The sequence below is a fragment of a genome, unplaced genomic scaffold (genome assembly GCF_019419815.1).
Source record: "Pyrus x bretschneideri cultivar Hongxiangsu unplaced genomic scaffold, Pyrus_bretschneideri_v1 Contig68, whole genome shotgun sequence".
Lineage (NCBI taxonomy): Eukaryota > Viridiplantae > Streptophyta > Magnoliopsida > Rosales > Rosaceae > Pyrus > Pyrus x bretschneideri.
In genome coordinates, this window is record NW_025999807.1 from 984,555 (window position 1) to 1,056,643 (window position 72,089).

The following is a 72,089-nucleotide window of genomic DNA, read 5'->3' on the forward strand; positions in this document are numbered from 1 at the left end:
CATTCATTGGTAGAATAAATATCCTCATCAAGCCACAATTTTCATGACCTAAAATAAATACTAGCATGATAATCACAATCACTGGCAATACTATAAATCAGAAGAAAAAAATTTTCTTTTTCCATATGCATCACCCTCAAAAAATGATCATAAACTTCAGTCACAACCTTCATCGCCCCAAAGAGGTACCATAAATGCAAGCCTTAATCATCAGTGGCTAAGTAAATATCAAAATTTCATGCCAAAACTGTAAACACGAATTCTCCTGAAATAAGAACACGTGTACAAAATAATATTTTGTATTAATGATTTTGGGGTTACAATCTCTTTTACAATTTGATCCTCTAATTCTATCTTTGTAAGTGTAGATATGTGGATGGGTTGTTGATCCAAAGGGCCGTCGGGGCTTGGTCTAGGGATGAACAGTTGTGCGGATTTGTTGATGTTGTTGATCCAAAGGGTTGTCGGGGCTTGATCTTAGGATGAACGGTTAATGACGGATCTTCAAGGGCTTTTGGGCTTGATCTTGAAGAACGGGTGTGTGGATTTGTTTATGTTGTTGATCCAAAGGGCCGTTGGGGCTTGATCTTAGGATGAACGGATGATGAACGATGAACACTTTCTTCAAGGGCTGTCGGGGCTTGATCTTGAAGGTTGAGGGAAGTTTCTTCAAGGGTTGTCGGGGATTGATCTTGAAGGAGGATTTGACGAAGAATGAAGAGGGCTTTCTTGATCTTTCGGGATTTGCTCGAGAGTTTTAGAGTTTCAAAGCTTCAAGGTTTTGGTGTGATGTCAATTGGTGAAATGAATTGAATGAAATTGGCTTCTATTTATAGACTTTTTCAAGGCCTAATTTTGAATATAATATTCAGATGAAACAAATCATTTCTGCCAAGTGTTGACATATGTCCTATTTGATGACTTTTCTAATTTTGTTCGATTTTTTGTTGAGTTACATGATACGTGTAAAATTTATGTGATACGTGAACGTTGAAATTTTAATTATTGGTTAACATTTATTTCACCGAAATTTCGATGTCTACAAAAACATTATAATTGGCAAATTAAATATCACAATTTCCAACCAAAATCAGTGGAGTTTCCAATCACTCACTGGATAAGGGAAAGAAATTTTAAACCAAATCTGCAACACCACTAACATAAAACCTCATTCTATGATTTCCTTCATTTCCGTAATTATACAAAATTACCCATAGTAACTTTAAAGACCCCTTTTTAGTTCTCCAAATCTTTCTTTCAGTTATTTCTATTTTAAATTTGTTCAAAGTGCAGTCATAGATCGAATAAATGAGTGACTCACACATCTAGAGTACTACTCACATCCCATCAACCAAAGGAGAAAATTTTTAATATATTACAACTCTATTGACCAACAACTAAACCTTATTAATCACATAGCCACGAGAATATGTGCTTGTCATCAATTTTGTTCGCAATATCAAATCCAACAATGACCACCCATACTATGGCAACCAAACCAATCACATTTGTGATTATAACTTCCCCAACAATTCTTTTCATCAATGTAAAAAACTTTATTGAGAAATCGTTAATATTAAACGAACTCGAAATCTCATTCCATATTTTCATTCATGTCCACCAATAATAAATAAAGAAATCTTTATGATCTTTTCACCATTCCAAATAAAATAATCAACCACAACCACAATTTATAATTTTATTCCCATTCAATAAATCATCATGAGTTTAATAAATACTAAAATTTACAGCCACAATTATCATTGGCCAAAAGATTTTAAAATTTCTAGCCATACTTATCATTGTCAAAACAATGATATCACCACCATTTTCCTTTTATCTCAATCAGTGACTAGTAGGTTGGAAAATATTGTAATATACCTGGCCAATACACATCACACATTTTTATCACTTCAATAATTCATTCTCATAACCCACACATGGAGCTTCTTCCCGAAAACATTGGGTCTTTGTGCCCATTCAACCATTCCTTCACACTTCACAGGTCATTTCACCCAATTCATCGTTCACATGGCCACTTTGCCCAATCACACATCCTTGGGCTCTTTTTGCCCACATCACACATCCTCGGGCTCTTTTTGCTCATATAACACATTCTTCCCATTCCATGGGCTCTCATTCCCAAATCAACATCCACAGGCCTTTTTCGCCCAATCCACGGGCCCTTTTGTTGTGTTCCTTTCAAGTGCAAATATAAGGATAATATAATGGCACAAGTAAGGGTGTCGAATCATTTAGACTGATTAGATCTCTACAAATTACTAGCTTTATGTGAACCCTAACTAAACAATGAAACTAACAAATTGAGTTTGGATTTTGATTTGAGAAGTATTTGATTTGAGAAGTAACTTAAAATGCAAGAAAATGTAAATATGAATAATAGAATGATTAAGAAACGATGGGAATGGAACTGGGCATACCGATTTCACCATTACAAGCCAATTCCATAAAAATTAAGAAAAAACGCATTCAACTATCCAATCTGCAACTAGGGTTCGTTTACTCATTTATGATTATCCATTTGATGTGTGGTTGTGATCAAGTACTCCTAATCTAAAACCTAGTTGTGATGTTCAACTTAGATTACCAAATAAGAATCCATTAAGAACAAGAAAACTTCAATGAACCAAAGAAATCACATGGTAGGATGTATGCATAGCAGTTAGTTTCTTCATTCATTCACATGTCTACCAAGATTAAGCATGATGTGTACTATAACTTTGATTAAATAATTCATAAGCAGCCCTAATGGTGATCTAACATTAAGATTATCAAATAAATTAAACTATAAAACCAGTGAATGAAACAAAAACACAGATTGGTAGTTTGAAAACTTTAACTTAATAACATAGAGTAGTTTTGCAAGGCTACATCGAAATCCCCAATTATGAACTTAATTACACAACATGATTATAGAATATATAAATATCAAGAACAACATGAGTGAAATTAAAGTTCATAGAAGAAACCCCCTTGAAGCAATTCTGATGTGGAAATCCTTCAAGAACAGCGCGACTACGTGGTTTCTTCGGTGGCAGTGGATGGTGAAGGGAAATAAGGTTAAGAAAGGCAAAAGAAAGAGAAGAGAGAGAGTTCTGGGCTACCCCAAGGGGGGCTTGTGTAAAAGTCATATAAAACCCTAGTATTTTGATAGGAGCATATTCATGCGACTTAAATGGCTTGTTCTCGTGCATTTACGTTATGTTTCTTTAGTTATTTTAGTACTTTAAGCTATTTTCGTGTGTTTGTAGGTCCAAAGGGCTAAAGGAGCAAAAAGATGCATTTTGGAGACTTTTGGAGCACTTTTGGGCTAAGGATGGATAGCTTATGCTTGGAGCCAAAGTGTTGGACGAAATTGAAGACCTAATTGAAGACCAAAGTGTTGGAACCTTGTTCCCTTTAGTTCTAGGACATTTAAACCTTTCCTATATCCATTGCACATGCATTCCTTTAATCCACATGCATCTCCATAAATCATCCAACACACTTTCTCTCCCAAAAACCGTACACACCATTCACCCTAGATTCTAATCAGCCATTCACCAAAACCATTTCCCTTTGTGCCGTGCACATGCATACACACTTCATTTCAGCCACATGCAACCATTAAACATTCAATCATTTTACTCCACTTAATGCCGTGAGTTCCCATCAGATTTCCAACCTAATTCACATGCATTCCATCCTTTAATTCACCCACATGCACTCATAATCATTCACACCTTGCATTCACATGCATTTCCAACCTAATCACTCACCCACACAATCTGCCATCATTCACACAAACACCATCATTGCCGTGCATCCCATTCCATCTCCCATTTCAGATTGCATTCCATTCATTCCAGCCAAGCCACATGCACTCCCTTTAATTAATTCATCCTAGCTGTCAAAGCACATGCACATTCACCCTAATCATTCACATAGCTTTAATTCACATGCAAACACATTGCATTACCATTCACCACCAGAAAATCACCATCATTGCCGTGAGTTTCATACACTTTCCAACCATTCCACATGCCATTGTCATTCCACTTCATTTCACCTTGCATTTTCAGATTATTCCTTCATCATTGCACCACACATGCAGCCATTCCACACACCAACCAACCTAGCTGTCATGTTTCCCCTTTCATCGTTCCCTCACATTCTTTAATTCAGCCAACACATGCTTGCACATGCATTTCCAACCCACATGCATCCTTTAATCATTCAAACATGCAGCCACATTCCCTCCTAGCTGTCATGTTCCCCCCCCCATTTCGCCTATAAATAAGCATTCATTCCCACTCATTCTCATTCATTCTTCCATACACATTTCAGTCACAAACACCAACCATTCCCTTTGTGCCGTGAGTCTCCCTACCAATCCAAACACCATCACTTCCAACACTTCACTCCATCACATATCCATTCATCCATAATCCCCAAAACTATCCTTAGACCTTGTGCTACAACGAAGAGGAAGATAAGAGGGCCTAAACGTTCATACAATTCAAGTTTGAGTTGTTGGAATGTTTAGGTGTTTCTTTGATTTCAATGTTTGATTTCAATACTCTTTGTTTTGTACGAATGAGGAATGGAAGAGAAGAGGGCCTAAACGTTTATACAATTCAAGTTTGAGTTGTTGGAATGTTTAGGTGTTTCTTTGATTCTCTTTGTTTTGTATCATGAGGAACTAAACCCCCCCTTTGGCTAGGGGGGGATTCGAAATATATGTTTATGCTTGCGTTTTGATTTGATTACTTCTAATTGCATTTCATAAGTCGTGGATTCAATTTGTTTAACTGTTTGATTGATAACTTATTTATGTATGTTTATTAAGAGTGCACGCTTAATTTTCATGCATGAATATGACGCTAGAATATAAGTGAGTTTCACCTAATAGTTACGAACTTATATTCACAAGTAGTGGAGGTTGCTTATAAACAATCGCGTTAAACGAATTCTTGGCATAAGTTTCATGCAATCATAGTAACGAATGCCTCGTCAACACTTATAATTTTCATAGAGCGTAATGATTCTTGCTTGTATCTCTATTATGCAATCATGTAGGGGACTTGTGGGAAATGTTTTGGGTTGTCGTATGCAATCATCCAATTCAATAACGTTAGGAAGATTTGAAGGTTAATTTAAGCGGACCTAATTAACCCGGGGTGATGAGTTTCATAATTTATTGAAATGCAATTGGAAATCTTTTTATTATGCAAGTGTAACATGTGTGGAGATGAACCCCTTGGCTAGCATCCATTCATTCCATTTCATCCATTTCATATTTACATTCTATCTAGTTTATTAACTTGTTTCGTTATTTCAATTTTCGTCCAAAACAAATCCCCCTTTAATTTGAAGTCTTAGATTAGTTAGAAAGTGTTTTGATTTGTGTTTCTAAGTATTTTGATTCAAGTTTTCATCCAATTTCGTCCAAATTAGTGTAGGTGCTCAAAACTGCCCAGAAAGTGGTTTTTAGGCAGTTTTGGGTCTTCTAGTTGCTGTTTTGGGTTTTAGGCTTGTTTAAGTGTTTTAACTTTTAGTTTTGCATTCTTTGAGTCTAGTTTAGTGTTAAAGTGTCTTAATTTGTGTTTTAAAGTGTTTTGAATCAACCTATAATCTTAAATTCGTCCAAATTTGTGTTTAAGGTCAGAAACTGCCTAGTTAGTGTTTTTAGGCAGTTTTGAGTCTTTTGAACCTGTTTTGAGTCCTTTGAGTCTTTGTGAACGTTTTTAACTTTGTTTTTATGTTTTTGAGTCAATTTAGAGGTTTTAGCAAGCCCTCCTAATCCCCGGTCTAGAACGATCCCTACTTGCATCCTTACTACAATTTGACAACAAGAGGGTTTAATTTGTGTGCGTATAATTCTCGCATCAAATTTTGGCGCTGTTGCCGGGGATTAGCAACTTTGCTAATCCCTTGGATTGTTTTATTTTCGTTTGTTTTTATTTTTCCAGATTCTTAATTTTGTTTTGTTTCTTGTTTTAGGTACTAGTTCATGACTCGGAGTTCTCATCCGATTCGTGAACATATCCTGGAGTGATTGGGTTCTTCGTCCGGCTGCAAGACGTAAAAGAAAGCGCTACTTGGGAGGCAACCCAATGCACTGAATAAAACAAAGCATGTTCATAAAAAATAAATAAATAAATAAAATAAAATAAAAAAAAAAAAAAAAAAAGATACTCAACATGGAGAAAGATGGAGCCTTCACAAAGGATGTTTACGTGAAATCCCACTACGAGGCGTCGGAGCAGAAGGCATCTGAGCGGAAGGCATCGGAGCGAAAGGCATTGGAGCAGGAGGTGTCGGAGCTAGAGCATTCCAGGCCTCAATACTGGGTGAAACGCTAGATGACCCAGGAAAAAGGTGCCTCTGGAAGAAAGACGCAAGCCTTTGACGGTCACTTTGAACGCGACCTTGAGATTCTTGCAGCTCATCAAGCTTCCTCTTCATGCCCGACGAATAGTTATTTGCAAGCACATGCAAACTTCTATTCTCGTACTTAAGCTGTTTGATCTCCTGCTTAAGATTTTCCACCTCTGCCATCAATGATTCCACTTGACGGGACCGAGCAAGCAGGCGTTGGCCCATGTTGGACACAGAGCTCGTACACTGAACACTAAGTGCGAGGGGCTCTTGAACGGCCAACTCATCGGACCGTCCTGAAAGCAGCTGACTATCTTTGGGAGTGAGGAGGTTCCTAGCCACTATTGTAGCTGTTGTGGAATCCTGCATCACGGAGTCTTCACCTGTAAGAGGACCGTTAGAAGATAAGAAAGAAGGGCGCCATACGTTACCTTGACGCAGCGCGCCCGTATCACTGCTGAGACTCAATTCTAAGCTAAGGTTCGATGGGTTTGCCATTTTTCAAAGGTGTTCAAGAGAAGGGGTGGATGGAGTTAAATTTCAAAGGGCCGGAGACAATTTTCAAAAATGGGCAGTCTTCAGAGTGTGTATGTTTGAGGTGATCGGTAGCTCTATAAAAAGCCAAGGCGACGCGTCCACCAATTCAAAAAGCCGGAATTTCCTGCGCAAAGTTTGGCGACGATCTCTCGGCTTTTCAGAAAACGCGTTCACTTTGTCAAAAGATCTCTGACAAAGTGAAAACACGTGGAGGCCATCATCGCAACTACACATCTTTAGCCGACAAACGCAAAGTTCGGCGACGCTTTCTCTACTTTTCAGAAAACGCATGCAGCTTTGTCAAAAGAGCCGCATCCGCACTACTACGTGTCGTTCAGAAAGCGAAGGGGCGTCGCTCAGAAATTGAAGGGGCGCCTGCTCAGAAATCGAAGAGGCGTCGTTCAAAAATCGAAGAGGCGTCACTATTTCAAAAAGCTGGATTTGCGGGATCAAAACGTTTGTCGACAAGGGTAAAAGAACAATACCACCACTTGCTATTGGGAAATCCCTATATATGTCAACCTTCATCTTTTATGGCAAGGCAAACCTGAAGAAAATGCCCAACTCTTCCTCACCTCTGAGGGCGCACTCCCAGCAAAGCCTTTCGAAATACTCCATTCTTTCTTCTTCCCCAAAGATGATACCAGATGCCTGGAGTACAGATGACCCAGGAGGAAACAGCACCACAAATACATGTGCTGATTCATTCACCGCTTCTTCAAAAGCAAAGGTATCTCATATCATTAAGGTCAAAAGCAAAAGTATCTCATATCATGCTCTTTCCCTGTCTTTTCCTTTGTCTTTGATATTACTTGCATGGCAAAGTAAAAGAAGCAATCAGCCGGCACTTGGAGTCTACCTGGACTCTATTCCCTGGTTGCTTACCTAGCGTTGCTCTCGAGTAGTCATCTTCAACGGTTGATACACTTCCAGAGAAGGGACCACTTCTGCAAAGGGGAGCAAGTAAGGCAAGTGGAAATGATACATTGAAGCATGTGGAGACATGCTATGCTGAGCTATCCTCTAACCCTCTTCAATACAAATTGGAAAGATTGAACAAAGAAACAAATAAAAGGAGGAAGCTCAGACCTTCGGGGGAGACCAAAGGAAGCCTGCTGCCCAGTTCAAGAGTAGCACAAAGGAAAATCAACGATGGGAGCAGCGCAGTTCAAGAGTAAGCCTGTGGAATCACAAAGATCCAAGCCTCAATGCAATTACCAAGGAGAAGATGGAATTTACACTCTATAACCATATTTGCGTCTCTAAACTCTTCTCTTTGTTAACTACATTCTGCCATGTTTAGTATGTTTAGTTGCTTTTTGTGTGTTTATTTATGTTTTGTGTGAATCTATGCTTAAAACATTGAGGACAATGTTTGATTTAAGTGTGGGGGGGTAACTAAGTATATTTGATGCAAATTCGTGGGATTTTATCACCCATAACTTCAAATGTTGTTCCTTGCTGTTTTAAGGTGTTTTTAAGATGTTTTAGAGTGTTTTAATATGTTTTGTTTTTATAACTCCGAAAATCACATAAAAATTTGAAAAACATGTTTTGAAAAGCCTAAAAAGAGTGTTTTGAGTCGTTTTTGTGTGTTTGTGTCTTAGGGTACCTTCCAACACAATGATAAGGATTTGGTTTGTAATTACATGACTGTTAAAAAGAGTTATGAACATAGAGAAAAGTTTGATTTACTCTTGGTATATGCTTGGTTATGGTTATAATGTATGACTTCACATGCAATCATAAAAGAAAAAAATTGTTTTTGTAACATGCTTGAAGGAAGGAACTCAAACAAACGCTACAACCTTGTGAGACTTGAGCCTAAATGTTCTTTGGAGAGTTATTTTCTGTGATTCTTTGTTTTCTAAAGTTGTTGCATGATCTCATTATTCCTTGCTTGGTTGCTACTTAGAATGCAATTGTATCATGATAGAACTAAATGCTAGAACTTATATCCATTTCATTCAAAGCATGTTATTGATTTGCATAACACACATTCAAGATGAAGTTGTGTAGTGACCACCACCTTAGCCAAAAAGCCGTGTGCCCTATGTCATTATGTTTTGTAGGTTTTTAACCCCATTGAGCCTTGTTAGCCGTCATTATTTGTTAACTCATGTTTTCCTCACCTAGCCTAGATTAGGACTATCCATACCCTTGTTCTTGAAGCATAGCAAAGCATGATTCAAATTGAAGTCCTTTTGATTTATGTTGGCAGAAAACAAGTGTGGGGGAAGTGTTTTTCATGAGGAATTGTGTGCTATAGGCACGAAAAAAAAAAAATTCGTGGAAAAAGAAAAAAAAAATGAAGAAAAAGTTGAAAAGTTGAGAAAAAGAGTTCCAAAGTATTGTTTGTTGAAGTAAGGGTCCAAAACAATGAATTCGGCCCTAAGGAGTTGTCTAAATCTTTCCCTTGTGTTTTAAAGTTAATTTCTGCAATCTAAGTGAATTCTAAGTCTCAATTTCATTGCTTTGCTTACTATTGCTTGAAGAACGTTTGTTTTCCCTATCCTTTCCTTGTTAACCAACACCCCAAGCCCCATTACAACCCTTAACTTCTATCTTGAGTGTTATGTGTTTCAATTTGTGGAGTTTGAATTTGGTATGAGCATATGGTGTCACTGGTTCTCGCATCTAAGTAGTAGCATTCCATTCATGAGATCATATCTAAACATGCTTATTAACTCCGGAAATTGCTCTCTTTGTGATATATATATGTGAGTGTTCGTTTTCATTAATCTTCTCACATATGACTAGATTAGGGTGTGTAGTTAGAAAATCTGAGTGAAAATTGAGTGCATATCTTGTAAGGAATTGAGCAAATTCTCTAAGGCATGTTACTACATTCAAAACATGGTTTTAAATGCTTAATTGTGAAATAGTATGTGGTGACTATGATTAAGAATGTACTTAAGTGTCAAGATGACTAAAATCTGTGAGAATGATGATTTTAACATGTCATGTGCATTGGAAATCCCTAAGACGGTTGTTGGAAGGTTTAGGTTGTGTTTTACGTGTTTAGTGTCGTTTTGTTTATTTGTTTTTGTTTTGTTTTGCTCGAGGACTAGCAAAAGATAAGTGTGGGGGTATTTGATAGGAGCATATTCATGCGACTTAAATGGCTTGTTCTCGTGCATTTACGTTATGTTTCTTTAGTTATTTTAGTACTTTAAGCTATTTTCGTGTGTTTGTAGGTCCAAAGGGCTAAAGGAGCAAAAAGATGCATTTTGGAGACTTTTGGAGCACTTTTGGGCTAAGGATGGATAGCTTATGCTTGGAGCCAAAGTGTTGGACGAAATTGAAGACCTAATTGAAGACCAAAGTGTTGGAACCTTGTTCCCTTTAGTTCTAGGACATTTAAACCTTTCCTATATCCATTGCACATGCATTCCTTTAATCCACATGCATCTCCATAAATCATCCAACACACTTTCTCTCCCAAAAACCGTACACACCATTCACCCTAGATTCTAATCAGCCATTCACCAAAACCATTTCCCTTTGTGCCGTGCACATGCATACACACTTCATTTCAGCCACATGCAACCATTAAACATTCAATCATTTTACTCCACTTAATGCCGTGAGTTCCCATCAGATTTCCAACCTAATTCACATGCATTCCATCCTTTAATTCACCCACATGCACTCATAATCATTCACACCTTGCATTCACATGCATTTCCAACCTAATCACTCACCCACACAATCTGCCATCATTCACACAAACACCATCATTGCCGTGCATCCCATTCCATCTCCCATTTCAGATTGCATTCCATTCATTCCAGCCAAGCCACATGCACTCCCTTTAATTAATTCATCCTAGCTGTCAAAGCACATGCACATTCACCCTAATCATTCACATAGCTTTAATTCACATGCAAACACATTGCATTACCATTCACCACCAGAAAATCACCATCATTGCCGTGAGTTTCATACACTTTCCAACCATTCCACATGCCATTGTCATTCCACTTCATTTCACCTTGCATTTTCAGATTATTCCTTCATCATTGCACCACACATGCAGCCATTCCACACACCAACCAACCTAGCTGTCATGTTTCCCCTTTCATCGTTCCCTCACATTCTTTAATTCAGCCAACACATGCTTGCACATGCATTTCCAACCCACATGCATCCTTTAATCATTCAAACATGCAGCCACATTCCCTCCTAGCTGTCATGTTCCCCCCCCATTTCGCCTATAAATAAGCATTCATTCCCACTCATTCTCATTCATTCTTCCATACACATTTCAGTCACAAACACCAACCATTCCCTTTGTGCCGTGAGTCTCCCTACCAATCCAAACACCATCACTTCCAACACTTCACTCCATCACATATCCATTCATCCATAATCCCCAAAACTATCCTTAGACCTTGTGCTACAACGAAGAGGAAGATAAGAGGGCCTAAACGTTCATACAATTCAAGTTTGAGTTGTTGGAATGTTTAGGTGTTTCTTTGATTTCAATGTTTAATTTCAATACTCTTTGTTTTGTACGAATGAGGAATGGAAGAGAAGAGGGCCTAAACGTTCATACAATTCAAGTTTGAGTTGTTGGAATGTTTAGGTGTTTCTTTGATTCTCTTTGTTTTGTATCATGAGGAACTAAACCCCCCCTTTGGCTAGGGGGGGATTCGAAATATATGTTTATGCTTGCGTTTTGATTTGATTACTTCTAATTGCATTTCATAAGTCGTGGATTCAATTTGTTTAACTGTTTGATTGATAACTTATTTATGTATGTTTATTGAGAGTGCACGCTTAATTTTCATGCATGAATATGACGCTAGAATATAAGTGAGTTTCACCTAATAGTTACGAACTTATATTCACAAGTAGTGGAGGTTGCTTATAAACAATCGCGTTAAACGAATTCTTGGCATAAGTTTCATGCAATCATAGTAACGAATGCCTCGTCAACACTTATAATTTTCATAGAGCGTAATGATTCTTGCTTGTATCTCTATTATGCAATCATGTAGGGGACTTGTGGGAAATGTTTTGGGTTGTCGTATGCAATCATCCAATTCAATAACGTTAGGAAGATTTGAAGGTTAATTTAAGTGGACCTAATTAACCCGGGGTGATGAGTTTCATAATTTATTGAAATGCAATTGGAAATCTTTTTATTATGCAAGTGTAACATGTGTGGAGATGAACCCCTTGGCTAGCATCCATTCATTCCATTTCATCCATTTCATATTTACATTCTATCTAGTTTATTAACTTGTTTCGTTATTTCAATTTTCGTCCAAAACAAATCCCCCTTTAATTTGAAGTCTTAGATTAGTTAGAAAGTGTTTTGATTTGTGTTTCTAAGTATTTTGATTCAAGTTTTCATCCAATTTCGTCCAAATTAGTGTAGGTGCTCAAAACTGCCCAGAAAGTGGTTTTTAGGCAGTTTTGGGTCTTCTAGTTGCTGTTTTGGGTTTTAGGCTTGTTTAAGTGTTTTAACTTTTAGTTTTGCATTCTTTGAGTCTAGTTTAGTGTTAAAGTGTCTTAATTTGTGTTTTAAAGTGTTTTGAATCAACCTATAATCTTAAATTCGTCCAAATTTGTGTTTAAGGTCAGAAACTGCCTAGTTAGTGTTTTTAGGCAGTTTTGAGTCTTTTGAACCTGTTTTGAGTCCTTTGAGTCTTTGTGAACGTTTTTAACTTTGTTTTTATGTTTTTGAGTCAATTTAGAGGTTTTAGCAAGCCCTCCTAATCCCCGGTCTAGAACGATCCCTACTTGCATCCTTACTACAATTTGACAACAAGAGGGTTTAATTTGTGTGCGTATAATTCTCGCATCATATTTATATGCTAAATGGGGTTGCAAGATATTCCAAAGTGATCCCAGCAGCTTAGCCCTTATTTTGCACTTTTTTGCCTTATTTGGCACCTCCAAATCAGGCTAGATATCCCAATTCCTTTCCCATTATGTTCCTGGTCTTTTAACAAGCCAGATTCATTTTGGATTCTTTATTTGGCCTTCAAAATAGGCCACTAAACTTCTTTCCACGTTTGAATAAGGGTCAACCCCAAAAATGGCATGTTTTCACTTTTTTTGCCTTCAAATTGATCATAAAGTACATGTAATTCCACTCTAACACAAAATAAGGTAAAATGCAACCAGTTTAACTCAAAAACATCACAAAGAGACTAGAAACGGATGGTATAAATGTATGAAATATATGACTTATCAAATACCCCCAAACCTAGTTTTTGCTAGACCTCGAGCAAAACTATAACTAAAAACACACAAAAACAATAAAATCTAACTATACCACTTTTGCTGGCTAAACGATAGACTGAGCATGTACAACAAGCTTTTAAACCTCTAGGTGTCCCTAGTCGGAGGAGTTGTGTCTCCTAAAGGCTTACAGTGATAACACCCACAAACATCTATAGACTCTGCAAACAAATTGGTTAAAGCATACTTGAAACAAACTAATAAGAACCAATGAAAGCTTAGTCATGCATCCAAACCAAAAGTCTGCCACTTCAAAGAATCGTATCATGTGTAAAGTGTAAAAATATTACTCCATGACTCATGACTTCAAAGACACCATATTCAAATGCCAAAGATAGAATTCGTCTCAACTCTAGTCCTCACAGATATCACTCAAATTTTCAATTAGATCCTAAGGTGTAGTCTCTCCACAAATACATGTGTGTGAAATTATGTAAAAGGGATTAAAAAATTCTCACATGTGAAATATGAAATAAAAGCACAATTTCTAAATAGATCTCATGAAATAAATCAAATACTAAGAATATGGATAGCATATGTACTTACCAGCACATATGAATACATCCCCAAAGATAGCTAGGTCTTTCACAAGGTTGTAATGTAAGGCTTAGGCTATGGGCTATGAAAGAAATGATAGGAAACACTAGAGCTTAGGACATACCAAAGTATCTTTGTTATGAAATAAGTAGGCTCTTCACTTGAATTGGTCTTTGTTATTTGTTCTTAGCGTCCAGGACCCATGCATGATAATGGGAAGATTTAGGAATTGCTTCTTCTTTGATTTTTTTTTTCTGTAACTTTTTTTTTTTTTTTTTGCAATTCAAGCACATGTTACCTCGGTACACGCCACATTCTTGATCTAGAGCTCAATCTATTTGTGTCTTCATCATTTTAGTATTCCCCAAACCCTAAGGTATGGCTGGAATGGGCTAAGATGGGTAGAGTTTGGTGTGGGTGATGAAAGAACTAGGCTAAAACTTGCATAAGTGTTTGGCTGCAATAAGGGTGAATGGAACACACAAAGGGATGGGAAATGGGCCTTTTAGTGGTTAAAACATGCATAGTCTAACATCGTCTCAATGAGTTCATTCATAGGTGATAATAAACACATGGTATCTGCAATATAGGATTATTCTTAGCATTCAATCAAAGAGAAATAATGAGATCATTTGAAGTGAGTATGAAAGAAAAAGATAGGAATAGAAACACTTTAAACCTTTTCAAAGAAGCAAATAGGCTCAAAATAGCTCACTAGGGTAGTCTCCACTATTCTTCTTCCAGAATTTGCGAATGGTACTTTAACCATCATAATTCCAAGAGTAACAACTTTGTAAAAGAAAATAAGATACAAAAATTTTTCATGACAACATTGTAGTTTTGTTTGTAAACATAGCCCTCATATACATTAGTGAGCAAACGCAAACTTAACCAAAACTAAAAACAAACAAAAATTTTCAATCCTACACCCCCAAACCTAAGCTAAGCATTGTCCTTGGTGCTTAAAAATGAATGGAATGCATGCAGTGTAAATAGGTAAAGCGTGTGGAATGAAAATTAAATAAAACTAAAAGACACAAATAAAAGGAAAGAACACAAACCCAGCTAGGTTGCCTCCTAGCAAGCGCTTTATTTAACGTCTAGGCAAGACACGGTGGGTATGTTGGATGAATGCCTAGGTTGGTAGGAAGTCAAGGTACCTCCAAACCTTGGTCGGAAGAAGTGGTTTCTTCTATTAAAAAAACTTCTCAACAAAAGATTAATTCTCGATTATTTAAGGTTGCATCTAACACTGTTAGACTACCTACGTACCCTTAAGTGGGATCAAGCCTTTCATAGTTCACCTTTCCACTTTCTAACTCATTTCTGAAAACCATTCAAATTCGACTAACAATCACTAACGAGGTTCAAACAAAGGAATCACACCAAATGCATATCAAATATGGATTCAAAATATCAAAATTAGCTTAAAAAGATGGCATTGGCTCACTAGCCACGCGCCGCCGCAAGTGGTGGTCGGGCGCCTCGACTCGCTGAAAAATTAAACTATCTCCAAAAATTACCAAATTTTACAAAAATGTAGAGAAAGTTAAGGGGAACAACTTTTATACCTGGGCCGAAGTCCAATTCGGCCGGGAAAAGCCTCAAATTGCCATGAACCTGCCGGAACCCTAGAAATTGGGTGTCCTCAATTTGATTCCTTAATAGCACCACCGCCCCCAAACTTGTTTAGGCTTTGTTCCAGGCCTCAAGAGAATGTTATAGGTGGTGGTGATTGAAGGAATTTGTTTCAGATTCGGTAGATCGTCTTCTATGAACTTGCGCACCCACTAGTGCGGTTTGCACAATTTCAAGGCCAATTTTCATCTAATTTATAGTGGAATAGGTAGAGGGAAGGTCATGGAATGTTTTTCAGGTGGTGAGGGGCTTTAATTTGCCCGAAATTGACTGGGAAACGATCAGACTTCATGGCCCCCACCGGTCAGGTTGCATGGGTCAAGAAACTCGGTTTCCCCCCTTTTGTCTTTTTCTCCTTTCCCTCTTTTTCCTCCTCTCTCTCTCTCTCTCTCCTTCCCTTTCCATCACAGTCGTCCATCTCTTTCCTTTCTCTTATTTTCTTCTTATCTCAACCACGTGGCATAATCTTAGTGCTCCAGAAAATCTGGAGCCTTCTAAAAGGGATTAAACTTATAAAAATGTTCCTAACTTTAAATGCTAATAACTCCGTTTCACAAACGGTTTTCACTTACTCGCTTATAAGATCATCCTCTATCCAAATATGTCAAGAAATCCGGTAAAATATATAAGAATAAAATACGTCCTCGTATAATTACGTTAAGCCAACTAGGAGCATTTTCATCTTTTCAACCTAACGATAAATTTCACAACATAATTTATAATAATTTCTAGAAACAAAACTTTAAAAGTTCTCAATTCAAAATTTCATACCCATAAATCGATTTATTTTCAATTTTTCTCCGCATATTCATACAAGGAGTAATATTGCTTAGCTCACATACCAAAAGCCCTAGATACATGCTTAATAGTTATCAAGATGCTATTGCAATTTGTAAACAATATGGGCACCCTTATTTGTTCATAACCTTCACTTGCAATGTCAAATAGCCTGAAATTGCAAGAGGGCTTGATAGCAAGCCTGGATACAAATCAAGACGTAGGACCATGAATTTTTCAAGACCTGAGTATGGCGGATCATAATACAAGCACCTCTGTAGTCCGATCACGGACTAACCAGCCTCATTTTAAGCTGTCGTTAAGAGCCAAATTCCTACTCCTACAACAATTTAGTGTTCACCATGTCCATCAGTCGAGTAGATAGCTGCGTCAACACTGACAACCAAGGCAAAGGTAACCTATTTTGGAGAACCCAACTGCTCCAAAAAGTAATCATGCCTTGGCTGAAGACGCGGTTCCCATCATAGACCAAATTATATGAATCACGTTGTTGTAGATAACCTCCATAAAACGTCGAAGGCCAGCCAACTTGAAATCCTTCTAGTTTTGTGGAGTAGCTTATGAAAGCTTTGGAAAATGCTCACATAACTATTTTAGAAACCTAGATTTGGATCTCAGGATTCGGAGTTCTTAGCACTTCTATTTTAGAAGTACGGCTAGTCGAGACTCCTCATTCAGTTTCAACAGAGAGTCTCGTTCCAAATCAGCACGTAATGCAGCACAAAGATCAGATCGTCACTCACATTACTAAAGGCAACATTCGAGTTAAACATAACCTTGGACTTCCAAGCATTGTAAGGGCTTATCGTATCGAACCCAAATGCTCATGGTGTTCTTGTCGCCAAAGCAGTGCATTAATACAAGAAACATGTTCATAATACTTCTAAAAGAATGCTCTTAATAATTACAACTTTTCATAAATGTCATAATAATTCCAAAAAATGACCATTAAGAAGTTGGAAAACAAAAGAGATTGCACCATCCATAAGGTATATAATGTCACATCCCGGCCCGGGACGGATCACTTCCCGGACCCACTCCTCCACCGTAGCACGATATTGTCCGCTTTGGGCTTACCATTCCCTCATGGTTTTGTTTTTGGGAACTCACGAGCAACTTCCCAGTGGGTCACCCATCATGGGATTGCTCTAGCCCCCTTCTCGCTTAACTTCGGAGTTCCTACGGAACCCGAAGCCAATGAGCTCCCAAAAAGTCTCTTGCTAGGTAGGGATAGGAATATACATTTAAGGATCACTCCCCTGGGTGATGTGAGATGTTACAATCCAACCCCCTTAGGGGCCCGACGTCCTCGTCGGCACACACGCGACCAGGGTTAGGCTTTGATATCAAATTGTCACATCCCCGCTCGGGGCGGACCACTTCCCGGGCCCACTCCACCACTGTAGCATGATATTGTCCACTTTGGGCTTACCATTCCCTCATGGTTTTGTTTTTGAGAACTCACGAGCAACTTCCCAGTGGGTCACCCATTATGGGATTGCTCTAGCCCTCTTCTCGCTTAACTTCGGAGTTCCTACGGAACCCGAAGCCAATGAGCTCCCAAAAGGTCTTGTGCTAGGTAGGGATGGGAATATACATTTAAGGATCACTCCCTAGGCGATGTGGGATGTTACATATAACCCATAGAATCTCGATTACAAAATATGGGCATTCCACTCAATCAAACACAAGCAAAATAAGGTTTTAGTTATCAAAATTTGAGCACAAGTGTTCCGTTCAAAAAGCGCATGACACGTTGAGATCAACTACACTTTCCATGACTTTCCTTGTTTGGTTGGAATCTTGTACCTAAACCTATTTTCATTTCTGGTGGCTTAGTAAGGTTGAGGTTGTGATGTAGAAGCAGCAACTTGAATCGTGCTTGAGATAAATGCCCTCCTCTTGTAACCTAAAAAAGAATCAGTTAAAGAGTTAGCATAAATCCAATTGAAATATAAAAACTTCACTTGAGATACATGCATTCTTCTTGTATTTTCATTTAAATCTATAGAATAGAAAAGGGTGTACTTACAGATAAATTTGTCGTCCTTTGAGCTTGAGATTGAGATTGAATTGGAGATTGACATTGAGCTTGAGTTGGAACTTCAGATTGATTTTCACCTTGATCTTGCTTACCCCCTAAACCCAATGATGTTAACAATAGTTTATTTCAATTTAAATAAAAATAAGAACTTAAATTGATGCTTTCATCACCCCTATTAACTTTGGAGCTCCTATGCCTTTTCTTGCTCCTCCATTTTGTCCCCTTGCTCCTCTTCTTCTTCTACCTCCTTGTCCATCCATCTGCAATAAAGTTGGGAATTTGAATGAAATCATGTGAAACTAAAAGAACTAAATTAAGTTCAAGTGAAAAATATGCGAATAAGAGAAATCGATTACATGAAAGTGAAATACATGTTCATTGTTGCGGCAAGTTGCAGAGTTATGACCATCAACCTCACAAATGTTGCAACTAATAACAATGCCATATCTTCTCAACTTTGTTGCCCTTTCTAGTATCTCATCAGCTTCCTTTTTTTCTCCTAGTTTTAGGTCTCCCCGGTTGTTTGTGATACATAGGGGGCTTGATGGGCACCAGGGTTGTTTTCCTCCACTCTTTTGAACTAGGCATAGGAGAAATGCATCCCTCATAGGCCCTGTCATATGATGGCCTCTTATAACAAGAATGAACATAATCAAGTGGGTCAGGCTCTATCTTGCCTATTGCAGCAATAGCATTGGACATGGGATTCTACATAAATCCCACTTTCGACAAGAACATGTATGACCTTCCAGAGCAACAACATACATACCACCATGAAGATGGTTCACTTGCTACTTTCTCCCACTTAAAAACAGGATTCTCACCTTGCAAGTCAGTTTTTACTACCATAGTACTACCAGGATTTTTTCTATTTATCTCATCACAATAATCCTACATCTTTGCATACTGCTCTTCAATACTACCATGTGTCCTCCTTTTAGCTTTTCTCTTGGCTTTATACACAAGCGTCATGAATGCACCAACACTCATATTTGGATGATCTCTGAGCTCTTCATCAAATCTTTCAGCTAGCCAAGAAGAAGTGGCATACTTTGTCTTTTGCAATCTTCCACAAGTATGTCATGGCGTAAATGTGTTAATCCTTGTAGCCGACCCCCTCCCTACATGAGCTGCATATAGTAACCAGGGGCATTTTATTTTAGGAATTCCTAAACATGATACTCGAACCCTAGTTCGGTCGTTGTTATCCCAATGCAATGGCCTACTGATAGCAACTGAATGATACCTTACAGCCTCCCTGCATGCCTTCATATCAGGAAACTCCATACCCATATAAAAGTTTGGATTTAACAAGTCAGTTTCTCTTCTGAATTGTTTAAACCTTGGAGCTTCTCTCTTTCGTCTAACCTTTTTCACAACAATACCTTCTTCATCTGAAGGCTCATCTTCATCAAGACTTACCAACTCCTCTGAGTTGTACTCATCTATAGAAACTTCACCATGCTCTTTATGCGATGCCTCAGAAGCCTCATCAACCACAAACCTCTCAAATAAATTATTATTTTTCACAGCTTCAGTATCATTTTCAGACTACACATAATCAGAGTCAACATATAAAAAGTCATTTTCACTTTCCTCTCTTGCACCATCCTCTTCCTCTATATTAAACTCTGATCCCACTTGATCATCATCACCATCTTCATTTTCATATTCATCATCAGCATCTACATCAAATATTTCTACATCAACTCTTTGATTCACACCAACTTCAACATTTACACCTTTTTCACACTCTACTGTAGCATCTACAAAATGGTTGCCTAAATCAGTTGCCAACATCAGTTCAAAAAAAAAAAAAAAATTCAATTGCCAACACTTGTGTCTCAAACCAATTATCCTAACCTTACCCCATTGACCATTATTTGTCAAATATAAAATTTGAACCCTAGATGAAGGTACATGAGAAACAAATTCACTAACATAGGCATCTGCAATAAGTCGAACAAATCTCTACTTTGTCTTCGTAGTGAAACCCTATTTGTAAATGGTTGTAGTCAAGTGGTACAACCACATCATATATGTTTAGCATAGACATTAAGTTAGCGTCCAAGTTGTTCACCCACTGTACAAGACCACCGACATACTTTCCATCTTTAAGATAACCTCCATAGTGAATCTCTATTGTGAATAAATCAGGCTTAGCTACAAAAGTAAAAACACATGTAAATAAAAATCTATTTTTGTTAGAATAATGAAATGTCCAAGATCCAAATCCCTACAATGTAAACAAACAAAAAAACATAACACAACACATCCCATGGAGAGTATTGGAACCTACAGAGTGGTATTATAAGTTTTTTCATCGAAAACTCGAAAAGAACTGATATGGGAGGACAAAACTAACTAGAGCAGCTGCAAGGTAGTAACCAACCAACTCATAAATTGTTGAACGCATCATCTACAATTACAATTGTTGCCGTGGTAAGGTGCACATGCTTTTCTTTAAGACCACATATATGTTTGATTACCATTTGAAAACTATTGGAAGAAAGAATGGCAACTAGGGTTAGGTTAGGTTGCATGTTCACCGTACAAAGGATTTTAGGGTGATAGATAGTGTTGTCAATTCCCTTAATTCAAGGGATGTGTCTCTTGTTGTCAATTTCCTCAATTTGTCTTATTTGTCTTGTCAATTCCCTTAATTCAAGGGATGTGTCTTATTTGTTCTTTTTTTGTTAGCTTTAGACGTAAATCAAGGAGGGATAGGTAGTCTTGTTTTCTTCCCTCTAGCACATATATATTGCTATCTCTTGTACCTGATTGTTTTATGATGAATATACCATTCACAAAATACAATATGGTATCAGAGCAGTGACCCTAACCGGCCTGTCTCTGTGGTGTTCTCTTGAGAGATTTGTGAGCTTCTTGTCCTTCAATCATGGCTGAAGAAAGCTTAGTAAATTTGGAAGGAGACGGCTTTCATGCTACTCCACCATCACCACACTCAGATATTGATATCAACCCAAATCAACGTCTTAGTTCTGTCTTGCTAAATGAGTTTAACTATCTTCCATGGGAGAGAGCAGTTTCTCTTGCTCTGGGAGGACGATCAAAGCTTGGTTATGTTAATGGTGCTATTCCAATGCCTGAGACTACCTCACTGGAGTATGATGCTTGGCTATGCAAAGACCAGTTGGTCATGTCGTGGCTACTCAATTCCATGGATCGTAAGATTGCAGAAATTTTTAGCTATGCTGAATCCTCCATGACTCTTTGGAAAAATCTTAAGGAAATGTATGGAAATCAGAACAATGCGGCTAGAGTGTTTCAGTTAAAGAAGGACATTGCTGGTTTGCAATAGGAAGGGAAGCCATTTGTGCAACATCTTGGAAAGCTGACCACTATGTGGAACGAGCTGAATGTGTATCGACCACACACCATCGACGCTGCTGTGCTAACTAAAAGAGCCGAGGAAGACAAAATATTCCAACTCCTAGCAAGCCTGAGCCCTGAATTCGAAGATCTTCGAAGCCATATCCTCATGAATCCCGACCTGCCTTCTTTTTCAAGTGTGTGTGCTACAATTCAAAGAGAAGAGGTTCGAAGGAAAGTCATGACTTTGGACATGAAGGCAAATATACCAGAAGCTAGGGCTTACTTCTCTAACCAAAAACTTGGTGAGGAGAGAGGCTACAAAGGAAAGAAAACTGGCTTAAAATGTAGCCATTGTGATGCTGGTGGGCACTCAAGAGATTGATGCTGGATTCTTCATCCAGAGTTAAAACCAAAGTTTCCTAGGGATAACAAAGGTGTCTCGAAAGGCTCGTACAACCTTTCTTACAAGGCAAATCATGTTGCCACAACTTCTTCTGATGGAGCACTGAAGTTCACCACTAATCCAGCTGCACTGATCAACGAGTTTGCTATGTTTCTTCACAAGAAACAAGGTCTTGGAGATAGTGAAGGACCACTAAATCAGTGTGACAACAATCAAACTGCACTACTAGGATAGTTTGCTGGCTTCCTGGCTGGAAATGAAGGCGTGGTACAAAGGGACATCTCAGGTATCTTACACTCCTTCTCAACTGCTCTCAACATTGGTAATGTGCATGATTATTGGATTATAGATTCTGGAACCACTGATCATATGACTAACAAGTCTACAAACTTGCATAAATTTGAAAAATTTTCTATTCCATCTCAAGTGTCAGTTGCCAATGGAAAAAATGCTATGGTTGTGGGAAAAGGAAAAATACATTTGATCTCAAGTGATGTCGAGTCTGAGGCTCTTTATGTTCCCTCATTCCCTTTTCAACTTTTATCTGTTAGCAAGATCACAAACTCATTAAATTGTCTTGCCATTTTCTCTCCCAAAAATGTGATCTTTCAGGATGTAGTCACCAAGAAGACGATTGGTGAAGGATTTTTCTTAAATGGTCTCTACTATCTTTCCAAGCATATTCAAGTTCCCAAGGGTTTTCAAGTCACTTCAAGCTTAGCTCAAGAACAACAACTTTGGCACCAACGTCTAGCACATCCTTCTGAAAAAGTTCTATCCACCTTGTTCCCAAATATGTGCAAAGTTACAAGTCCTTGTGATGTTTGTCATTTTTCTAAGTTTACTAGATTACCATTTACTTCCTCTTTGTCTAGGGCTAGTAACCCTTTTGAAATCGTGCATTTCGATGTTTGGGGACCAACTATAGAGTCTTTTGATGGATACAAATATTTTGTAACTTTTGTGGATGATTTCACAAGGATTACTTGGTTGTATCTTTTGAAATTTAAAAGTGAAGTGATGGAAGTTTTTCAAGATTTTCATAGACTTGTGGCCACCCAATTTGCTTCAAAAATTCATATTTTACGATCAGATAACGGCACAGAATATATGTCTCATAACATGTCACACTACTTGAGCACGCATGGTATATTACACCAAACAAGCTGTGTTGGAACACCTCAACAAAATGGGGTGGCCGAGAGGAAGAATAGAGATCTACTTGAGAAGACTAGAGCTCTTATGTTTCACATGAATGTGCCTAAGAAGTTTTGGTCTCAAGGAGTTCTTACTGCGGCATATCTCATCAATAGATTGCCTAGTAAAGTGTTGAATTTTAAATCACCTTATGAGGTCTTGAAAAATAGAAAGATCAACTTTTCCCATTTGAGAGTCTTTGGGTGTACATGCTTTGTTCACATTCAAACTCAAAATCGTGACAAGCTAGACCCAATGGCTGCCAAATGTGTCTTTCTAGGTTATTCATCTACCCAAAAAGGTTACAAGTGCTATAATTCAACAACTAGAAAAATGGTTGTTTCAAGGGATGTTAAATTTGAAGAACATGTTCCTTACTTCTCACAATCACTGGATTACTCTAGACAGGGGGAGCATTTGATGGACTTATTTCCTTTTCTATATCCAAACGGAGAAGATGCAACATGCACTCCTAGTGATCATGTGCCGGATGATGTTAACCTTTACTCGGTGGAACATCTTGAAGATGAAAACCCTTCCTCATCGGAGATTCACACTGCACCCTCCAGTGATCCTTCTAACCATGATGTTGTTCAAATACCTGTAGTTCAATCTCCTACAGTTCGTCGCAATCCTGCACGAGAGAGGAAACTTCCATCCAAGTTGCATGATTATGTGACCTACACTGCCAGGTATCCCGTGACTGATGTTATTGATTATAGCAAAGTCTCATCTACTTTTGCTACATTCCTAAGTGCCATTAATGAAGCTCGAGAACCTCAAAGTTTTCAAGAAGCCAATCTTCACAGTGAGTGGAGAAATGCTATGGCATAGGAGCTTCAAGCCCTCCATGAAAATAACACATGGACTATAGTGAAACTTCCAAAAGGAAAGAAGGCAGTGGGGAGTCGTTGGGTGTACAAAACTAAGTTTCATTCAGATGGCATAATCGAAAGGAATAAGGCTCGCTTGGTTGCTCGAGGTTTTACACAAACCTATGGCGTCGATTATAAAGAGACATTTGCTCCGGTGGCAAAAATGAACACTGTTAGAGTATTGTTGTCGGTTGCAATTAACAATGCATGGCCTCTCTTTCAAATGGATGTTAAAAATGCTTTCCTGCATGGTGAACTTGAAGAAGAGGTTTACATGAAGCTACCCCCAGGTCATCCTCAATCAAACAATCCAGAAATGGTGTGCAAACTCCATAAATCCATTTATAGTCTCAAGCAAAGTCCACGTGCATGGTATGCCAAGCTCAGTCATGTTCTGGAAAGGGTTGGTTTTTGTCGAAGTATTGCGGATTCTTCCCTATTTGTTCGTTCCAGCTTAGTGGGTAAACTAGTTGTGCTCATTTATGTTGATGATCTAATTGTGACAGGTGATAATATGTCAGAGATTAATGCTCTTAAACAGTATCTCAACAACAAGTTTGCTATCAAGGATCTTGGCACTCTCAAATACTTTCTGGGCATCGAGATGGCACACTCTTACAAGGGTTTCTTCCTCAACCAACGTAAGTATGTCATGGATCTTCTTCATGAAGCAAAAATGACAGATTGCAAGCCTGCTCATACCCCCTTGGATAGCAACTTGAAGCTAAAAACTCACGGTGATCCAGTTCCTAATTTAAGTTACTATCAAAGAATGGTTGGCAAACTCATTTATCTGACTATCACACGTCCTGATATATCATATGCTGTCAGCATTGTTAGCCAGTTTATGCACTCTCCAAGCATGGATCATTTGAAGATTGTTCATCGTGTGCTACGTTATCTCAAGGGTTCCATTGGTAGAGGAATTCTTATGCGCAACAATAGTCACACTCAGATCTTAGGCTATACTGATGCTGACTGGGCAGGCAATTCTCTCGATCGCAAGTCTACCACTGGGTTTTGTACGTTTGTGGGAGGCAACCTAGTTACCTGGAAAAGCAAGAAACAAAGTGTTGTTGCACGCTCTAGTGCAGAGGCAGAGTATCGTGCTATGGCGTCCACTGCTTGTGAACTTATTTGGCTCAAAAGCCTTCTGTTGACTTTAGGTTTTCCTCATCAACAACCCATGTCCCTACACTGTGATAATCCGGCCGCGATGCACGTTGCATCGAATCCTATATTCCATGAGCGAACTAAACATATTGAAGTTGATTGTCACTACGTCAGAAATCAAGTTCAGTCCAAGGTGATCGACACTCACTACACGCGCAGTCATGATCAACTTGCGGATATTTTCACAAAAGGATTACCCTCTGCTGATTTTCAACGTCTTTTGTTCAAGCTTGGATCAATTAATCCCTTTGATCCAGCTTGAGGGGGAGTATTGGAAGAAAGAATGGCAACTAGGGTTAGGTTAGGTTGCATGTTGTTGGAACCCCCAGTCCCACATCGGACAGAGGGAGAAGAGAAGAGTGCTTTAAATAGAAATATCCCTCTCTAACTAACATCGAGGCCTTTTGTGATAAAACCCCACACCTGAGGATTGTGCAGGTGGTTAAGTAGGGACAGTATCGGTGTTGTTGGAGTGGGCCCTCAACCCGTCGACCTGAAAATTTCTACATGGTATCAGAGCCAGGAGGCGGGCCTGTACTGCCACGTGATTGGGTGGGTCCCCATTGGCCCCACGTGATTGGGTGAGTCCCGACATGGCTCCACGTGGTTGCCGATGTGTGGAAATTCATGTGTGACCCATAAGTGGGGTCTCACGTGCGGGGGAGTGTTGGAACCCCCAGTCCCACATCGGACAGAGGGAGAAGAGAAGAGTGCTTTAAATAGAAATACCCCTCTCTAACTAACATCGAGGCCTTTTGTGATAAAACCCCACACCTGAGGATTGTGCAGGTGGTTAAGTGGGGACAGTATCGGTGTTGTTGGAGTGGGCCCTCAACCCATCGACCTGAAAATTTCTACACATGTTCACCGTACAAAGGATTTTAAGGTGATAGATAGTGTTGTCAATTCCCTTAATTCAAGGGATGTGTCTCCTGTTGTCAATTTCCTCAAGAATGGCAACTAGGGTTAGGTTAGGTTGCATGTTCACCGTACAAAGGATTTTAGGGTGATAGATAGTGTTGTCAATTCCCTTAATTCAAGGGATGTGTCTCTTGTTGTCAATTTCCTCATTTTGTCTTATTTGTCTTGTCAATTCCCTTAATTCAAGGGATGTGTCTTATTTGTTCTTTTTTTGTTAGCTTTAGACGTAAATCAATGAGGGATAGGTAGTCTTGTTTTCTTTCCTCTAGCACATATATATTGCTATCTCTTGTACCTGATTGTTTTATGATGAATATACCATTCACAAAATACAATAAAAACCAAAAAGAAATCTCATACAAAGCTATACAAGAGAGAAAAACCATGTAAAGCCAACATCTACCTATTAAACAAACAATTACAAAAGGGATATAATATACTTGCACTACTTTGGACGATTCCCCCCGTCTTGCACCTCCAGAGGCATCTTCAACTCTCAAAACTTTTTGTAATCTTACTGATTTTGTCGAACCCACCATGAACTAACCATGAAATCGACAAAGGCAATGTCAATTTCCCCCAAGTTTCAGCGAACACCCCCTTTGCAAATAGCCTGAAAACTCTAGATTTCTAAACAGGTACAGTGCAAATACGCAATTGGGCCTCAAAGAATTGTCACATGTTGTATACATGCTTCTACTTAACAAAAATTTAGATGGAATATATGAAAAATCTAACGGTATGGGATAAATCGGCTTAAAAAAATACTAATTTGAGTCCTTAGTTTTCCAATAGAAAAGTTTAGGAGAAAAATCGATAGTTTATTCTATTATATTGTAGGTACAAATTTATTAAGAGGGTAGGCGACGAATTCTTTACCACACAATTGATTTTTAAAAGTCAATTGGAAATTAGACAGTTTCAATAATGGTACAACATTTCATAATAAAAAAATAAAAAACCAAGAAGGTCCGACTAGGAAGGACAACTGGTCCTTCCATCTATTCAAATTACACATTAATAAACATGTCATTAAATTAAATTGGGACCTGCAAGACTCTAATCCCTTTCGCTTTCATCTACATGTCTAAGATCATGTGCGGATTGGGTCTCCAAATGGATGCCCCTGGTCCCAAGTCCCAGTCCAAGTTCAGTCCATGTCACCAAGTTCGTTATCAGAGGAAAATTACAATTCTCCGCACCTTGAAATCATCGGAGAAAGTCACATCCTTATTGAGTTTTGTCTCGCCAAAACCCAACTCTTGAATCTTCAAAGGCCTTCCGTTACCATCACTGTTACTCGCACCTCAGCGAAAACCCTTCCCTGAATCCCTTCTCGCTACTCACCTACACACACTTCACAGTCCAAGAAACCCAGGTACGTATGGCCTCCTCCACCTCTCTCCTAATCTTTTTCTGTTTTTAATTTTTGGGTTTTTCATCTTGTGTTATTTGAAACTTTGGTTGATTCAAAGTACTTATCTTGGAATTTGTAAATGTGCATTTTAATCGTGGGATTTATTGCTTGAAGTTGGTTTTGTAGAATTTCTGGTTTATATTTTGTTAGGAAGGATGGATTGTAACTGTGAATATATAAGCAAACTGCTGAATGCAACACTGAATTTGAATGACTGAGAGATGTATGTTGTGGTGAGGTTATTGGATTTCTTGGAGTGATGCAATTTATTATAGAATATTTGGTGGAAGTAAATTGTAACAATAGTTCATCAACTTTAACTCAATTGGAGTAATGGTCTCTCAACTAAAAACATGTGCATTGGTCCCTTAACTCATGAAAATATGCAGCTGATTTTTTTCGTCAACTCTGTTAGAAATTTGTCAAAATGAGTCACGGTGGGAGAATTATTGCTATAGTTGGGTTAAAGTTAAGGGATCATTCCTCTAATTGGGTTAAAGTTGAGGACCTTTACTACAATTTTTCTTATTTAGTTTTCCATATTTACCCTTTGATTCAGCCTCACGTGCATGACATGTGATTCATTTTGACGGAAGTTCTAAAGGAGTTGACAAAAAGGACCATAGTTGCACGTTTTGATGAGTTAAGTGACCAATAATCATGATTTTTAGTTGAGAGACCATTACTCCAAGTGGGTTAAAGTGAAGGGACTGTTGCTACAATTTTCTCTATTTGGTGGACATGGGGTTACTGTGGGCTAAATTATATTGCATTGGTATCAGAATGGAGTCTTGTGGGTATAAAGGAATGGGGAGTTCTTGGAATGAGTTAATAATTGTGAAACATGCAGGTAGAAGTTTAGGTGAGTCGATATGGATGGATCATGTAAACGTTGGCGGAGTCAAAGATAGATAAGAGAGAATATTAAGTTAGCTACTTTCTTGGTCCATCAATCTCTGCCATGACCGGCAAGGGACTGAATTTGGAAAAAGGGTTAAACTTCTGTGTTCATCTCGGGATGAAGCATCCTTGTTGAGTTTTGTATGTAAAGTGTAAACAATAATGTTGTACTTCTTAGGGCTGATTGCTCCACTATAAGAAAACAGAGGCAAAGAAACTTCAGTTGGAGTTGAAGGGTCATATGGACATGGGAGGGCCCAAGACACACCCTTGGTGTTTCTGAACAGAGTCGCACAGAAAGAGAGGAAGGGCACTGCGGGAGAACCCATATGGTTGATATAAGATTCATGAGTTCTGTTGCATGTGATGTTTATGTATCTATAATTTGAATGAGATTCTGTATGCTGTGATGGTAGCATATACTGGAAATGAAAATGCACTAGAAGTTACGATTGCATGAGTTGTTTCTTTTCATTTTTCTTTTCCGCTTTTATTTTTCTTCATTCACTGATGCTTAAGATTGTATCTCTTGTCAAGCTGATGATGTATCTCGCATGGAGACTAGTTTTTCATCTATACTTTCTTTTTTGGAGTAGTGGTTTAAAAGGCGATGGTTTTCCAGTATAGGGAGAATGGAAACTAATGGTAGCAATTCTAATTCTCAAGAAAATCAACCTTCAGATGCTTCAAATATTGCTAGTAGAGGGAAGCTTAATGAGAAAGAAGTCTTTGTTAATAATGGTACGTATCTTTCACGAGAATTAGCCTCAGCCAGAAAAATTAGGAGCTAGTTTTACTTGTTACAAAACCTGAATTTTTCTCTTTAGACAACAATGAGTGTTTTGGTGCACGTTGATAAAAGTGTGTTCAACCCTTATAACAGAACTCTTTTATTGTCAAGTCTTTCTCTGAATTGATGGTGTGAATAATAGTGGTTGTTTAATTTAGTGATCGTAATGGGGTGGGTGATATATAACATGTCAGAAGCATAATACGTAAGAACTTTCCCCTGACATTTAAAACAAGTCATTTGAATAAATCAGTCGGAAGAATTTTCTTCAGGAAAATCACTAATATCTCAAGATTAAGACGGTGACCGCTGCTTGAAAGTTATCTAACCTACTCATGGGCAACTGTTTTCCTCTTTTATAAGTTTTACTTATTTTCTCCTGTTGATGATTGAATCAAGTAAAGTAGTATCTTATATTATGGATGACCTTATGATGCAGCTGAGATAGCTTGGCATGAGAAAAGAAGAGAATGGATCGGTGATCAGTCTCAGAAATCGCAAAGAGCACCAAGAGAACCAATTATGAGGTACATTTTTCTGAATTTACTGTCAGATTAGCATTTCTATACCAACAGACCACATCAGTTCTCCCGGTCACTTCTCATATTTTATATTGAATATTTTTTATTCACCAGCACAACCAAAACATACTCGGGTTTATTTGGAGTTGTAGGTTGGTGAGCTATATGCTGATAGCCAATATATGGGTAAATCTGATGCATTCCTCAACAATTGTGTTTCTGTGTGTTGACATAGGAATCTTTAAGTGAGAGATTAGCGGTAGAGGATTTCCATATCACTAATGATTTTAGAGTTTGAACTGCCATTTGAACCAGATCTTCTACAGTATTTTGTATTGCCATTAACCTTTTTTTTTGCCTTCATTCCTTGAACTGTTCTCCAATTGAAATTGAAATCTGAGGTTGAAATTGCATTATATGTTATGTTTGTAGAGCTTTTGCTCCTTTGGGGACATCCAGATAAATTCAGATGATCATTATGGAGCTTTGACATATTTTCACGTAGTGACAGACCTTGAGGAAACTAATTTGGCATATGTGTTTAAAATGATTTGATCTCGGTGAGAAGAAAAAATGATTTAGGAAATGCAGAAGACGTTTCACTTGCATTCTAAGATTTGATTGAAGTATAATTCGCAATGTAAGTGAAGAAATCATATGCTCCTAGAGTTGCAGTTCATGGGCGCTATCATTTATTCGCTATATGTGTTCTGTCATATATACTTGTGTAGTGAGTGTGCAACTCTTAAGTTGTAATGTGGAATCTTCTTTTTTCAGCTGGACAACAACGTATGAGGATCTTCTTTCATCTACTGAACCTTTTCAGGAGCCAATACCTTTAGCTGTAAGTTTCTCCGATTGATTTACTTTTCTTTCCTAATTTGGATTGGTATCGATGGGAACAATTTGAATTGGTACGTTATGCAGGAAATGGTGGATTTTTTAGTTGATATCTGGCAAGAAGAAGGCCTCTATGACTAATTCCTTGTCCCTTCCATTAATACAAGGTTTTTGGTTTTTTTGGTTCGATTCCTAGTGATATCGGTAGTTGAATCCATCTGATTCCAAATGTTATTGTCCAAGCAAAGGCTCATATAACATATCAGTATCGCATCATAAATTTTTCTTACCAATTATTTAGACCCAACGTGGAATTTAGTTTTAGAAGTCTAAATAGAGATCTTGTTTTGTTTTACGCACAAGTTTACCTTTCTCGCTTTGCTCTCCATGCTCGTAGTAGTCATTGTAAGATTAGGAAAGCAGCCATAAAATCTTGGGTGTAACCGGTGTTTTATCACTCACTTTCAATCCGTCATATCACATGATGTGGGAGATAGATAGAGGGTGGTAAGTCATTGATTATACGGTGGAATCTCTCCTATTAGAGGATTGTTACTGTTCTTGACTGTTAATGCTTGTTGGTTTGGGAATTATTTTTCGCTCCCTGTTTGCCCTCCTTACCTCCCCCTACTTGTTTATGTCCTTTAATTCACCGTTAATTTATTCAACCGTATAATTTTTTAACGACATGGTTTCTTGTAGTTAAAAGGTGTTTGGTGCCAATGATGATATAAAAATATACAAATTTATGTCCAATCATCCCATAAGATGAGTATTGACTGACTTTATAACCGCAATCAGCCACCACCTTTTGGGTTGGAAACGTCAAGGTGCCCTAGTCAAAGCTTATGTAGAGACTTTTGGTTATTGGACTTGTATGAATCCTCCAAGCGAAAGCAACTCATACAAATAGAGTTTTAACGAAAAGTTCACGGTATTGTTCACTTTAACGAAAATTATATTTTTACACTAAAAAGTCAATAGTCAATTATGGTACTATTCATTTTACCCTTTATTTTGTCCTTATCATTAAAACTCAAAGTTTTCAAATTCTTTTCATTAGTTTTCTTTATATAAAATTGGTTCACTAATATCGTGGCATTTAATGCATTGACATGCGCTTTATTTGGCGATGAACCAGTTCCATGTAAACCCTCTCCCTCAAAGCCTGAAAGTGTTACTATGACTTACATCTGCTACTAACAATGAAGGGTTACTGAATTTCCAGCATTTTTTTATTTGGAAAGAAGAAGATTGTACATGGGAATCAAAGATCTACCTTTTGGTTCAATCGCTTTCAGAAATCACCTGCATATAAACTACGAACTGCCTTAAGCGTTTTATGCGGATCTAACTGTTCAGACAATGTTCATATCGATTTAATTGTTCAGACAATGTCTATGTCAAAAAAGTTGTGATGAGTTCAATACCATCGCCATACCATTTATGATGCCTGAAGCCATATGCAATGGGTCTATTGGGACCAACTTTAACCCCTTGGAGTAAGTCTCAAAATTCCCATCTATTCCCCCCACCATCCACCTCCCATCAATTCATTCCAACTCTTGTGCTAAAATGGGGCTAAGTGTTAGAACTCAAAAAAACCCAAATTCTGGACAAGATTTAGCCCAAAATTAGTGGAGCCCAATGTGAGTCTGGAACAAGAGAAGTGAACTGGACTCATCAAGCTAAGACGCACGCACGGCCCGCACACGATTTCTTGCCCAAAAAAAGATCGAATATAATTTATATTTATTGAATTCAATGGATGAGATCAAATATAATTAAATAACGGTAAAAAAAAAAAGATTTAACGGTCTAAATTTAAATCTAATGACTAAAATAATTCTAAAAAAATTATTTAACTCAAAATTCACCCAAAAACTCTATAAATACCTATGTATTTGTTCAAGCATCCACATAAAACTCACTTTTCTTCTATAATTCTTTCAATTTTTCTTTTCACCATCTTCCAAGACCATTTCTTCCAATATTCAAAATTTTCAACATGGCAAAAGATCATATTAGAGGTCGTAATTGGTCATTTGAGGAAGATGTTGCTTTTATGCTTGACATGAGTTTCTATTAGCGAAGATGGTGCCATTGGCATGTATTAAAATAAAAAGGTTTTGCGGGCTTGCTTGGTATTGTGTCATCTGCATTGCGAAACTATGCCTTTTTCTATCACCCGTTGATAAGATATTGATGATTTTGAAGGGAAAAAAAAAACTACGAAATTTGGATGATTGGTGAATATGTTGTGTGATGGTTAGATATTCAACCTATGCTTGTATAGAGGATGATTGAAGGTTTGTGTTTCATGTGTGTAGGTTTGTGTTTCATGTGTTTTATATGTATTTGGTACGTGTTTCGTGTGTTTCATGTGTTTGGTGTGTTATATATCTTTATCATGCGTTTTGTATGTGTTTCATATGTGTTTTGTGTGTTCCATGTGTTTTGTGTTTATACATTTCTATCATGTGTTTCGTATTCTTCTATGGTGTTTAATGAGTTTCATGTGTCGATTTAGTGATTTTTCAATATTTTTCAGAATTTAAATATTTTTAGGTTAAAATGTTCATAAAATTAATTTAGGATAGTCCACATAATTTTTTTTTTGTTTTTTAAACAATAGCCTAAATTCATTGTTTAATAATATGAGACTAAAATTTTAGGCCAGAAGGGTTAAAGTAGAAAAACAGTTTCTGAGTTAAAACCTAAATTTTCTGAGCTAAAATTTTACGTTTTAACCCAAGAGTTAGAGATAGTCTAAGAGAGAGAGCTTTTAAGACAAGTACGAGTCTCAATATTACAAATAAATTGCCTTCGATTCCTGACGCTGGTGAATTGCACGATGGTGGTCAGGGAGAAACTATGCCTTTATGAGTTTTTCCGGTCTCCGGAAGGGTGGATTGCATGTGAAGTCACCAGCCGGTCTCCTTTAAAGAGGGGCGCAAAACAAAAAGTGTGAGTGGGTAAAAACAAGGCTTTTCAAAAACCATTTCATAAACAAGATTCTAACCCTTCACCGTAAAACCTGTATACTTCCCATAAAACATAATATACATATATATAAGTCATGCTCAGAAATATGCCATGCCAAAAGCCTCGAAATAAAATGCAAGTGCTCAGGTAATGTCAAATCAATGCCATGTAATCTGTCAGCCAGAGTCACCTAACGTGACCTGTACGGCTAAATCTAGAGCTCAAATCTCCATCTCAGTAACTATACTTGAACACGAGTCGGAACCACCTAAAGTAGTTTGTACGACATGACTGGGTGTAATATAAGTACGCTCAAGTGCTACGATCACGTGAAGGCTGGGCGAATAATCGCGGGTCACCTACGAGTCGAAACCACCTAAAGTGGTTTGTACGACAGGACTGTGCACCTAATTTGTATCCAAGATGAGCGTGTGGTGCGGGAGGTGAACATCACGTGAAGGACTGTGCCCAGCTCTGGGCGGGAGCACTAACACCGGGGTGCAGGTTATGAGCTCTCTATGCATCTCAAATCACTACTGAATATAAACATAAATCATAACTCACCTGCCACTTACCTGTGCGTCCGCAGCACCAAACATATAAACATATGCGACTAATAATAATGCGTAAATAAATGGCAAACAATAAGCATGGTGTATAAACGTATAAACGTTTCGTTTCACTTTCTGGGAAAAGTATAAGTATGTAGGTATATACGGAAAACCAAAAGCCCACTCACTGGTATGTAGAAGGTCGTAACCCCCTTGCCTTTAGTGACCGCACTCGTCCTCGGGATAGGTCTCACCTATATGCGAAACAACTATAAAAACGTTAATTTCAAAGCACATAACCAATATCACGAAATAACTTCTCATACAATGCTCAAATGGGGCGTATGAATACACCAACGTGATCTAATCAACCTCAGGAACATCTCTATATTTTTAAAATAATTTTTCGACGCCACACGCGCCGGCCAAGGCACGTGCCTGGCACACTGACGGCGTCAGTTAACGCCGTCAGGAATATTCCGTTAACTTTGACGGATTCCGTTAACGCTGTTAGGAATATTCCTTCCAAACTGACGGAATATTCCGTCCAAACTGACGGAATATTCCGTCATCTTCTCCGGCAAAGCTCCGACGCAGTCGCCGGCGCCGGAAAATCGGAAAAAACTTTAAAATCTTGTATCTTCTTCGTTTTTCAACCAAATTTCACAAAATTGGTACCAAAATGAAGCTTACAACAAGAGGAACAAATCCATACCACTTTCAAGCACTAAAATCCACGGAATCTCGCCGGGAAAACACCACCAACTCCGGCCAAGCTTGTAACTCACGATCTCGACGTCCAAAACCTTCAAATGAACCACCCCGAGCCTCCTAAGGACCTCACCAAGCTTCCTACAAGCTTGAAATTCCCAAAAACACAAGAATTAACGTGTTCATGAACAGTGACCAAATCGGGGTGAGAGGAAGCAGAAAAAATGGTTTTTGGGGCGGAAGGAAGGGTGGTTGCAAAGTCCCCAGGTCTCCTTTAAAAAAAAAAAAAATCAAATGAAAAATTATAGTTTTTTATTCGTGAACAAGTAATGAAGAGGGCCTTCATAAAACTAAAAAGAAATTAAACTTTTTATTTGCTAGCATTTTCGTTCTCTAGTATAACAAAAATGTGAATTCAAGTCGAGTTTGTAAAATAAAAATTATTAATTTGATCTAAAGGGATGAGAGCACATAGTTCTAGTCTACTTGATTGAGTCCAAGTCTACAGATTTGTAAACACTTTCTCAGGTTTTGATAGTTCGTAAACTCATTTCCATTTCTAAAAATAATGAATTAAAAATCATACTACAGTCTAATTCTTTCCCCTTTGTAATTCAGAAATCTGTTCAAATCCTAAAAATAACGAATTCACAATTAATTTATTACTCGCTGTCGTAAATTGGTTTGCGGGAATACAATGTAGAGAATGTTGGAATTAAAGTATAGAGAAAATAGAGAACAGAGAGACACAAGAGAGAAAGTGGAGAAGAATCAAGATCTCTTTCCTTCTTATTAGAGTGCCTATTTATAGGCGTAGAATTTACATAGAAAGGTATTCAACTATTAAGATATTACATATTGACCTAGAATGTGAAAAGCCACGTAGTAGTATTACTTATAACACTGCCCCTTGATGTTCACAAATCAATAGTAGTTGCCTCGATAAAACCTTGCTTGGAAAACCCAATGGGAAAAAACCTAAGCAAAGGAGAAAAATTGGGCACCCTAATGATGAAATATTGATATGGTGTTGGATGCACATAATGTTGCCTCGTTAAAACCTTGACAGGAAAATCCCAGTGTGATAAAAACCTAGTCGAAGGGAAAAGAGCACAATGCACGTATATGTCTATTTATAGCATATTGTCGACTCTCCCTAATGGACAACTACACTTGTCTCCCCCTAATGATAGTAAGTTTGAAGAAGTGCAGAAGTTAATCAGGAGTTGACAACAACCACTTGTGTTCCTGCTAAGAACAAATAAATACAAAATCAATTTGAGGATTTAAAATAAACTAGGAGTGGTATAAACTCCATGATAAATATTAACCATATATGCAAATAGCCTTATAGGCTCTTCAAGAGTCATGCTAAAACTCTTTAACTCTTTTAAAGGTATGTTGCAACAATATAATTTAGTTCGAACTAACAAAGGTACTCGTTGAGGTAATTTATACCAAATTTATTTATAGCAGTTATTGAGTACATATTTTGAGCTTTATGCCATTTACTTGAAATCTTTGGATAAGAATTTCATGGCATTCTCTATTATTTATGAAATTGCTTCGCGAGAGATATAAAAACTTTAAATCTCAAGTAATATGCAGTTTTCACAGGCTATAAATCTCACATTTAAAATAACACTGTAATTATAGAAATGTGATTGCGCTTACATTCGTAGACTATGTCTATATTTATGCCATAGTGATTTTATTTCACTTCATCACATACACACAACAACTTGTGAGGTTTAAAACTACAGGTTCACTTATTTCACGTTTTTCCATGCCTCTCAAAAATAAAATTTGTCTCTTTACAATTTTGCCAACCTTTAAACAATTTTGTCGACATATAATTACTGTAACGTGCCGATCCGCTTCGCCGATTTCGGTTTCAACTGGAAGAGCCCATCGCTTTGATATCACGGTCGCAAATTCCAAGTAGACCAACCCAAAAACCAAAACCAAAACCCGTTCGCAGATAAACGACTTGTGGCATCCATCCAACCCGTAATACTCCCAAAACCCAATTTCGTTTTGATTCAAAACTCCTTCGGATATTCAATCAATTTACTCCCATTCGACCTTCAACTCCATAGCCAGCTCCCTCCTCCAAGACTTCGATTTCTCTGAAGACTGGTATATTCGGGTGAGATTTCTTGATTGCTAAGCAAAGACCGCAAATTTTGGTTAATTTCTGCAAACCCTTATGCTGATTTTTGTTAAAGAGGTCGAATTTCTGGGATTTGAGAGCACCCATTTGGTTGGTTTTCCAGGAAAAAAGTCAAATTTTGTTGAATCTGTGAAACCCATTTGCTCGTTTAATTGAGTGTTTGATGAATTTGTACTGGGTTTTGTGTTTTTTGTTATATTTTGCAGAGCGGAGATGGAGATTGACAAGGCAATCAAAGAGTGTGATGATCGAAGGCTGAAGACCAAGTACAACAATGCTATCTATGTTATTCAGAGAGCTCTTGCGCTCTACTCGTAAGTTCTTCTTTGTTTGTTCCCTTCTGGGCATTGTTTGTTTTTGGTGAATTTTCGAGCTTCTGCAATTTTTGTGAACTGAATGCTGTGGTTTTTTTATTTTTTATTTATGGGGATTAGACAAGGAGATGGGTTTTTGAATTGTTGCTTTGGGTTCTGTAGATTTTAAGAAATATGTAGGACTTTTGAACTGAAACAAGTAGTTATAAGTAGGTTCAGGTGTTAATGAAACTTATAGAAACCGTTTTTTTGGTTTATTTTTACTACATTTTCTCAGAAATTAAATGGGTTGAGCTCAAAACTCTGTATCAATTACTTTGTAACAATATTTCTGCTCCTTTCGTCTCCTCCCCGTGCATCTTTCATCTTCAACTCAATGCAGTTGCCAGACCGTTGTTTCTGAAATTTTAACATGTTTAACTCTGTATTATGTAATGCTATTTCTGTCAGGTGCTCTAAACCTGCAATATAATAAAAGGAAAAAAACAAATAAGTTGGTTAGTTGATTACTGATACTGTTTTGATTTTAATTAAAGGTAGAAGCAAGTACTTGGATATTGATGTGCGGAAGTATCTAGTAAAATAATTATTCGAATCTAAGCGATGGATTTGATTCTTAGTAAATGTTACTCTGCTTCTCCTTGTCGGTTATTGCCTGGTTTGTCGCTATCCGTTTAAGAACCTTTGGATGTATACACCATGTGTTGCTGGCGGTCTGGGCACTATGAATCAGACTACGCTTGCAAATTTCTTTGTGAAATTTTGAATATCTTGCAACCTTATCTGGAAAGAAATCCCATATCAAATGGATTAAAATTGTTCAACCATTATTAGGAGATTAAGGGATGAATATCACTAATTAATGTATACATTTGAATCAAACAGCATTGGAAAATAATAAAATAAATATATGCACTTGAGGTGCTCCTGCTCTCCATATACCTTAGAGTTCGAATTTTCACACTTAAACTCAACTTTTGAAACATTGAGATTTGAACAGTCACTCTCTATAGTCTATATGCAAGTACTAAATTGTTTTCATCAACAGTATTGAAGAGGTTGCCTTCAGCTTCAATGGGGGAAAGGATTCAACTGTAAGTTTGCAAGTGATTTTATTGGTTATCCATTTTTCTCAGTTGCTATATTTGTCATTGATAATATTGTTGAGAATATTGTGTTCAAGAATGGGAAAAATAGAACAAACTCTGGAAATCGAAAAACAAATAACCAAGATAAATAACACCAAGAATTTACGTGGTTCGGCAATATGTGCCTACGTCCACAGGACAACAACGACAGTCTTTCACTATATCAATAATGAGTACAGTCAATAATCTTGCCAAATCTCTAGAACTAGGACTTGACGAAAAACCTGAAAGAACAAGAACAAGAAATACATTATCTCTTTTCTTGTCTCTCGCACACACTTTACAATATTCTCTCACTCTAATCCCTTGAGTGGTATACAAAATATTGTTTTGCTCCCTTCCATTCAAAAATAGTACAATAGCCCATTTATGTAGACATAATAAAGGTCTTCTTCAATAAGGATTATTAATCCTAATTGGAATCTAGTTATAAATCCTACTCCAGTTGAGAAACTAACTCCAATTAGGTAAACAACTCCAATTGGGAAAACAATTTAATCCGCTTAAGACTATAATTCCTTATAGACTTAGGATAACTTATCATGGAATGAAAAACCTAACAATCTCCCCCTCCAGACCATGAGGAAGGTATACCAAAAAATAGGATTGCTTCTCTTGACCAGGCTCCCTCTGATCGCAATACCCATGACCAGACTCCATGTGATCGAACATCTCTTGACCAAAATTCACTTGACCCAACTTCTGTTGACCAGGCTCCCCCTGATCAGAATTACCATCATCATTGGCAAAGGCAATTGTAGACTTCTTTGCCAGAAAACATCGCTTATCTTCATCATGGTCCAATCAGCATCAGACATACTTGCTGGCTTGCTCTTAACACCTTCAGTAAATCATGTCCTCCTCTTGATTTCCATGTAACCCGGTTGGAGCGGGTGAGTTTCATCATAATTGCACCCTCCATTCTAAACAGATATCAGCCAAACCTGGCTCTGATAACACTTGTTGAGAATATCGCTTTTAAGAATGGGAAAAATAGAACAAACTCCGGAAATCGAAAAACAAATAACCAAGATAAATAACACCAAGAATTTACGTGGTTCAGCAATATGCGCCTATGTCCATGGGATAGCAACAACAATCTTTCACTATATCAATAATAAGTACAACCAATAATCTTGCCAAATCTCTAGAACTAGGACTTGACGAAAAACCTGAAAGAACAAGAACAAGAAATACACTATCTTTTTTCTTTTCTCTCGCACACACTTTACAATATTCTCTCACTCTAATCGCTTGAGTGGTATACAAAATATTGTTTTGCTCCCTTCCATTCAAAACTAGTACAATAGCCCCTTTATATAGACATAATAAAGGTCTTCTTCAATAAGGATTATTAATCCCAATTGGAATCTAGTTATAAATCCTACTCCAGTTGAGGAACTAACTCCAATTGGGAAAACAATTTAATCCTCGAAGACTAAAATTCCTTATAGACCATGGGATGGAAAAACCTAACAAGTATTAGTAACTTGGTTGTGTAGGTTTTGTTGCACCTACTCAGGGCTGGCTACTATTTGCATAAAGGGGAGCAAAGCTGTTCTAACGAGGATGTGAAAGATTTTCCTATGCGAACGATATATTTTGAGAGCCCATCTGCTTTCCCTGAAATCAACTCGTTTACTTATGATGCAGCCACTACGTGAGAGATGCTTCCCGTTTTACTCTCATTGTTTACTTATGTCTTAAAATGTCATTGAGGATCATAAGTTCTAGTTTTAGGATAGATTTAAAGGTTCGAGATGTAGCCTTCTAGTAACATATTATTTTTTAAGCAGCTATGGTTTGCAACTGGATATCATCCGCTCTGATTTCAAGTCTGGTTTGGAGGATTTACTTAAATCAAAACCAATCAAAGCTATTTTCCTTGGTGTCCGAATCGGTGATCCTACTGCGGTAATTGATTTTCTGTATCCCAAATATACAATCATATTGAACATATATCTTTTGTAGTCAGATTATTCTGCAGATGTTTCCTACAAAGATGCCTTAACTCTTGTGACTCACAGGTTGGTCAAGATCAATTCTCTCCTAGTTCAGTTGGATGGCCACCCTTCATGAGGGTGAATCCTATATTGGATTGGTCATACAGGTATGTTTCGCACCTTTAGCTTTCTCATCTGTTTTCTTTTTTTTTTGCATATGGAAAGGTCTGTTAGAAGCAACATTGCCTTTATAGTGCTTTTCTCCTTTAAAGAAAGAAAAATGAGTTATCTATATACAAAATTTCCACTTATTGAGAAACAACACACAAAGCCCTGGATAAGACACAAGAAGATAATTCTAGTATTAGGTATCAGGTAACTACTGATTTAATGCAACATGAGGCTTTATAATGTCATATGATCTGAATTATATGCTTAAATATGACAATTAAGTGCGAGTTAGAAGTGCATTTGATCTAAATTCTAAACTGAAGTAAATTCTAAGCTATAGAATTTAGTTACTCATTGCATTAGACCAACAGGAGGCTTCGTCTTTATCCAAATTCAAAACTCTTGTACGTTCGTAGGGTTTGACTTCCATGTGTTTCATTGCAGAGATGTGTGGGCCTTTCTCTTAACTTGCAAATTGCAGTACTGCAGTCTTTATGATCAAGGGTATGTGGCTTGAACTGTTGCTTTGATGCTTGACTTTTTTCAATGCTCACCATATTTTGAGTTGGTTCCTGATGCAGACATCATAACGTTTCATTTGATTGTACTCTTCTGTTATACTTGTTTAGTCATATTCAATGAAATTGACATGTTATTTCGTTTTCACAGTTATACTTCAATTGGAAGCATACATGACACAGTTCCAAATGCATTATTGAGCATTAACAATTCATCTGAAAACAGAGAAGTATTTAGACCTGCGTATTTACTTTCTGATGGAAGATTAGAGAGAGCCGGGAGGGTTAAAAAACTTCCTCCTTCAGTTCATGGGAATAAGCCTGCTGCTATCAATGGCCTTGATGGTGTGGGCTTACATAAGAGTGGCCTACTCATGGCCTCAGCCATTGCTGTGGGGGATGAGATTCTGTAAGTCCTTCGTTGGTACTACATTCTTTTGTTCCAATCAATATCCATAATAGTATGGTTGCGCCATGATAATATGAAATCCTGTATTCCATTGGTTGCGCCATGATATCGATGATCAGTGATTACTTATTAAAAAGTTTCAGGCGCTTTGTTGGATTTTCAGTAGTTAACAGAATCAGTACAAACCAGTTTGTTCAACTATTCTCTTTTGTTTTCAGTAGCCTTTCATTATCTCACAGTTTAAGGCTGAACGATTACTAAATTTTTCAAAATTGTGTTTAGGCCCTAATGAAATTTAATTTAGCACGTCGAGTTAACTTTATTAGTCATCATGTCCCTGTTCATGATCATTATTTTTCTTATATTTTTTAATTATCGCTTATGCAAAGGAAAATATAAACAGTCATGTGTAGAAAACTGACGTAGTATTAAATATTACATAACTTCAAAACATGAAGGAAAGGTAAAATTCACGGTTTAGATGTCATAGTATCTTCTGTACCTTAACCTAATGTTATTACTGAAGTTTATTCTTTTCTTTATCTGTTTGATAGCTCAGGTTTGGCACTGTTGAGGATCAATTAAGGCCTTCACTGTGTAAAAAGCTCCATTCTATTGGCTGGTCGGTATCACAAACTGTTGTTGTTCGGAATGATGTGAGTTACCATTGCAATATAATTTGTTAAACATAGTTCGCCTAGTTCAGTTACCTATATATCAATATATGTAACTGCAATAATGGATGTGCAGTTATGCATGGAAACTGAAACATTTACTCAAATCACCTTACATTTTCATTTCCACGACATTCTCTTGGTAACAGATAGATGCTGTGGCCGAAGAAGTCGAGCGACGCCAATCAACTAATGATATGGTAAATCTTTACAATCTGTTTGAGAGTTCTTAGGTGGTTTTTAATTATGAAATGGATTGAGGGATATTTCCCTTTTTGTTCTAATCTCTAGCCAATGTTATTTGACATTGCTATGTAGGTATTTATGTATGGAGGGGTTGGCCCACTGCACTCAGATGTCACTTTGGCTGGTGTTGCAAAGGCTTTCGCGGTTCGTCTGGTATGTTTATTTTGACTGAGCTTTCTAAAGCACATAGAGAGTGATATGTTAACGAATCTATTAGTATTTCATTTTTGGAAAAAAAGGGAAATCTGTATTAACCCTTCAACCTTCATGGACTTGTAAAATGGAGTCCATAGGAATATCATTGAGATGTCCTAATTTGTCGAAAATTTTTAGTTTTTCTCTAAGCCTCTAACAATATTGAGGTTGGTGAATCTTCATCGTTTAGGCTCCTGATGAAGAATTTGAAGAATATCTGAGGCATCTTATAGGTGATCAATGCACTGGTGACCGGAATGAGGTACTTGGATGTCAAGAGTTTCTTATACTTAATGCAATGTATCATGATCTCATTGTGCATTTTTTTTTTTTTTCTCATTTCTGTTGGTTGTTACTTTCTGTGTACTATTAGTATGTTCCCATAAATAGTTATTTACATACCTTATTGTGCTAGAAGCTTCACAGTTCACAGCATGAATTTGATTGTATTCTTGCTTTTGCCTTCTCAGATGGCTCTGTTGCCTGAAGGTATCACTGAACTATTGCATCATGAAAAGCTGATCGTCCCTTTGGTATGTGTTTGAAAGGTCACATATGAAGTTTTTCTCTTTGTATGTTCTGTTAGCTAGAATTTGTGATATCGTTACTGGGAATAATCTAAAAGTGCCCTCTTGAGTGATTTGTGTGTATATATACATCCGATCAGTAACGTACTAATTATATACAGACTCAAATGATACTCTTTCAGATCAAGTGTAAAAATGTAATAATCCTTACGGCAACAAATGTCTTGGAGCTGGATGAGGAGTGGAACTGTCTAATTGAACTAATGATATCTGACGGTGCGCTAGCAACGTTGCAACCATTTGTATCTAGGCACTTGACAACAAACCTTACAGATGTAAGTAATTCTGTATTCCATATATCTTCAATTAAGTCTTGAAAATTTGGGTGTGCGTACACAACACACTTCTTGTTTTTTTCCAGACGACCTCTTGTTAGTTACTAGACTGTTAAATGGAAGCACACGTTTAAACAATAAGCCATGGTGGTCCACACTGACAATCTCACAACATTAGCATGCAAGACTTGTAAAGCTTTACCACCCCTTAAACAGCATCCTGCAATCCCTGCTAGTTCGTTAGGCCATCTTCAACCGAGGGCTGGCTAGAGGGCTCGTTTTAGCCCTTTGACCCTCCAAGATATTAATATTTTAATGAATAGTACAGGGCCATATTTGCCTCCATCTCCAACCGAGGGCCAAAGGGCCATAGGGCTTGTTTTAGCCTTGTCACAAAAAACCGTCTCCAACTGAGGGCCAAACATAATTTATTATTTAAAAACTACAACTTAAATTCAAATCCAACAGCTAAGTGACCTCAGCTAGGAAAAAAATAGAATTTAAAAAAAAATATGAAACAAATTTTGTAAAATAGAAGTTATAGGAAAAAAAATATAATTTAGAAAAAAATATAAAACAAATTTTGTAAAATAGAAGTTATAGGAAAAAAATTGTGTAAAAAAAAATAAAAATAAAAAATAGCGACTAGCTGCCATCAGCTAGCCGTTGCATTTGAAATTTGGCCTAGAATTCTTATCGGATATAACCGACAGGAATGCTAGAATTTTTGGCCAGCCTGGGGCTGGCTGGCTGGCTGTAAGGATTCAGCCCTTTGGCCCTTTTAGATTCCGTGGGGCCCACGAGCCCTCTATCCTAGCCCTCAGTTGGAAATGGTTTTCGAGCTATTTTCGGCCCTCTGGCCCTCTAGACCCTTCGGTTGCAAATGGTCTTAGTGTAGCTTCCATTTTAACTTCTAACATCTTATGCATAATCCTCTTTGTGTGAATCACTTCACCCCTATGTGCATAAGTTGGAATGATCATTCTTGTACTCTGTGCTTGGCCTATTTTTTACCATAAAGGTACATGAGATGAATCATTAGGGGGAATATAGGCTCGTTTGGTGCCTATGATTGGATAACTAAAAAAATTCAAGGTATGTTTAAGTAAAAAATAATGTTAGAGGTGGCTAGAACGGTAAGCTATTAGGTGTTGCTATCCTACCATTTATGGGTAACAGGGATTGGAAGGGATAACTTTCCTTCATGACTAATTCATCTTCTACCTTCAACTAGGTCAAAATTTCTTCATTTCTTTCTTCAACATACATTTGAATGTAGAGAGTAATTAAATCCTAGGCACCAGACGAGCTTATAGTACTTATGCCAGGAGATATAAGTGGTCTGTTGTCTTTGTGTATGTAGTCCACTATCAGAAGGATACCGTATCCATTTTTCTGAATGTTAGTCATGAAAGTACTGAGTTGGGTAATTGAGAAGGTCACATTTTCTTAGAAATTCTGGAATTTCTAAGCATGCAATTAATTGGGTATGCATAACAAAATTGATGTATTACTAATTTTGATGTATTGCTAATTGTGTGGTAGTCATCTCTTTTTTTATTGGGTGAAAAATGCAGGTAGAAATTGCTCAACCTCTGTCAAAACTTTGCCTGGAATTTTCAGACCTTTACATTGGTGAGTGCCCTTTGAAAACTTTAGATCTCTAGGACATGATACCATACATGAATTCTGATAGTGATCTTCCATGGAAAATACAAAGGTTGTCGTCGCAAATCAAGGAAGGAGCCTCTTATAATCTATTTTGAGGGCAAGGTACTAGAACATTTCTTGAGGTATTATGCATATACATATAAGTTGTTTGAATGACTATAACTGATTGACTAATTTTGTTGCAGAACCAAGATCGAATTCAATCAGCCATAGAGGCATTGCGCAAGAAGTTCCATCCGGGGGCTTTCGTAGAAATGGACTCAAGTTGATGGCAGCGGTTGTTCAACTGGTCTTCTGATGCTTCAAAATGCTGAGTTATCCTGCACTTGAACCGGCCTCTCTTGTACGAAAATGATGATGGAACAAGCAGAACCCTCTCAGTATATTTGAATGGAACAAGGAGATCATTGAAGTGGAATTTGGAAGGGGAGCAAGATGAGAAGAAGGAAAACATTACAACATTATAGATGCGGGTAACTGGGCAAAGCCCCCCCTCCCTATGAAATTGGGGAAATGTTTAACTAATGATTAAGGACAAACAAACTCCGCACCGGATGCAATCTAAGTCAGTTTACAATTCTATTTGAGGTGATCGACGGGACGGTTCTTTTCGATCACTTGTTGGCTTTATCTTGGTCAATCACACAAATCCAATATAAAACTAACAAATTAACTTATTTAGGTTCATTTGACATGAATCTAACGATGTCACTTATGTTAGTGTCGTATGAATACTTTTATTGCCTGTTTGACTGCTAATTGTACAAATAAAATGTTGACATTGTTTAGGGTGTTTTTATCGTGAAGAATTTATGCTACTGTGCATGTTCTTTGTTGTGATTCTTGTGTTTGTCAACCCTGTAACAAATGGTTTTCGTTTTCTTATTTAAGGATTGAAAATAAAATTATGTATTTTACTTGACTTTGATTGGGTGAGTTTCAAAAAGGGGGAGGAATCTTCAAGACAATAAATTCAAAAGATAACTCAGGGATCCAACCTGTTTTTGTATTCGGATTAGAGTATTCCACGTGGCTTGGACTGGCTTAATTTTGCGACTCTAACCATTGATCGGTCAACGTTGATTGATGATTTTTTATGGAATGGACTATACAACCCTTCTTAGGATATTTCTACATATTGATTCTGTTTCCATACTTCGTTTCTTCAAATTCAATTGTTTTAATGGAGTTTTTCTAATGGATCTGTATACAAGCCCAGGAGCAATTGTTATCGGTAATCTCGTCCTTCATAATTTGAATTTTATTTTCAAGTGCATTATATTTGTATAGTTTTCAAAAATGCTTTGTTTAAAGTATTTTTCTACATCATGTCATGATTACACTTATCTTTAGAAGTACTATCATATTCCTAAGTTTTATGAATCTATCATGGCATGATCATACATATTTTATATGCTCATCATACATTCCTATACTAGTGATTTGTACTTGTTCGGCAATATATGTTCACATCACATCGATACACTCGCATTGGATTCATTAAGTGCCAACCTGTATTAGTCTGCATTAGGCAACTATCTCTTAAATGTGATGAACTTAGCACCAACTTCACGTGTATGTGGTACTCAAGCGTAGATCATTATTACAACCAACATGTTTCATGTCAGAATCTCTCTGCACGAACTTGTATGTCTGCACATGTTGATGAGCATTTGATATTATGTGTTATTATATTTGAGATGTTATTTAGTTACTGATATTGGTAATTAGTTAAGATATGAATTAGTCAAACAACCCACTGCATGCATGACTTTAGTTGATTACATTCCACTAAGAGCATGACTCTAGTTGATAGATAAGAGGGAGATTTTGACTCAGTGAATCCCTTAATTGGAGGGATTAGTGGAGTCAGTTTCTTTTCACGTGAGATTAAGGGGTCCCTAGGCTAGCCTATATAAAGCCTTATATTCCATCAAAAAAAGGTACTCACGAGTGGCTACAGGCTAGAAGATCACTTAAACTAGAGTTACAGGAGCTCTCAATATTGCTGTGTTGCTGAAAACCCGCTGTTGGTCAATCATGGCTGGAGGTTAGTTCGAATTATATGTTACATGTTGCTGCGCTGAATGTGATTACTAAAACTGATAACATGTGGTATCAGAGCCACCTTCAGTACATATTGTTCACAATTCAGACCCAAGACACGAAGTGATATTGCTTGAACGTGCTTAAGGGTTCAAACTTGTTTAATCTATTCATACTATGAGTTTTATTTCATTATTAATGAAGACAATAAGTTAATGCTATATCCATGTATGTTATGAGTTTCTTTGCATCTGTACTCAGTAAGTTGATACATATATAATAGCTTCATGTTGATTTAAGATTAGCCGCAACATCTTAAGTCTATAAAGTGCGTGATTTAATCACGTAAGGAATGAGGAATGAGCATCTACAAATTACAGTAATCTAAATAACTACTCTACCCGCAGGAAGTAATTATTTAATATTAGTGAAAAGCAAAATGGCAATCTAGACATATAAGTATTAGTTTTCCTATTCCCACAGGTATAGATTTTTTGGTTTTGATGTCTTGATTACCTTAAAGCATATGTAAATTCTTGTGTTAAACAACCTCTGCCCAGAGGAAGGTGTGAATTTACATTTCAAAAGCATGATTTATTTGTTTTTCTTTGGTTTGCAGTTATCTCTTTTGATTCATCTCGTGTTCCAATGTTGTGTGGTGATAATTTTTCTGATAAGTCCTGTTGGCTTTGGGGTGCATGGATCTCGACCTTGCTCTCTATGGAGATGAACCACCCATGCCCACGGAATCAAGCACTCAAGAAGGCAAGGCTATGTATGAGCAGTGGGAGCGATCTAATCGCCTAAGTTTGATGCTCATCAAATCCAGTGTGAGCAAGAGCATTCGGGGTTTAATCCCAGAATGTGATAAGGTGACAGATTTCATGAAAGCCATTGAAGAACAATTTGTGAAATCTGATAAGGCACTTGCTGGTACCCTGATGCAGAAACTTTCAGGCATGAAGCACGACAATTCCAAGAGTGTGCGTGAGCACATTATGGAAATGAGGGACATTACAGCTCAACTTAAGTCCTTAGAGATAGAGATTTCTAAGTCATTCTTGGTCAATTTCATTCTCAATTCTCTCACTCTTGAGTATGGACCATTCAAGATTTCTTAAAACACACATAAGGAAAAATGGTCTTCCAATGAACTTCTGACCATGTGTGTTCAAGAGGAAGAGAGATTGAAACTTGAGAAATTGGAAACTGCTCATCTGGTAGTTAACGAGCATGAAGGTGCCAAGAAGGGCAAGCGTTTTCCTAAGGTGAAAGGAAAGAAACCGATGAAGTGTTTTGCCGACAAGGATGCATGCTTCTTCTGCAACAAGAAGGGACACAAGAAGAAGGAATGCGGCAAGTACATTAAATGGCTGGAAAAGAAAGGTACTTTATTTGCTTATGTGTGTCATGAATCTTATTTTGTTGAGGCTCCTAGTAATACATGGTGGATTGACTCTGGTGCTTCAATTTACATTACCAATTTCATGCAGGGGTTCCTAAACCACAGGAAGCAGAGTGGCAATGAGCAATACATCTACTCAGGAAATCGGATGTGCTCCAGTGTTGAAGTAGTGGGGACTTTTAGAATAAAATTAGCATCTGGTTTTAATTTAGATTTGAAAAATGTCTTTTATGTTCCATCTTTTTCTAGAAATTTAATTTCAGTTTCAAAGTTGGTACTTTGTAATTTTAAGGTTGGTTTTGACAATCCAATAATAAGTTTATTTAAGAATGGTTTGAATATTGGTGATGGTGTTTTATCAGATGGTTTATTTAAAATGAATTTAGACCCCACGCATGATTGTAATCTTTCAACAATGGCTGACAATGTTGGTTCTAAAAGATGTATTATTAATGAAAACTCCTCAAAGCTTTGGCATAAAATAGTAGGTCATATCTCCATAGAGAGAATCAAGAGATTAGTAAATGATGGAGTCTTGATGACTTTAGATTTTACTGATTATGGGACTTGTAGAGATTGCATTAAGGGAAAACAAACTGACAAGTCCTCTAAAGGTGCCAAAAGGAGTTCGGAGTTACTTGAGATCATACATACTGATCTTTGTGGACCTTTTCCCACTCTATGTCTAAATGGTCAAAAATATTTCATCTCATTTATAGATGATCATTCTCGCTTTATGTATCTTTACCTTTTAAATGATAAGGCTGAAGCACTAAGTGCTTTTAAAACATATAAAGTGGAGGTAGAGAAACAAAAGGAGAGAAAAAATAAATTGTAAGGTCTGATAGGGGTGGAGAATTTTATGGAAGGTACACAGAAAAAGGACAAATGCCAGGTCCATTTGCTAAGTTCCTTGAAGAAGAGGGTATTGTTGCACAATATACAATGCCAGGCACACCACAACAAAATGCTGTGGCCGAAAGAAGGAACCGTACACTTATGGACATGGTAAGGAGCATGATTAGCAATTCAAGTCTCCCTATATCCATGTGGAGTGAGGCCTTAAAGACTGCTGTGTATGTTTTAAATAGGGTTCCATCTCAAGCCGTTCCTAAAACACCGTTTGAAATTTGGAATGGATGGAAACCTAGCTTGAGACACTTACACATATGGGGCTGTCCAGTTGAAGTGAGACTTTATAATCCACAATTAAAGAAACTTGACTCAAGGACAGTAAGTGGTTTTTTCATAGGCTATCCACCTAATGCAAAGGGATTCAAATTCTTTTGTCTTTCACACATACCTAGAATTGTTGAAGCTAGAAATGCTAAATGTCTTGAAGATCATGAGCTTAGTGGGAGTGAATTGCCTCGTAATATGGAAATTGAGGAAATTAATGAGGCTAATGAGCTTTCTGTGAGCTTTCTTATAAAGAAGAAGGATTGGTTGTTTTTCAAGAAAATCATTCAATTGATACTCCTGAAATACAACATGTTCAAGTGGAACCACTTCATGAAGAACAAGGTCACGAAGAACTTACTCCTCAAAATGAACAAATTGAAGATCATGGAGTAGTTATAAGAAAATCCGCAAGAATAAAGAAGCCTGCCATTTCTAGCGACTATGTTGTACTCCTACAAGAGTCTGATTATGATGTTGGACCACTAAATGATCCCTGCACGTTTTCCCAAGCCATGAATGGACCAAATTCTAATATTTGGTATAATGCCATGCAAGATGAAATGGAATCTATGACTAAAAATCAAGTTTGGGAGGTCGTTGAACTACCTAATGGGCATTCAACTATTGGATGCAAATGGGTTTATAAGACCAAAAGGAATGCATCAGGTAGTATCGAACGATATAAGGCAAGACTTGTAGCTAAGGGTTTTACTCAAAAGGAAGGCATCAATACCATGAGACCTTCTCTCCGGTCTCAAAGAAGGATTCATTTAGAATAGTCATGGCTTTAGTAGCTCAATTTGATTTAGAGTTACATCAAATGGATGTGAAAACAGCGTTCTTGAATGGAGATCTTGAAGAAGAGGTATACATGAAATAACCAGAAGGTTTCTTTGACGAAAAGAAAAGTCATTTAGTTTGCAAATTAAGAAAATCCATATATGGACTGAAACAGGCCTCCCACCAATGGTATTTAAAGTTTGACAATGTAGTTACCTCTTATGGTTTTGAGGCTAATATTGTCGATGAATGTGTATACCTTAAAATTAGTGGGAGTAAATTTATAATTTTAGTTTTGTATGTGGATGATATTTTGCTTGCAAGCAGTGACTTCGGTTTAATGCATTAGACGAAACATTTTCTTTCACAAAATTTTAATATGAAGGATATGGGTGAAGCCTCCTATGTCATTGGCATAGAGATTCACAGAGATAGATCTCTACGAACATTAAGCCTATCTCAAAAGTCCTACATTGAAAAGGTTTTGGAAAGATTTAAGATGAAAGATTGTTCGCTTAGTATTGCACCCATTGTCAAAGGAGATAAGTTCAGTCTTAACCAATGTCCACGGAATGATTTGGAGCGAGAACAAATAAGGAATATACCCTATGCTTTAGCTGTTGGCAGCCTAATGTACGCACAAGTGTGTACAAGACCTGATATAGGATTTGCAGTTGGAATGTTGGGTAGATACCAAAGTAATCTAGGTTTGGAGCATTGGAAGGCTGCTAAGAAAGTCATGAGATATTTACAAGGAACCAAGGAATATAGGCTTACATACAAACACTTCGACATTTTGGAAGTAGTTGGTTATTCAGACTCGAACTTCACTGGTTGTGTAGACTCAAGAATGTCTACTTCAGGATACATTTATCTCCTTGCTGGAGGAGCTGTGTCTTGGAGGAGCGCCAAGCAAACTTTAGTTGCTTCGTCTACCATGGAAGCAGAATACATCGCTGTTTTTGAAGCTTCTGCGCATGCAAATTGGACAAGGAATTTTATCACAGGTTTAAAGAACGTTGATAGTATTGCAAGGCCTTTGAAGATTTATTGTGATAATATGGCTGTAGTTTGTTTCCCAAAGAACAATAAAAGTGGAAGCCACAATAAGCATATTGACATCAAGGTTTTGGTTGTCAAAAGACATGTTAGAAATGGTGAAATTTCTATCGAACATATAAGCACTCAACAAATGATAGCAGACCCCATGACTAAGGGTAATATGGGAATCATTGAATCATCTTTGTAATTAATTGTTGAGCTTTGTATTTAAGTATTTTGAAGTCAATAAAGTGTTTTAATTTTGTGCACAATAAGGTTTTTTTTATCAATTCAATGGAATTGATAAAGAAGGACCAAGAATATCAAGTTAAAGTTGTTCACAAAGGACTCAAACAGAGAGTTTCAGACATTGTAATACATGGAAGGGAAGGGCATGGTTTTTGAGTCTTGACCGCCATGATTCGTGTTTGAGTTTTTCTGTTGGGTTATATTTCTTGTCATTGTCTATCTGGGAAGTTTCGATCAAGCTATCTATCCATTCATGTCTATATCATTCTAATGTTAATATTTGGACCAAGTGGGAGAATGTTAACAACGTTCAAATATTTTCACTTAAGGTGGCCCACATATTAGTCATTAATATTTAGTTATTGATATTGGTAATTAGTTAAGATGTGAATTAGTCAAACAACCCACTACATGCATGACTCTAGTTGATTACATTCCACTAAGAGCATGACTCTAGTTGACAGATAAGAGGGAGATTTTGACTCAGCGAATCCCTTGATAGTAGGGATTAGTGGAGTCAGTTCTTTTCACGTGAGATTAAGGGGTCCTTAGGCTAGCCTATATAAAGCCTTATATTCCATCTAAGAAAGGTACTCCCGTCTTCTTCCCCAAATTAAACGAAAGCTACAATTCCTCCAAATCAATACACACCCAACCCAAAAAACCAAATCAAATCACAAAAATAATTGGAAAGAATGGAAATTGGAGAAGTAGACATCAGATTCTTCAATTGGGTTTTTTGATGGTTGGTTGTATACCCATTCATCGAGGCTCATCTGCAACACAACCTTGAGCTTGTCATTTTATATGGTGATGCCGACGTTGTGGTGCAAAGATGCAGTGGAAGAACATTAGTGATGTAGTGTAGATTATTCGATAGGGGGTGGTGTTTTTGGCTGGATGAATCCCGTGGCCCATGCAATGGAGGCTGGAGAGGGATAGGTTTGTTGGGGAAGATGGGGTGTTTGGGAATGGGAAAGTCTGCACTTGTTTTTTATTTTTTAATTAATTAATTTGTGGTAATATTATTAATAATTAAACTTTTTTGTTTGTTTTATTATTCAACAAAGTACAAAATTGATGGCCATGTCATCAAATTTATGCTACTTATCATTGCCATGTCATCACTTAACGGTCAATTTAATAGATTGACTATCAAAGGTCTAACATTGAAACGAATTCGTAAATTGATGTATGACATTGCAATGTTCAAAAAATGAGGTATGAATTTGTTATATGACCCAAAGTTGAGGGTGCAGAATGTAATTTACCCTAATACATAGTATGATATTTTGCAAACTATACAGGTTTTATAGCAAGGGGTTAATATTTTATTGAAGCAAAGGTTTTATTAAACCCTTATTTTTTGCAAACTATACGTAGTATGATATTTTGCAAACTTATATGTAGTATGATATTTTGCAACCTATACTAGCCAGGGTGTGTCATATGGGATATAGGTGGTGGAAATAACGGGATGAAGGGCAATGGTGGAGGGAATGGATATAGGTGCTGTTGTGATGGTTGTATTAATGAAGGGTTGTGAGGGATGGTTGTGAAAATGGTGGTTGGGAGGTGGGGATAATGGTGGCAGACATGGTGAAGGTGGTAGTGGCCATAGTGAGGGTAATAGGGTGGAGAATTGATAGGAGCATATTTATACTACTTAGTTATGTTGTTTCCTTGCATTTAGTTAACTAATTACTACTTATTATACTGTTTTAAGCTATTTTCGTGTGCTTGTAGGTCATAATGACAAAGTTGGCAAGAAAAGGCAATTTTGAGCCTTTAAGAGCAGTTTTGGGCTTATTATGGATAGCTTGCATATGGAGCAAGGTGGATGGATGAAATTGAAGTCAAGAGAGGCTAGGAATATGCTATGACTTTGGACAAACAAGTTCAAATATAAAGAAGATAAGGAAAGAGCAAGAAATAAGGAACATTATCTAACCATATCTTATCCTATCCTAACAAACCTATCCTTTCCTAAATCTAGCATTATCCTATCTTATCTTATTCAAATCAGTTTGTGCCTTAATTCTAGCTATTTAGAAGGGATTAGTTATACATTTAAATACATAACTCATATTCTAGAAACCTTATCCCTTGTGTGTTGGAAATGTGCCCTAAAACCAATCATATGATGATACTTTACGGACATTTCAAACTAATGTAGTTTAAATGTAAAGGGCAAAGATTATTGTTTGAGCCGTCTCATATAAATGTTATATGCTTAAACGATAAGTCCAAGGAATATGTGATTGGAAGAATGCGATCTAAAGAAGTTAGATTCATGAGACCATTCTTTCGTTGACACATCCTAAACGTTCCCGATCATAGGATTGTCAATTGGGCATTGACAGTCCGTTAAGATCAGTACGTGCTATGTCTTCTCTCAGGGAGAGTGACTAGTCTCGAGTCATTGGTGTGTGTGACATCAAGACAAGTACGTAGGTGCTCAATAGAGAATGAGTTCACTGAACACGATCAACGAAGAGTTCTCATATTCATGTCACATGAGAACTCATGGTTGGGATAATGCAAATTAGTCTTTTGACCTGAGGCATCACAGTTGTCTTGTGGTTAGGTCCTTAATCTTTGATTATGTCAAAGTCACTCCATCAGGAGGGTGTCCACGGCATCGTTGGGGTTAAGCCACTTAGCCATGGAGGCAAGTGAATGCGCAACAAGGGATCTCTAACCTTCAAACTGTTTGAGGGAGAATACTCTATGATATGATTAAGAATCTTTGGCCAAAGTATGAATGAGATTTAGGAATGTGTTCCAAATCACATTCAAGGTAATCATATAAGCACAAGACTCACATTGGATAGTAGACATGAATAAACTATCAAACCAAACAATGTGGTCAAGAGTATTGTATTAGAGAAAGACCGTATTGCATTTGTAATCCTAAAACTGAATAGGTTCTCCACCTCTTCTAATTAGCTTGGGTAACCATGACATGCTGCTAGGCGTCAACCATGGTTTGTGGAAGCCCTAAAAGTGTATTATCACTAACGGGAGAATTGAAAGTAAGTTTCAATTCACAATCGATTTGAAAGAGTTTGAATCGCCCACTGCCTCGCTAAAAGGAACCTAATGGATCGTACACCGTGTAAGGTAGAGATTGAAGATTCAACGGAGATGAGTAAGAATAATTAAATGGTTTAATTGTTTATGGCAAGGATTAATTAATATGATTATTAATCAAACGAATAAGTTCGTTAAAAGACCTCGGGATAGTTTTGGACCTTAAGGCCCAATGGGCTTCGAACGTCAAGTCCATTGACTTAAGTTGTATGACAACTTAATGAATAATGATTCACAAAGGCCCAAATAGCCCAATAAATCCCATATGGCCGGCCATTTAGAGGAGGGTAGTGAACTTGGCTTAATTGCAAGTTTGCCACTCCATTGTGAGGTGGTATAAAGACATCTTTATAGCCATTTCATCCTTAGGGTTTTCTTAGGAGTAAAGATGAGAACACAAACCTCCCTTTGCTCTCAAAGAGGCCGGCCACCCTTGAGGAAAACATCTAGCAATCTTACTTCCTCAAGGTCACTCATTTCTTCTACAATATGCCTTGGTGTGGAGACTTAGAGGTTCTCAATTTTGGGAACTTGGAGAAACCTTTTCATCCATCCAAATCCATGGATCTAAGATGCAAGGAATGAAGGCCCTCTCTTTGGGTGATTAGCCTTTGCTTATGCAAAGAGGAATCTACAAAGGTATTGATTTCTCAACTCACTTTGTTTTGAGTTGAGTCTTGGTTCACCTATCTACTAGGCTTTGAAGTTCATGGGTTAAGTTTTGTTTTTGAGTGCATATAAACATGATTCCGCCTTTTAATTGTTAATTGCATGTTGTTGATGTTGCTCAAATGAACTTGTTTTTCACAAATCTTCCTTCAAGTGGTATCAAGAGCCTAAGTCTAGTAGTTGGTGAATCCTTTTGGGTTTTGTAGTTCATAGTTTGTGATTTGAATGTTGTAATTGTTACAAGCTTTATTCTTGCTTCTTTGAATGTAAATTTTGTTAGAAAATTTACCATCTCAAATGTTGTAGATGTAGTTCATATGAGCATGAATTTTGGAGCTAAAATTTGGTGCCATGTTTTTGGGGAAATTCGGCCAAATCCAAAGGGTGGATTTTTGGGTTCTTGTTTGACTTGTTAAAAGTGTTTTAAAGTGACTTTTGGAACCCCTATGTACCCTAGTATGGTTGTATGTTATTTCCCTTAAGTTTGAGTGGTTTTGGTATGTTTTTGGGTGAAGAATGTTCATGGAGCTCTTATGGGTTTTCATGGATGTTCTTCATTGTTCTTGATATGTTCTTGCCAAGAACAAAAGGTTTGGTATTTTGATTCAAAGTTTTGATTTATTTCATAAAGTTTTTGTTTTGAAATATTTCTTATGTTTAAATATCTTAGATATTTGTTTTGAAAAATTAAAGAAATTTTAGTGGGTAGGTGTGTAATGATTTATTCCATTTCACACACCCTACTTACAAAACTTTGAAATTTTTTATATACTTTGTTTCAAATGGCCGGCCACCCTACTCAATTAGGGTCCTTGTGGGGCTTTTATGCAATTACATAAAGTTTTGATACTTTTGTGTATTTGTACTTTGACCCAAAAGTTTACGTTTTTACGTAAAGGTCCAAAATCACTAAAAGGACAAATTGTTTTGCTCCTTTAATGAAGTTTTAGCTTTTGTGGAAATTTTTGGGTTCTAGTTGTAATTACATGAAGTAGTGGACTTTTGTGTTTTTACAAAGTGACCCCAAAAGTTTAAGTTTTTGCAAAATAGCCCAAAAGTTAAGGTTAATTGCACTATGGCCCAAACAAGTTGAGGTCATAGCATTTTGGCCCAAATTAGGTAGAGAACAAAAATTGTTTTGTCTCTTTAAATGAGAATTGGATTTTCATTTCATTTAGCTCCATTTAAATCAATTCTATGGATACAAAAACCAAATGAAAATGTTGCATTCAAGTTTAATTAGTTAAAGCGTTAATTAATTAAAGAAAGGGTGATTATGAACCTAAGCCTACTATAATTGAGCTATGTGAAAGGCCGTTTCAAATTTGTTTGAACCATGGGAATGTGTAGATTAAATTTTGGTTGTAATTTGATATGATCAATTGTTGTAAAAGAGCATAAGCTCTTCTTTACTTTAAAGTAATTTGATTTGATCAATTGTTGTAAAAGAGCATAAGCTCTTATTTACTTTGAAGTACTCCTTTCTTGTTTTATTCGATATGCATGAAATTGGAGTAGTTGGGTCCAACGCCCAATAAGACAACACACCTTAATGTGATTAAACGCGTAACTAAAATTAATCACCATCCCTAGACCGAGATTCAACACAAGGCTCGTGTTGGATCTAATCAAAGGTTCATAGTCATCCTAAGGCCCTAAGGCAACTATATAGTCCATCAATGAATGCAAATCTTATGTTAGTAGTACCATATAGTCTTGCTTTAAAAACCGTTTTAAAAGCATAGTGGGAGTATTATATACTACTAAATCAATCATATGGACCAATAGTTGTAATAGGACCAAAATGTTTTAATTAGATTAAAATGTATGTTTATATGTGATGAGACCTAAAAACCCTCAACCAAATCAATATTAAGTTGATAAGCGAGAGATGCTTTGAATATCTCTTCGTGGCCTTCCACCGTGGTAGGCTCCAATCGTTTGTGACTTGTACACCGGCTTCACCCTATCATGGGGGAGTACAAAGTGCATGCTTACACTCAGGAGGAGTCTATACGCATATGATGAGGTGAGTGTAGGCAACGAGGATGGCCAATATCATATCATTGTGAGGCTATTCTTGAACCCCTTCATGAACTAAGCATGGTGGGAATAACTTAACTAAGTGCAATGGCGCCGATATCATATCATTGTGAGGCAACATTCTCTAGAGGCCAAATAAGATGGGTACTTGCAAGAGATGCAAATGAGTAAGCGTACTCTCTCATTATTATTAATGCTAGCCGATATCGTATCATCGTGAGGTGGGCTTGGTAATAGTGAGCCTCCCATACCCTACTAAGAGTTTCCTCCAAAACTCTCGAATTCCGATGAGGGATATGGAATTTGCCAAAAATAGTGGGTGGTGCTATTTGATTTAAAGACCCGAATCAAATGGCTTAAAATCAATCAATTTATATTCGTTATGTATTTGTTTACCAATATATTTGCAAACGCTATCCAAAACTTGACAAAGAAAAGCCGAATGCTTTAATTTCCGGACTTAGTTCTACAATCCCATATATTGTCTTTAATGGCTTGTAGATGTAACTAAGTAGTCTCATCCTCACAATCTTCCTATTGATAATGTATCATTGGAAGAATATGTTAGATAAGTCTAACATGAGAAGGACAACACTTTTAATGTCATAATTCTTCAAATACAAATTGTTGTATGAAGAAATAAGAGTTGCTTTGAACAACCCTTAATCAACACAAACTTTAGTGCTTGTTTCTTTGTTACATAAACAAGGAACTTGAGAAGTAAGCACAAGGGCATGGACACTTTATGTGCCATGATTCTTCACTTACAAATTGTTGTATGAAGAAATAAGAGTTGCCTTGAACAACTCTTGAAAGTTTGTTATTATGTTTAGAACATAATGGTTGGTTGACAAAAATAGTCCATTTATATGGACTTATGATGATTTTGAATCATTGAGTGTTGAAGTGATTAAACCACTTAACGAGACGGAAACTAGGCAAGGACTTCACCTTTGTGTCCCTATCCTAATGGTTCACTAAGTTTATTGTAAACTATATAGTGAACAATAACCGCACGCTCTCCAAATCGTTTGATGTGTATAACACATTTGAAATAAGTTTCAAGAGAGATAGTGGGAGTTTAGGGACCATGACTATTGTAATCAAAAGGAGAAGTCAAATGAAGAAGGCAAAATAACTCCAAGGGAACAAACTTTCTTTATGAAAGGATGGACATTGGAAGGGGTATTTGCAAGAAATGTCTTGCAAGTGTCAAGAACACACCTTTCGAAGGTGTTGTAATATGTTCTTGAAATAGTTCAAAACAGTTGGTTCTTCTACTTGAATGCTTGATTCCGTATTAGTAACTATGTTTTACAATTGTTGTAAAAGTGTGCTAATAAAAAGTAGAAGATTAATGAGAGAAGAGAAAGTACTTCACATTCGGAAAGTGAATAAAATATAGATCTCTGCGAAAGCGGATTGTATTTACTTCCTCATATGAACTACCAAAGAAATTGGAAAATACTAAAGATTGTCTTTACATTCCAATTTTAAGGAACTTAAATCCGTCACTATAGTAGAGATGGATAAATGTTTTGTTTGACAAAACATTGTTCTTTATTAATGAATGATTAGATTATGGTAATCTAATTAATTGTCTCTGTAGTAGAGATGATGTGGTAGTGTTAACTGTTTAAGAATATAACGATGCTTAAAACCCAAAAGGTTGCAAGGTAGTGACTAATCCCAACTGAGTTGTGATACCTCTAAAACATAAGTTACGAGTTGGTCATAGATGGATGCTTTGGATCGTTAGATCTGGATCCAATACCTTCTTGTTAAAATTGTATAGAGGCGAAATGTTCGAATCTTTATTCTTTTGGAAAGAAGAAAGAATCACAAAGTTGTTGAGGTTAATTCGCTTAGATGTTAGTGGCACTTGTCCACAACATAATACTACTCATGTTGTATGACATTCACCGAAGATCACTCTCGGTTGGACTATAGTTTATTTTGAATAAACACAAGTCCGAATACTTTGCAAAAGGTTTCAAAGAATTCAAGAAATGTAAGTAGATGAGTAAGACGTCTAAAGTATTTACCTCCTTAGATTTGATCCAAGGAAAAAGTAACACTTTAGATTAATTTCCTTGAAAAATATCAAGGAAAGTAGCATCGTAAGATAATGAATTTCTCCATTAGGAGAAGAATGAACATAAATAAGATTTAGTTCGTTGGACATTATCAATTACCCATATATATATGATATATACTTCTAAGACATGTTAGTTGTAGAGATCCATCCATCATGGATCTTAGCAAGCTAGTGGGAGCTATAAGCGTCTTATGAGAAAAGATCAATTGTTTGATTTCTCATAAAGATGTAAATGAATCTTTTGTTTACTAGGTTTACAAAAGATTAGTGGGAGTTGATCATATTCCTAAATTTGAATATATATACATGATATATATTAATTTTGAAAATGAAAGGAATTCTTCATCGTTAAAGTTATGACTTTAAACATTCTATAATGATAGAATGTATATGGGAGACATAGTCTATATACATGGGATGGAAATCTATAATGATAGATTTCAAGATATAATTGGATTATATCAATCCCTAAAATAGACAATGAGATGCTAGGAAGTTTCTCATATGATGATAAACTTCAATTAGAATGACAATTCTAGTGAGACTAGGAAGTTGTTCTTCTCAAAGGGAATGTACCCTTTGACTCCCAAAGAAATAATGCGTAAATAGAATCCTTTATGCATACGCAGAAAGGTGATTTATGTATTTCATATTGTATGAAAACATTGATATAAGTTGTACCTAGAACGGTACAAGATGATATCAGTGCAAGCCCAGGATCAGAACCATGGCAACTGTCAAGTGAATCCTTAGGTATTTAAGAAATACTAAGGATGGATTCCTCAAGAATGAGGAAGAATTAGAGTAACGTAATGGAAGCGTAAATGTATTAGATTATGAATCTAATCCATCATAGAATATCTCTTCATTATGAATGAAGTGATAATGAGATATCTCTTTATTATGACTAAAGAGATATTTGGGTGGAAACGTTAAAAGTAAATGACTTTAATGTGTTCCATCATGTATGCAAAATATATTGCCATATAGAAGCTTACAACATTGTTGTTTGGATGGGAAAGTTCATTCATGAACTCTCCATTCGGTTCCAACCAGAAAGTGTATGACACTAATGGGGCGATAGCTCAAGCCAGGGAATCAAGGTCTCATCAAGGTCCGAACTCAAATGAGAGACTGAACCACATGATTGAGAATCATGTATAATGGTGACGTCGTTATTCTCAAGGTTGCTTCTATGGATAACATATAGATATCCATTGTTTAGGCCTACTACTCAGCCATTTATGAAATGAATTACAGAAGAGGTATCATCAATGATGACTAAGCTGATTGGCTCTAGTGCAAGTGGGAGATTGTTGGAAATGTGCCCTAAAACCAATCATATGATGATACTTTACGGACATTTCAAACTAATGTAGTTTAAATGTAAAGGGCAAAGATTATTGTTTGAGCCGTCTCATATAAATGTTATATCTTAAACGATAAGTCCAAGGAATATGTGATTGGAAGAATGCGATCTAAAGAAGTTAGATTCATGAGACCATTCTTTCGTTGACACATCCTAAACGTTCCCGATCATAGGATTGTCAATTGGGCATTGACAGTCCGTTAAGATCAGTACGTGCTATGTCTTCTCTCAGGGAGAGTGACTAGTCTCGAGTCATTGGTGTGTGTGACATCAAGACAAGTACGTAGGTGCTCAATAGAGAATGAGTTCACTGAACACGATCAACGAAGAGTTCTCATATTCATGTCACATGAGAACTCATGGTTGGGATAATGCAAATTAGTCTTTTGACCTGAGGCATCACAGTTGTCTTGTGGTTAGGTCCTTAATCTTTGATTATGTCAAAGTCACTCCATCAGGAGGGTGTCCACGGCATCGTTGGGGTTAAGCCACTTAGCCATGGAGGCAAGTGAATGCGCAACAAGGGATCTATAACCTTCAAACTGTTTGAGGGAGAATACTCTATGATATGATTAAGAATCTTTGGCCAAAGTATGAATGAGATTTAGGAATGTGTTCCAAATCACATTCAAGGTAATCATATAAGCACAAGACTCACATTGGATAGTAGACATGAATAAACTATCAAACCAAACAATGTGGTCAAGAGTATTGTATTAGAGAAAGACCGTATTGCATTTGTAATCCTAAAACTGAATAGGTTCTCCACCTCTTCTAATTAGCTTGGGTAACCATGACATGCTGCTAGGCGTCAACCATGGTTTGTGGAAGCCCTAAAAGTGTATTATCACTAACGGGAGAATTGAAAGTAAGTTTCAATTCACAATCGATTTGAAAGAGTTTGAATCGCCCACTGCCTCGCTAAAAGGAACCTAATGGATCGTACACCGTGTAAGGTAGAGATTGAAGATTCAACGGAGATGAGTAAGAATAATTAAATGGTTTAATTGTTTATGGCAAGGATTAATTAATATGATTATTAATCAAACGAATAAGTTCGTTAAAAGACCTCGGGATAGTTTTGGACCTTAAGGCCCAATGGGCTTCGAACGTCAAGTCCATTGACTTAAGTTGTATGACAACTTAATGAATAATGATTCACAAAGGCCCAAATAGCCCAATAAATCCCATATGGCCGGCCATTTAGAGGAGGGTAGTGAACTTGGCTTAATTGCAAGTTTGCCACTCCATTGTGAGGTGGTATAAAGACATCTTTATAGCCATTTCATCCTTAGGGTTTTCTTAGGAGTAAAGATGAGAACACAAACCTCCCTTTGCTCTCAAAGAGGCCGGCCACCCTTGAGGAAAACATCTAGCAATCTTACTTCCTCAAGGTCACTCATTTCTTCTACAATATGCCTTGGTGTGGAGACTTAGAGGTTCTCAATTTTGGGAACTTGGAGAAACCTTTTCATCCATCCAAATCCATGGATCTAAGATGCAAGGAATGAAGGCCCTCTCTTTGGGTGATTAGCCTTTGCTTATGCAAAGAGGAATCTACAAAGGTATTGATTTCTCAACTCACTTTGTTTTGAGTTGAGTCTTGGTTCACCTATCTACTAGGCTTTGAAGTTCATGGGTTAAGTTTTGTTTTTGAGTGCATATAAACATGATTCCGCCTTTTAATTGTTAATTGCATGTTGTTGATGTTGCTCAAATGAACTTGTTTTTCACAAATCTTCCTTCATTGTGTGCCGCATATATGCCATTCCTTGGTGGATTGGGAGTTGTAATCCCTCTCCTATATCCTTGCCGTATGTATGGTGATTTAGAGTCAGAAATATGTTCTAAAACATCCTTTCTAGAAACCCTATACATGATCCTAATTGAATGCTGCAGGTTCTTAACCTTTTCCTTCTTGGTTTCTGCCAAACCCTAGTCTTTTTCCCATTGGATTGTGCAACCCTTTTCCTTAAGAAATTGTGCAAGACCTAGCCTATAAATACAAGCCTTTGCCACAGATTTTAATCATCCATTCACTCATTCATTCATTCATATATTTAGCCATCAAATACCATAATTCACACCATATCACCCTAGTGCCGCAAGCAAGGAAGGAAGGAGAAAAGGACTTGTGCAATCCGCCATCCAAGGGAGTGCCGTGCATGCCATTAGAGTGGGACGTTCTTGGTTCTTTCTATCCTTAGTTTTAGTTCAATGTTTATTTTAATTTGGTTTTCAATTATGATGAACATGTGGAACTAATTTCTTTTTAGTTAGAGGTGAATTCGAAGCCATGATTATATGTTTTATATGAATTGATTACATCCAGTTATTGTTTCTTGAGTCTTGAATGTGATTTGCTTATCTAAGTTATCAAAACTTGTTTATGTATGTTAGTTGAGGGTCGATACTTAATTTGCATGCATGAATTTGATGCTAGTGGATAAGGGAGTTTCACGTAATAGTTATTCACTTATATTCACAAGTAGTGGAGGTTGCTAGTCACAATCATGTTACGTGAATCCTTGGCATGAGTCTCATGCGTTTCATAGTGATGAATGCCTTGTCAATGCTTATGATTTTCATTGACCTTAATGACTTTTGATATGTATCTCTATCATGCGTTTCATATAGGGAACTTGAGACAGATAATTTGGTTGTAATGCGTATTCATTCAATTCAATGAAATAAGGAAAATCTGATGGTTGGTTGTGCGATGCAATTAACTTGGGGCATTGTCATTCGTAGTCTAAAGGAATAATAACTGGAAATTGGTTTGTTTGCATATATCATGTGTGGAGAAGGACCCTCTAACTAGCCTTTCACCCTTTTAATTCACCAAATTCATTCTTACAAAGTGTTTTATGCAAAGTTTCTGTTTTAAGTTTTAAATTTGTCAAAAACAATCCCCCTTTCATTTAGTCTTGTTATTTGAGTCAAAATCTGTTTTCTTTTAGTCTTTTGAGTCAAGTTAAGTTTTATTTTCGTCAAAATCACTTGTTAGGTCTAAAATTGAGTCTTTTTGATTGTTTGTTCCTGTTTTAAGTGTTTTAAGTTAGTTTTGAGTCTATAGAGTCTAGTTTAGTGTTTTTGAGTCTTATTTGTGTTGATTAGCATCCCTAGTTAATCCCTGGTCTAGAACGATCCCTACTTACATATATACTACAATTGTCAACAATAGGGTTTAATTTGTGTGTCAAGTTAATTTTCACATCAAATTTTGGCGCAGTTGTCGGGGATTAGCAAAATTGCTAATCTTCCCCTAGTTAGTGCCGTGTGTTTTCTTTTCTTTTGTGTCTATTGCTATTTTGTTTTGTTATCTAATTTTATTTCGTTTTGGTTGCTTTGTTTTAGGTACTAGTTTATGACTCGTAGTTCTCAACCTATTCGTGCAAACATCTTAGAGTTTGACGATGATTTTGAACGAACTTTGAGAAGAAAGAGGAAGCAACCAGAACCTAATCCACCTAGTTCAAGTTTAGAGTCCGAATCTGAATTTGAAGAAGAAGAAAGCATGGCTGCGGACAATCGAACAATCAAAGAACTTTCAGCCTCGGGGTTGGACAATACCATGCCTATTTGCATTCAATACCTGATAAGAGCATATTCATGCGACTTAATTAGCTTGTTCTCGTGCATTTATGTTGTGTTTACTTAGTTAGTTTATTGTTTAAGGCCACTTTTGTGTATTTTCAGATTATAAGGCCAAAGTGTGCAAGAAGATGCAAATTGGAGTCTTTTGGAGCGAAAGAGGAATGAATGAGTTGAAGACTTGAAGAAACGACGAATTCCTACTCCAACGACAAATTCCTACTCCAACGATGAAGTCCTACCAAAACGAGGAATCCTACTCAAACAAGGATTCCTACTTGAAGTAGGCAAGTTAACCCTAGGTTTCCCGTTTTGGTAACCTTTCCTAAACTTAAACGTCCGTATTTTCTAGCCACTTTGAAGGCCTTGTAGGCACTTTAGGACACAAAACAATGGCCCTAGCCCAATTACACAACCTTGCCGTGGGTTTTTTCCCTTTTCCCCTTCCCTTGCCGTGCAAGGGGGGTATTTTAGGCCCATTCTATGCACCTAAACCCTAATCCTTTTCCTTGCAGCCACCTTGCCCTTTTATTTCTGAATTAAACCTATTTCCTTCTCCTAATTCCAGCCATCTTCCACACCTTTCCCACCATAGCCGCACCCTTTAATCATTCCCCCTTTAATTTATGATTTTATTTCCTAAATTCTAGAAGCCTTTGATTTAATTATAATAAGGTAGGGTTTATTTTCTAAAACCCTACATATTATACAACCTTAGCCGCACCCTACATGCATTATTATTCATTCTTTTCATATTGCAGCCACACACCTTCCACCATCTCAGCCGCACCTTTTTCCTAACCACTAGAGCATTATTCATTCACTTCTCATTATATAATTCAGCCACCATCATACATATATGCTCCCTAGCTGTCACTCCCATTAGCTCCCTTTGTGCCGCAGCCACCATCACCCACAAAACCATTCAATCCGTGCATTCCCCCTCCATTGCAGCCACCATCCAACCTTGCCGCAGCCACTCCAACCATTCCCCACTCCATTCCACACATCCACATACCATTCACACTCCTTGCCGCACCACCATACCACCCTAAACCCATCTATAACCTAGAAAACCATCCAAAAACACCATAAAACCTCTCTGCCGCAGCAAGGAGAAGAAGAAGGAGGAGCTTAGACGCGCAGAAATTCAAGTGGATTCGTTGGGCGTTCTAGGTGTAATCAATCCTTTGTTCGTTATGTTTAAATTCAATTTTATTTCTCTTTCTGTGAACATGAGAGGCTAAATCCCTAATTAACTAGAGGGTGATTCGAAACCATGTTTATGCTTGCAATATGAATTGATTACATTTGGTTGGAATTTCATGAGTTGTGGATTCAATTTGTTTAACTGTTTGATTGATAACTTATTTATGTATGTTTATTGAGAGTGCACGCTTAATTTTCATGCATGAATATGACGCTAGAATATAAGTAAGTTTCACCTAATAGTTATGAACTTATATTCACAAGTAGTGGAGGTTGCTTATAAACAATCGCGTTAAATGAATTCTTGGCACTAGTTTCATGCTCATCATAGTAACGAATGCCTCGTCAACACTTATAGTTTTCATGATGCTTAATGATCTTTGATTGTATCTTTATTGTGCTTTTCACGTAAAGGACTTTTGGAGAATGTTTTGAATTGCGTTGCGCTAACCCATCCAATTCATTAACTTAAGGAGAACTTGACGGTTAATTTAAGCGGACCTAATTAACCCGGGGTGTTGAGTTTCATAATTCATCGAAAGACCAACTGAAAATCATCTTGTATGCAAGTGTAACATGTGTGGAGAAGAACCTTCTAGTTAGCATTTCATCCATATTTTCATCACATTCCTATTTAGAATTTGCCCTTAATTACAATCTGTGCATTTTATTTAATTTCGTCAAAAATTCAATCCCCCTTTACTTTAGTGTCCAATTTAGTTAGAAAGTGTCTTAGTTTGTGTTTCTAAGTGTTTTGAATCAATTTATTACCCAAATTCGTCCAAAGTAGTCAAAGTGCTCAAAACTGCCCAGAAAGTGTTTTTAAGGCAGTTTTGAGTGTTTTGGGTGCTGTTTGAGTCTTTTGGTTTGTTTTAGTGTTTTAAGTGTTTAGTTTTGCATTCTTTGAGTCTAGTTTAGTGTTTTAAACTTTATTTTACGTTTTTGAGTCAGCTTCCAAGTGATTTTGCAATCCCTCCTAATCCTCGGTTAAGCATGATCTCTACTTATACATATACTACAATTGTCACAAGAGGGTTTTAATTTGTGTGCTTACTTAGTTCGTATCAATACCCTAGGGCAGCTCTGGACAAAACTGATGGGTTTGAATTGAAGTCAAGCTTGTTGCATCACATTCCCAAATACCATGGGCTGTCTATGGAAGATCCAAACAAGCATCTTAAGGAGTTTAAAGTGGTACGTTCAAGCATGACACCCATCAATGTCAATGGGAACATTTTGAAGATGAAAGCCTTTCCATTCTCTCTTTTTGGAAAAGGCTAAAGATTAGCTATACGAATTGGCACCCGGAACCGTCACTTCTTGGGAAAGCATAAAGCGGGCATTCTTAGAGAAGTTTTTCCCAACTTCGAGAGTCATTCTCTTGAGGAAGAGAATTAGTGGCATTCAACAAAACCAAGGGGAGTCTTTTCCAGTGTATTATGTGTGTTTCAAGACTCTAGTTGCATCATGCTTTCAACATCAAATGAAGGAAGAGCTTTTAATTCAATATTTCTACGAGGGACTCATTCCAATTGAGAGACAAATGCTAGATGCCTCGGCAGGGGGTGCTTTGGTTGACAAAACGCTGGTGGTTGCCAAGGTCTTAACTGCAAATCGAGTTTTGAATGCACAACAATACGAGAGAGTTGGACAACGAGACCCCCCATGGCAACAACAAGTCCATGAGGTAAGTTCAATAGCCGAAATTTAATCTCAATTAGCTAACCTTACTATGTTTGTATCTCAGGTTGCCAAAGGATGCAAAGTGCAAGGTGCGGCAATATGTGGAGTGTGCTCTATGCAAGGGCATCTCAATGATCAATGTCCTCAACTAGAGAATGGAGGATGGGAAAACGCCGATGCCATAGGTTTTCAAGGCCAAAATCAGCAAATGAATGATCCATACTCAAATACATACAATCTAGGATGGAGAGACCACCCAAATTTCAAGTGGAGGGAGCCTCAACAACCTTAACAACAAGGAGGAATTCGACAGCCACCCCCTGGGATATATCAAAGGCCATTCGCACAATCTCAACCTCAATCACAAACTGCCCAACAAAACTCAGGTTCGCTAATTGATAATGATCAAACAATTCAATTACTAACTTTTATATCGCAGGGATTACAAAATCAAAATAATAGAATAGCGAACCAACAAAAGGAGATGAGTGACATGAAGAAGCAAAATAGGGCAGATTTATGAGTTCCTTGGGCAGTTTAGAGAACAAGGCAAACTTCCTAGTTCAACCATTGTGAATCCAAAGGGAGGTTTTGAAACCACCAAGGCCATTACATTGAGAAGTGGTAAGGAGCTTGGAAATCATCCAAAACCATCCAAACAAGGCCTTAACGAGGAGGAAAAGCTGCTGCAAGAAGAAGAACAGGGAGCAAAGGCCACAGCAAGGGAACCCAAAGCCTTGCTGCAGCCCTTTAGTGCACCAAAACCGTCCCAAACCACCAAGGTAAGCCCAAATTCGAATTTTTCTAGTCTTATTCCACTAAATGTGCCCTTTCCTAGCAGGTTTATGCAATCTAAGAAAGAGGAGGATGAAAAAGACATTCTGGAGACGTTTAGGAAGGTGCACGTCAATATCCCGCTCCTTAATGCTATAAAGCAAATCCCGAAGTACGCTAAGTTTTTGAAGAAGCTTTGTACAACAAGGAAATAGATTCGGGAGAAGGAAGTGGTCCAGGTAAGTGAGAATGTTTCTGTAGTGTTACAAAGGAAATTACCACCTAAATGTAAAGATCCGGGTAGTTTTACAATTCCTTGTGTTATTGGCAATACTAAGTTTGAACATGCTATGTTAGACCTAGAAGCTTCAATTAATGTCATGCCTTACTCAATTTATGCATCTATGAACTTAGGAGAGCTTAAAAACGATGGTGTGATTATTCAATTGGCCGATCGTTCTAATGCATATCCAAAAGGAGTTTTGGGAGATGTTTTGGTGCAGGTAGACCACTTGATTTTTCCTGTAGATTTCTATGTGCTTGACATAGAGGATTCAACCCACTCTCCACCACCACAAATCTTACTTGGATGACCTTTCATGAAAATAGCCCACACCAAGATTGACGTGGCCAAGGGAGCCTTAACTATGGAGTTTGGTGGTGATATGATTAACTTTAAAGTTTTTGAATCTATTGAGAATCCTAATGATGTTCGTTCTTGTTTTTCCATTGGTGTAATTAAAAATATAGGGCATGAACGTTCATCACCAATCAAGAAGGTTGTATCTAGAACCACCATTGAAGAAGGAATTGGAGTGGAGCACAAGGAGCACGCCATTACCCCAAAAACACCCAATCTGGCCATGCCTAATGATGAAATTGGCGAGATGGTGGCTGCCCTAGGGGCATTGCCACAACATCCTAGTACCAATTCCAATTCCCATTTCAACTAATAGGCTGTTACCTTTTTTGGTGCAGGTTCCCAATCGATTTCAAGGTGGTGGGAGCATTTACATGGACTTTAGGAACCAAAACACCACAATCAGGGAGGATCACTATCCCCTCCCATTCATTGAGCCATACTATGAGAACTTTGAGGAGCATGTCGTAAAGGGTGCAACCTTCCATGCCATGGGCTCTAATGAAGCTTAAAAGGAGGAATCGTCTAGATGGAAGATGTTAAAGCAAGCGCTTCTTGGGAGGCAACCCATGCAAATAAAGAAGACCTAGGAATCTCCAACACTCCACAACCAGATTTGTGTTCCTAAACCCTACTCTTTATTGCTTTTACTTTGCCATGATTGTCATGTTTGTTAGTTGTGTTATTTGTTTGTGAGTCTATGCTTAAAAATTTGAGGACAACGTTTGGTTTAAGTGTTGGGGGGGTAAACAAGCTGTTTTTGCATGATTTTCGTGAGATTTTATCACCTATCACTTCTAATGTTGTTATTCATTGTTTTTAAGTGTTTTTAGTTTGTTTTGAAGTGTTTTTATGTTTCTTAAACAGAAAATCCGAAAATTTGAAAAAAAAAAATCGAAAAAAGTGTTTTAAAAACCCAAAAAGAGTTGTTTTTAGAGTCGTTTTTGTTTTTGTGTTTGTTTGTGTCTTAGGATACCTTCCAACACAATGATGAGGATTTGGTTTTTAATTGCATGACTGTTAAAGAAAGTTACAAACATGGGTGGAAGTTTGATATGCTCTTTGGTTTATGCTTAGTTGTAGTTGACATTTACGAATTCACATGTAATCACAAAGGAAAAAAATTAGTTTTTGTAACATGCTTGAAAGAAGAAACTCAAACTAACGCTACAACCCTGAGAGACTTGAGCCTAAACTTTATTTGGAGAGTTATTAATCTTGATGTTTTGTTTTCTAAAGTCGTTGCATGATCTCATTATTCTTTGCTTGGTTGCTACTTAGAATGCGTTTTATCACTATAGTTCCAAATACTAGAACTCATGCCCATTTCATTCAAAGCATAAAATTGATTGCATAACATACAATACGATGAAGTTGTTTGGTTAAGCCAAAGCCAAAAAGCCTTACCCTCTGCATATGTATTGTAGGTTTAAACCCTTTGAGCCTTAGTTAGCTTATTTTCTTTGTTAACCACATTATCCTTACCTAGCCTAGAATAGGACTATCCATACCCTTGTTCTTAAAGTATAGTGGAACATGACTTAGAGGGAATTCCTTTTGATCTACAAAGTGTGGGGGAAGGATTTTTCGTTGGAAATCTATGAAGAAGCATGATTGATGTGCCAAAGTAAAAGAAAAGGGCATGTGAAAGAAAGAAAAAAAGGAAAAAAAAAATGTGCAAAAAGAAGGAAAAAAGAAAAAAAAATGAAGAAAAGAAAGAAAAAGAGTTGAAAATAAGTGAAAATGAACTCACAAGTGTTGGTTGTTGAAGAACGGGTCCAAAAGTTTGAATCTGGCCTTAAGTGTTGTGTGAAGTTTCCCTTGGTGTTCAAAGTTGATTTCTGCATTCAAGAGTGAATTCTAAGTGTTTATTTCATTACTTTGCTTACTATTGATTTAAGAACTTTTGTTTATCGTAACCTTTCTTTGTTAGCCAATACCTTAGCCCCGTTACAACCCTTAGACTTCGATCTTGATTGTTATGTGTTTCAATATGTGGAGTTTAAAATTGGTATGAGCATATGATATCCCTGATTCTCACGTCTAAGTAGTGGCATTCTATTCATGAGATAATATCATATATATGTTAATAATTCCAGAAAGTGCCTTCTTTGATTATACATATGTGAGTATTAGTCTACATGTTTGCATCAATCCTCTCACATATACCTAGTGTAGGGAGCGTAGTCAGAAAATCTATGTGCAAATAGAAAGTATATCTAGTGAGGAATTGAGGGGATTCTCTAAGGCATGTTACTACATTCAAAATCATGTTTTAATTGATTAAATGGGAGCTAGTGAGTGGTGACTATGATTAAGTATGGACTCGAGGGTAGGGATAGCTAAAATCTATGTGAGTGGTGATCTTTAATATGTCATGTTGCATTGGAAATCCTTGAGGCAATTGTTGGAAGGTCTAGATTGTGTTTTGTTTATTTTGTTTGTTTTGTTTTGCTCGAGGACTAGCAAAAGCTAAGTGTGGGGGAATTTGATAGGAGCATATTTATGCTATTTAGTTATGTTGTTTCCTTGCATTTAGTTAGCTAATTACTACTTATTATAGTGTTTTAAGCTATTTTCGTGTGTTTGTAGGTCCTAATGACAAAGTTGGCAAGGTGGATGGACGAAATTGAAGTCAAGAGAGGCTAGGAATATGCTACAAATCTGGAGAAACAAGTTCAAATACAAAGAAGATAAGGAAAGAGCAAGAAATAAGGAACATTATCCAACCTTATCTTATCCTATCCTAACCAACCTTATCCTTTCCTAAATCTAGCATTATCCTATCTTATCTTATTCAAATCAGTTTGTGCCTTAATTCTAGCTATTTAGAAGGTATTAATTATACATTTAAATACATAACTCATATTCTAGAGACCTTATCCCTTGTGTGCCGCATATATGCCATTCCTTGGTGGATTGGGAGTTGTAATCCCTCTCCTATATCCTTATCTAAGTTATCAAAACTTGTTTATGTATGTTGGTTGAGGGTCGACACTAAATTTGCATGCATGAATTTGATGCTAGAGTATAAGGGAGTTTCACGTAATAGTTATTCACTTATATTCACAAGTAGTGGA

The 72,089-nt window shown here is 37.2% G+C and overlaps 3 protein-coding genes across 6 annotated transcripts; all 3 read left to right on the top strand.

The window, feature by feature from the left end:
* The first annotated feature begins 26,985 nt into the window (after window positions 1-26,985).
* Window positions 26,986-31,120, top strand: LOC103952265. Of its 3 annotated transcripts, none has more exons than XM_018648697.2 (6): window positions 26,986-27,250; window positions 27,453-27,473; window positions 29,009-29,153; window positions 29,642-29,729; window positions 30,501-30,567; window positions 30,651-31,120. In XM_018648697.2, the coding sequence occupies exons 1-6, from the start codon at window positions 27,179-27,181 to the stop codon at window positions 30,702-30,704; spliced, it is 447 nt and encodes a 148-aa protein (XP_018504213.2). In that variant the 5' UTR covers window positions 26,986-27,178; the 3' UTR covers window positions 30,705-31,120. The 3 variants fall into 3 exon arrangements, 2 of the variants coding, with proteins under 2 accessions (XP_018504213.2, XP_048429379.1); XM_048573422.1 differs by having other exon boundaries at window positions 26,988-27,250; window positions 29,035-29,153; XR_007254161.1 differs by lacking the exons at window positions 26,986-27,250; window positions 29,009-29,153 and having other exon boundaries at window positions 27,259-27,473.
* A 5,460-nt stretch (window positions 31,121-36,580) lies between these two features.
* LOC103952267 (FAD synthase) lies at window positions 36,581-45,922 on the top strand. Of its 2 annotated transcripts, none has more exons than XM_048573456.1 (17): window positions 36,581-36,959; window positions 37,190-37,297; window positions 38,346-38,391; window positions 39,948-40,105; window positions 40,242-40,359; window positions 40,473-40,555; window positions 41,004-41,063; window positions 41,229-41,486; window positions 42,046-42,142; window positions 42,310-42,360; window positions 42,479-42,559; window positions 42,792-42,863; window positions 43,072-43,134; window positions 43,290-43,463; window positions 45,041-45,098; window positions 45,184-45,236; window positions 45,320-45,922. In XM_048573456.1, exons 2-17 carry the CDS (start codon window positions 37,197-37,199, stop codon window positions 45,401-45,403), a joined length of 1,557 nt encoding a protein of 518 aa, XP_048429413.1. In that variant the 5' UTR covers window positions 36,581-36,959; window positions 37,190-37,196; the 3' UTR covers window positions 45,404-45,922. The 2 variants fall into 2 exon arrangements, with proteins under 2 accessions (XP_048429413.1, XP_009362107.2); XM_009363832.3 differs by having other exon boundaries at window positions 36,584-36,959; window positions 43,311-43,463.
* A 1,956-nt stretch (window positions 45,923-47,878) lies between these two features.
* LOC125472234 lies at window positions 47,879-48,301 on the top strand. Its single transcript, XM_048573428.1, has one exon. The coding sequence runs from the start codon at window positions 47,879-47,881 to the stop codon at window positions 48,299-48,301; it is 423 nt and encodes a 140-aa protein (XP_048429385.1).
* Window positions 48,302-72,089: the final 23,788 nt, after the last annotated feature.

Coding starts and splice junctions, on each gene's coding strand:
- LOC103952267 (XM_048573456.1), top strand. CDS start 37,197: ATGGAGATTGACAAGGCAATCAAAGAGTGTGATGATCGAAGGCTGAAG. Junction 41,064..41,228: donor TGCAGTCTTTATGATCAAGG/GTATGTGGCTTG, acceptor TCGTTTTCACAG/TTATACTTCAATTGGAAGCA. Junction 41,487..42,045: donor GCTGTGGGGGATGAGATTCT/GTAAGTCCTTCG, acceptor TTGATAGCTCAG/GTTTGGCACTGTTGAGGATC.
- LOC103952265 (XM_018648697.2), top strand. CDS start 27,179: ATGTCTAAGATCATGTGCGGATTGGGTCTCCAAATGGATGCCCCTGGT. Junction 27,251..27,452: donor AGTCCCAGTCCAAGTTCAGT/CCATGTCACCAA, acceptor ACCTACACACAC/TTCACAGTCCAAGAAACCCA. Junction 29,154..29,641: donor AGAAGTCTTTGTTAATAATG/GTACGTATCTTT, acceptor CTTATGATGCAG/CTGAGATAGCTTGGCATGAG.
- LOC125472234 (XM_048573428.1), top strand. CDS start 47,879: ATGGATCTCGACCTTGCTCTCTATGGAGATGAACCACCCATGCCCACG.